Source organism: Alexandromys fortis, unplaced genomic scaffold (genome assembly GCF_014885135.2).
Source record: "Alexandromys fortis isolate MF-2015 unplaced genomic scaffold, M_Fortis_MF-2015_v1.1 scaffold_253, whole genome shotgun sequence".
Taxonomy (NCBI): domain Eukaryota; kingdom Metazoa; phylum Chordata; class Mammalia; order Rodentia; family Cricetidae; genus Alexandromys; species Alexandromys fortis.
The window spans coordinates 1,583,311-1,655,399 of record NW_026068124.1 but is presented as its reverse complement, the minus strand read 5'-3'; the positions used below and the strand labels follow the sequence as shown (position 1 = coordinate 1,655,399).

General features: G+C 35.6%; 5 protein-coding genes and 1 pseudogene across 6 annotated transcripts; all 6 read right to left on the bottom strand.

Annotated features, from left to right (window-relative positions):
• Positions 1-3,737: 3,737 nt before the first annotated feature.
• On the bottom strand, positions 3,738-4,694 carry LOC126490600 (olfactory receptor 143-like). The gene has a single exon (XM_050125652.1). The coding sequence runs from the start codon at positions 4,686-4,688 to the stop codon at positions 3,738-3,740; it is 951 nt and encodes a 316-aa protein (XP_049981609.1). The 5' UTR covers positions 4,689-4,694.
• Positions 4,695-17,405: 12,711 nt separating this feature from the next.
• On the bottom strand, positions 17,406-21,156 carry LOC126490596 (olfactory receptor 143-like). Its single transcript, XM_050125648.1, has 2 exons — positions 21,145-21,156; positions 17,406-18,341 (listed from the first exon to the last, which is right to left on the bottom strand). Exons 1-2 carry the CDS (start codon positions 21,154-21,156, stop codon positions 17,406-17,408), a joined length of 948 nt encoding a protein of 315 aa, XP_049981605.1.
• Positions 21,157-25,848: 4,692 nt separating this feature from the next.
• Positions 25,849-30,562, bottom strand: LOC126490591 (olfactory receptor 143-like). 2 transcript variants are annotated; one of them, XM_050125643.1, is made up of 2 exons: positions 30,529-30,562; positions 25,849-26,756 (listed from the first exon to the last, which is right to left on the bottom strand). In XM_050125643.1, the coding sequence occupies exons 1-2, from the start codon at positions 30,560-30,562 to the stop codon at positions 25,849-25,851; spliced, it is 942 nt and encodes a 313-aa protein (XP_049981600.1). The 2 variants fall into 2 exon arrangements, with proteins under 2 accessions (XP_049981600.1, XP_049981599.1); XM_050125642.1 differs by lacking the exon at positions 30,529-30,562 and having other exon boundaries at positions 25,849-26,811.
• Positions 30,563-41,722: 11,160 nt separating this feature from the next.
• Positions 41,723-42,679, bottom strand: LOC126490602 (olfactory receptor 143-like). Its single transcript, XM_050125655.1, has one exon. It carries the CDS (start codon positions 42,671-42,673, stop codon positions 41,723-41,725), a length of 951 nt encoding a protein of 316 aa, XP_049981612.1. The 5' UTR covers positions 42,674-42,679.
• An 11,647-nt stretch (positions 42,680-54,326) lies between these two features.
• LOC126490604 (olfactory receptor 143-like) lies at positions 54,327-55,283 on the bottom strand. The gene has a single exon (XM_050125657.1). The coding sequence runs from the start codon at positions 55,275-55,277 to the stop codon at positions 54,327-54,329; it is 951 nt and encodes a 316-aa protein (XP_049981614.1). The 5' UTR covers positions 55,278-55,283.
• A 9,458-nt stretch (positions 55,284-64,741) lies between these two features.
• Positions 64,742-68,115, bottom strand: LOC126490593 (olfactory receptor 143-like; annotated as a pseudogene).
• Between the last annotated feature and the right edge of the window lie 3,974 nt (positions 68,116-72,089).

The window sequence follows — 72,089 nt, the reverse complement described above, 5'->3', positions numbered from 1 at the left end:
GTCAGTATGACCAAACCTGAAACTTCATTTGTGTTCTTTATAGCTCAATGTTTTAATGAGCAATTTCAATTTATACACATGGCTAATTTTATCTCAAATTACATAAAATGTAATTCTGAATTTACTTAAGACATTATGCAAGGGAGTAAGAAAATTTAATTCATAACAAAAAATTAAAATATCCATATTTTAAATGAACAGAACATAACAAAAAGAGTAATGATGCTGTATAGAGAAGTGATAGCATTTAAATAAGAATCCATGTTCCCAGAGTGAAATACCTCTATATGACATATAGATATAGAAATAGATATAGATATAGATATAGATATAGATATAGATATAGATATAGATAGATATAGATATAGATATAGATATAGATATAGATATAGATATAGATATAGATATAGATATAGATATAGATGATATAGATATTACCATTGTTCTTGGTTGCCCAGGAGATCTAGGTAGTAGAATCCCTCTACTAACTACATAACAAACATGGACACATCATAAAGAAATCAAGTTGACTGAGCTGGAGGTTCCTCCTTGTTGGCTATTATTCATACTACCAGAAAATGCAGAATAATCATTTGCAAAAGAAAATTTATTAAGTTTATCTTAGCTATAGATTATGTGTGCTGTTATACTGAGCTTCCATAAAAAAGACAACCAGTGATACAATAATTCCACAACTATTTGACTGATGTTTCCTTGGGTTACATAATATACTCTACTAAACTAGATTCTTAACTTCTAATCAAAATATGTACCTATTTCTGTACTTAAGCTCTGCATCATGGTTGTGTTTAGGCAATAGATTGTAGCTTTTTATTTATTTATTTATTTACTTATTTATTTATTTACTGTTTCAAACATGATTTTACCTTGTAGCTCAGGTAGTCTGAAAATTCAAGATTCTTGTACCTCTCCCTTTGTAGTACTGGGATTACAGACATACTCTACATTTCGGCTTTATTAGCTGTGTTCTTGCCCACATTTTCTTTCTGTTGTTTTATCTTTGATTTTTGTTTGTTTGTTGCTGTTCACATTGCTTTGCTTCTGAAATAAGATATATCTGTATCATCCAGCCAGGCCTGGAATTCACTATGTTTGCCATGCTTACCTTAAAATTGTGATCCTTCTGCCTGCTTTACATAATTCTTAAATGATGTGCGTGTGACACCATAGTTACCTGTGTGTGTGTGTGTGTGTGTGTGCACGAGCGCGCGTGTGTTTGTTTACTGTTCTAGCTGGCAATGCAAACCTGAGAGAGTGGAGCCTAAAAATTAGACAAACAAAACTCACATGTAATAGCCAACTATTTTTACAGAGCATCAGGCAGTTTATATTGAAGGTTAAAAAGAATCATGTTAATAGGGTGTTCAAAAACAAGGAAAAACTACACATGACAAAACCATGTTTTTTTCAATAGAGGCATATGAATTACAGCAGCTGAAATAAACTCACTCCTATCCACTACACCTGGAACAAGCACAAAAGCACATTCCAAGAAAATTCTGTGTTACTGAAGAAATTGTGGTCACAAGACTCTTTTTTTTTTTTGAGTTTTCTCACAAGCACTCAGAATTCCCATTGCACTACTCTCTTCTCAGACTGTGTTCCAATGTGTTTGTGCATGAATGTGTGTGTTTATGAATTGTTATGTTTATTATTGCATAGATGAATGAATAAAAAGTATAAAAATTATTCTCTATTGGAAAGTGCTAAAGCTAAATAAAAGTTTTTTAGCAACAAAATATTATATTTATATAAGGTAGAATACAAACACATCAGTCGAGGCAGAGACATTTTAAAAATGAAAATGGTAATCTTTAATGCATTAGTTTTTATTGCATTATGAAGCTTGTTTACCACCCTAGCCCACATTTTAGGTAACTTTAGAAAAAAACAAAATGAAGTATCAATGATGAGTATTGAACAGAAAAGAATTCTGAATCAGAAGCCTACACTATTTTTTGTGGTCTGGTTATCATTGGAAAGTAATTGTTCAATTCTATATATCTCATGATGAAGCATTAACAACTTTGTTCTGAGATAACTTTCCAAGAATGTGATAATCTTGATAAAATGGAGATAGTGCCCTCCCAGACAAAGAATGGATTTGTTTGATTAATTAAGGGGAAAATGAGGAAATTTCTGATGGTTGAAAATTTGAGGTGCATTTAAAATAATCCCATACACTGAGGGTGCCTAGGTAACATCTATGACACATACAGCACTGTGCAACGTCCTTCAGTTTCCTTCACACTGACTCTCTGAGGTTTTAGAGAAGAAAAGAAAAGTTCATGCTCTCTATTGTGAATGATTAAGTTGTTTGAGCTGAATCCATGTGTTTTGTGAATTCTGTGAACAGCGATGAATAGTGGCAGGCTCAATTGTGAACTTGCAAATGACCAAAGAGGGCATTGGGCCAGCTCAAACTGTTGTTACAAACAGTTGTGAGCTATCTTGTAGGAGCTGAAAACCAAATCTGTCTTCTGTAAGAACTGCTCGTGCCTTTATTTGCTTAAACATCCCCTCTATCCCCACACCCATAAATCTCTTTATAAGATGCATAACTGTTACCAAGTTATGCTCTACTTCATTCATTGTATGGCCTTACCAAAGTCATACAGTCATTTATTCATTTACATAAAAGATGTACGGAGAGATGCAGAGAGACAGAAATGAGAAGTATGCCTGCAGGCCAGAAGAGGGCACCAGACTCCATTACAGATGGTTATGAGCCACCATGTGGTTGCTGGGAATTGAACTCAGGACCTTTGGAAGAGCAGGCAATGCTCTTAACCTCTGAGCCATCTCTCCAGCCCCCAGAAATGAGAAGTAAAGGTTTCCTTTGCTCTTTGGAGTTGAAATCCGAAAGAACAGCTTGCATCGACTCTATTCCAAAGCCTTAAGCCAGGCAGGTTTTGTTTTTAATGAGTAAGTTGTCTCCTCATTTTTATTTTTATTTTTAAATCATAGCATCCAGTTTAGGCAATGGGGAAAATGATTAAAAATTACCATGACCATTTGTTCTTTCTTCTGTAGTCAAGAGAACAAAAGGTTCTTAAGAATGGTGTCCTAGACATGGTTCCAGATTCAGGGAAAAGAAAGCAACAATTTTAGTGAAATTCATAACATATATATATGTTTTAATATAAGAATTGATGGATTTGACATAGCATGCAGAGATGTAGGCCTAATAATACTTAAATAGCTATAAAAATAAAACATTACTCCATTAAATTATGCACTTCCATCACAGGTTTAAAGCCTAAAGCCAAAATAAGAAACATGCTCAAAAAGACACTGAAAAATTGTTGATACTTTGGCAGTTCTGCCACAATCACATTTTTTGCCATCTTTACATTTTTAAAAGTACATTTACTTTTATATATAGGTGATATACTATCAAATCAAAAATACTTCTAAAAATAGTTTCCAAAGTGAGAAAAAAATTATTACAAATAATGCAAAGGTGGGATTGTATAGCCAAACAGGGTATTAGTCTTCCATAGATAATAAACAGCAGCTTGAATCTAAATGTATTAAGACCCAAAACAGACACACAAAGATTTACAATTCATGTTGTCAAGAAAAAAAAGATGGATAGAATAAATTATATTGATGTCGTAGACATAGGAATGCAAGGAAAAAGAATGGAAGACACATAATGGAAACCATATAGAAAACCAGTGGGGACAGAGCTATAATAATTGCCACTGGCTTAATTAACTTGTGATTCTCTTCAAGGTTTTGTTCACAGCATCTTTGACATCTTTGTTCCGGAGACTGTAAATGAGAGGATTCAGCATGGGCACCAAAAATGTATAGAACACTGAGAAAAATTTTTCCTGGCCCACAGTCTCAGCAGATGATGGCTTGACATAAGCAAGCAGCCCAGATCCATAGAAGAGACTGACAGTTATGATGTGAGACCCACAAGTGCCTAAGGCTTTGGACCAACCCTTACCTGATGACATGTGAATGATATTGAAAAGGATCAAAGCATATGACATAAAGATAATAAGGCAACATAAAATGATAGCTGTGCCTACCACAGCTGTACTCACAAGTTCATTGACATAAGTATTACTGCAGGAGATCCGAAGAACAGGGAAGATGTCACACATGTAATGATTAATGATGTTGTTATCACAAAAGTTAAGCCTAATCATTAAGCCTGTGAGTACCATGGCAGTAGAAAATCCTATCAAATATGAACCAAAAATTAGCAGACAACAGATCCTAGGCAACATGATAGCCTGGTACAGTAAAGGCTTACAGATGGCCACATAACGATCATAGGCCATAACTGTCAGCACGTAGCTCTCAGAGTTGACAAAAAAGCAGAAGAAAAACAGCTGAGTCATGCATCCTGTAAAAGGAATGATATTCTTCTCTGAAACAAAACTCACTAGCATTTTTGGGGTAAAAACAAATGAATAACAAAAATCAATAAAGGACAGATTGAAAAGGAAAAAGTACATGGGGGTGTGAAGATGTGAATTCAGGAAGATAAGACTCATCAAGCTCAAATTACCCACCACTATGGCTGTATAATTCACCAAGAACAGGAAAAACAGGGGCAACTGGAGCTCGGGTTGATCTGTTAGTCCCATAAGAATAAACTCATACACTGAGGAGTCATTTTCTGTAGCCATTTGCTTCATGGGTGGCATCTTTAAGAATAGAATGTGATACAAGCAAGTATTTAGTATTTGACTCCAGAGGGATAAACTGAAATTATTGGTTTATAAACTTGGATTGAGGGAAACTTTCATGCAGTATTCCAAGCTTATATACTTTTGCAATTCAAGATATATAATCAATACAAATATGATTTTGTGTTTACCTTCATTCACCTGGAGCCCTCTTTCCTTTTGGAGCTCTTAAAGCCTTCCTTTTTTCTTTCTTTACTGAGAGTTCCAGGTACCCAATAATAAATAAAGTTATAGACATTAGCAAAAATGTGTAGACAAATTCCTAGAGCAGTAACCCAGAAAATTTTTGCTTGAGAACTTCTTCACAAATTTGTTTTCACACACACAAAATAAAATGCAATCTTATGTATGTCTCCAAAGCATTACCTCACACAAATGAGAAAATACATTAAAATCACGAGTTGTTATTCTCATCTTTATGATTTCCTCCCTGCTGGATTTGTGCCTTGAGAGTGTTAATTAGTGAATTTGTTCTTGTGTTCTGTGCCAGAGAACTAACATTAGACCTTTTGAGATTCAAAGTTCACCTGAGTTTATGATCTTCCACCAGAGGCCCCTAATTGCTTTGACAGTGTTGTGAGCATTCCTCTTTGTCTTTCTTCTTTCTTTTTTGTTTTGTTTTCTTTTCTTCTTATTATTATTATTAAAAATTTCCACCTCCTCCCCTCCTCCCATTTCCCTCCTCTATCCTCCCTACTTCCCCTCCTCCTCCTCCCTTTCCAGTCCAAAGAGCTGTCAGGGTTCCCTGCCCTGTGTGAAGTCCAAGGTCCTCCCCCCTCCATCCAGGTATAGGAAGGTGAGCATCCAAACAGACTAGGCTCCCACAAAGCCAGTACATGTGCTTTGTACAGCTCTACAAGAAGAGTGTCCAGGAATGGTCTGACTGCCATTTGTAGCTTTCCTCTGGTCATCTCTTTTTGCAATAATGTACATTAGATCTATGGTTTAACAGTGTGCAAAAAAGTACTACAAATTCTTTGAAAGGAGAAGAACAGTCTTCCAAATCAGGCTGAGTTTATACTCACTCATCTCTACTCCCTCACTATGAAGTTCTAGGCTTCTCTGAGACTTGCTTCTATAATAATTATATCTGCATATGTAATCCTATAAAATAGACTCAGTTCAACAGGGCTTGAGTTATGGACAAAGGTAGTGTTCTTCCTTATGAAAGTCTGTTGGGTTACATAAAAACATTCTTTGAATATTTAATAGCAATTTATAAGTAGCATGAAAGGTAGATCCAAAACCCAAATTTTATATGAAATTATTTCCTTTATTTCCTTTGTCTTTTTTTATATCAAAATTCTTTGTCAAATAATATTTTAAACTTGATAAGTTCTGTTAATTTTTATAAAAGTATTGCTAAGGCCAAACCACTACTACTTCCCTCCAAACCACTTAAATTTCTAACTCATCTTCCTTTCATCTTTGCATCCTCTTCTTTATTGTCATTAATAACCCTGAATCCAGTTAGGACAGTGCTCAGGAAAAAAACAAAGGCAGAGAATGGAAAAGCAAATATGACTCAACGTAAGCATTTGGGAACTCTAGTCCATTATAGACCTAGAAAGAGCATGCGGAAATTCTTTGTACTCTCTCCAACTATTTCATGTATATCTAAAGTTGTTCCAAAATGTAAAGTAGGTAAAACATCTTATAATTAGTTACATTTATCAATTCCATAGTTTACACATATTTCAAAACCTCAACTAAATGAGATGTATGATTCTGTCAGATTCAAAATTAATATTTTAATATTAAGCAATAAAATAAAAAATTAAAAAGCAAATATATAAATATATATATATGTACACACACATATATGTATCTGTACCATTTGACTCACAGAGCTTCCAGGAATCTGAACTATGTCTGGATGTCTCCCAGGTAATGTGATACAGCACCAGGTTGAAAAAAAGTAGTTATTAGGATATACAAACTCAGGTGACTGAAAAGAGATTAAAGGAAGAAAACTAGTGTGAGCTTGGCCAGCTCTATTAAGGGAATTTTTTTCTCTCTTAAAATGAGATAAATGCTGAAATCCCTTTAATCTCAAAAGGTGCATTTAAAATATTGCTGTAAAGCCTGCACTGCACAGCACAGAGAGGACACTTGGCAGATGAAAATTGGTCCCAGACCCTGAGACCCATCAGACTTTGTTGGGATTCTAGCGAGCAACTGTTTCAGACTCCTCGTTTTAGGGGGTATTGCCTAATATCTAAATAGTTAAGAAATTTATCTTTATAATAAACATATTTATTAAGGTATAATACATATAAGAGTAACTATTTTAAAGCATAAAATTCAATAGTTTTCTGTATTATATAATTTTTAAAATTGTATATGTATTTCTATTTTAAAATTCTATAGTTGCTGTATTATACAATTTTTTAAATGTTTATTTATTTAGTATGTATACAATATTTTGTCTGTGTGTATGTCTGCAGGCCAGAAGAGGGGCTAGACATCATTACAGATGGTTGTGAGCCACCATGTGGTTGCCTGGAATTGAACTCAGGACCTTTGGAAGAGCAGGCAGTGCTCTTAACCACTGAGCCATCTCTCCAGCCCCTGTATTATACAATTTTAAAATTGTATATGTATTTCTATTTTAAAATTCAATAGTTTGCTGTATTTTATCATTTTAAGAATTGTATAGATCAGCCCCACTGTCTCAGTGGGTGGGTGCACCCCTCGTGGTCCTGACTTCCAGGCCAGCTGGACTGTGACTGAAAAAGCATGGGATAAAGCCGGACTCTTTGAACATGGCGAACAATGAGGGCTGATGAGAAGCCAAAGACAATGGCACTGGGTTTTGATCCTACTTCATGTTCTGGCTTGGTGGGAGCCTAGCCAGTATGGATGTTCACCTTCCTAGACCTGGATGGAGGTGGGAGGTCCTTGGACTTTCCACAGGGCAGGGAACCCTGACTGCTCTTCGGACTGGAGAGGGAGGGGGAGAGAAATGGGAGGCTGGGAGGAGGCGGGAATTTCTTTTTTTTTTTCTTTAAATAAAATAAAAGACCCAAAACATATGAATAACTTTTAAAATAAAGGCTTCAAGCAATCTAGAGAAAACAGAGATCTATTTTTTCTAGTTTTAAAAGAAAACAAATAAAAACACTATAATTGAATCCCCCAAAAAAATAAGAATCGTATATATGTATTTCTATTTTAACATTCACACTGTTGTATATTTTTAAAACTTTCCTGTTGTGGAGTATTAGTCAAATATGTGATACATTTGTTTCTGCTGTGTTACAATTATTTTGCAATTATTTAGTGATGCAAAGATGGGTTGCATTCTTTTATGTTGAATCTGTTTAACTCCGTGAAGCTGTGTTACTCTGCCTATGTAAACACATGATTGGTCTAATAAAGATCTTAACAGTCAATAGCTAGACAGGAGAAAGGATAGGCAGGGATGGGAGGCAGAGAGGATAAATAGGAGGAGAACTCTGGAAAGAAAGATTGGGAAGCGATACAAGGAGAGGAAAATGCAGGGAGTCAGTCCCATAGTGACACAGATCAGAAGCAGTTCCAGTCAGCCACTGCCACAGTGAGAAGGGCACAACCATTTCCTGCACAATTTGCAGCCCAGAAGAGAGCTGCAGGAAGAAGACTGAGCCACAAGATATTTGTGTTGGCAAAGTACAAAGCAGAGGTTCCTCAGTCCATACAATGGTTCTTCTCTGAACAGCAACGGAGTAAACAGGAGGCAAAACCCAGAAGATAGGCAATAATACAAGTAAATATCCTAAAACACTAACTGACCCTCCTGATGCCTGTCAGGAAAAAGCAGAAGAAAAGTTATTCCTTGTACCCACCATAACCGCCAAGCCTGTTTAAAACATTGGATTATTGCAGAGCATTGGGGCATGGGTGGGCAGGGAAAATATAGTCAAACAATGCCAGCAGAATAAAATGGTCTGTGACATTAGCCTGTATAGAGCGTGAAGATGCACAAGGGGCACAGAGCATATTACCCTGATAGTGCTGCTACACCAGTTAAGGTGAGGCTTACAGGCTTGCACAATACTACGTAACATTTGCTTGATTGATATGCATCTTCAGTCAGTTTATATACAAGTATTTGCACACAGTTTAGACTTAGGCAGCTCTATGATTAAATGAAACACTACAAATAGGAGGAAAATGATACCACAGAGTGGCTCAGTTGGGCACTTGGTGGTCTCATTGATATATCAGTCATGATTCTATTGCTCCCTTCTGTTCTTTGGATGTATCTGTGGCATTTCTAGGTTTGAAAGTAAAATTATGCTAACTGGTACTGGATAGAGGAGCCTTACTTTTTATTATGGAAGATGTTAGTTTTGTAACATGGTGATTTGGTTGAATGCAATAAAGTACAGTAGTAACTGATCTCCTTTTCCCCCTGGATGACAGAACAGATGATCAAATGTTGATGTTATCATCTTTGAGTATATTCAAATGAGAAACCTTTGGCTGCTGCTTCTCTTTAAGATGATGCTGTGTTTTAATTGTGGTCTGAAGTTCTGAAGTACTACTTGGCAACTCTTTCTTTGGAGGGCTCACCATTCATACATAACAGATTTGATAAAGTGTTGGTAAGGTGAGGTCTGGCTTGTCTCCAGTAGGTCATATGAACCCAGTGGTTATAGGGTTTTGTTTTAGAGGTATTCATTTTTTTTTAAATAATGGCTTTTAGATGACATTCATGAAGGAATGAATCCTTAGAACTGTGCCACTAAAGAAAGAAAATCCTATCTAAGAGTGTGTTTCTTTACAGATCTATGTCATACCATCATTTAGGCCCTCTGATGGAAAAGTAGAATCAAGTCTCAAATAGCACCTTTTAAATCATATCTTCTATTATTGTAGATGTAGGACAGTACTGTATCACACCTCTGTGAAAGTAAAATAGCTTGTACCCACTTTATGATACATAGTAGAGACTGTGCTTTGTCAGGGCTGTTCTTAATGATGTCGTCTAGAATGTTTACTTTCCAGATGATGATTGAGAAGATAATTTAAAAGAAAAATGGTCCCAGGTACCACAAGAGTAACAGAACTGTGTTGTTTCCTGGAATTTTGTTTTCTGCTATTTTTTAATGGAGTGTGCTGGATGTCTCTACAATTTTGTTCAAATGACTTCAGAGCCTGAAAAAGCTATTGCTGCTATTAATGCATAAAATACTACTATTATTGGCATATTGCTATTATTTTTGGAAACTTCAGCTGTGCTGTTAACTTTGGAAAAAAGTATTCAAATTTACCATGTTGAGTTGGTATTGTACAGGAATTAACAGCCATATTGTTCTAAAAATTTGGAACGTTTTTTCCATATGTAAGATCATATTTATGTGGTTTGATTACAAAAACTAATAAAGTATTCTCTAAATAAACAAAAAAAAGTGAGATGTCTTCTTCTACCAAGTAGGTCAGGTCACAGGGATCAAACTCAGATTGTTAACTTTTATGGCAAATGATATTACCTAATAAGCCATTTCTCAGACCTCAGTGACATTGTAAAGATCAAATAAAAATACAGAAAAATAATATAAATACTTAAGGGCCATCATTAGGAGAATATGTTTGAGGGTTACTTATGTAAACTTTCTTCACTACCCATCTTGTGCTGAGATGCATGTAAAGATAGAAGAAAGACGGCATGAAGAAACCAGAGAAAACATGTTCATTGTCAGAGAGACTTTTTCCTTCAGCATACGGGAACAAATATGCCCACAGTCAGTCATTAAACAAAAAAAGTAAGAAACATTGGAACGCTCAGTTCTAAATGGGATATCATCATCAAATGCCTCTTTTCAGAGTGTAGGGAATCTAATGGAAGAGGAAGCAGAGAAGGGTATAAATTACAGAGAGGATGGAGTATACCCAGAGAACAAGGCCCTCTCAATAAGCCAAGAAAATCTGAAGAGAATGAAGCAACTAGCATATGACCTTCACAGGACTGCACCAGCTATTCTGCACAATGTTATGTGACTTCAAGCTTAGCATTTTTATAGGAAACCTGAGTGTGTGAAAGAGGGAGGCTTCTGAGTCTTGTGTCTTCTCTTGGGTTTTTTTTTCCTTCTATTTGTTAGCTGTATCCAAATTTGATGTGATGGTTTTTGTTTTTTTTTAATTATATTTTATTTTTTATGTTTTGTTGTTATTGTTTAGAAAACTGTTCTTCTCTAATGGGAGACAGAAAGGGAGTGGATCCAGACAGAAGGGTAGGTGGAAAGAAACTTGGAGGAGTAGAGGTAGAGGTACTGTAACAAATTTATATTGTTTGAGAAAATATTTTAAGAAGATTTTTTTAGTTTGTATTTTTGTGACATTGATGAAAAATTGTGTAATTTTATTCTTTGCCATCAATACTTATCAGCAAACAAAGAAATCATTTTTCCATCTCCAACTAAAGGTTCTTCTGTAAGTTCTTTAGGGCAGCAAGATATCTGTATGTGATTTTTCTTTGGAACAAATTCTATAGCCCTGCATTCTACAAATCAGCCTCAAGTGGACAGACACTTGTAGGATGCTTGCCCTAGTGAGGCTGTGCTGAAATTCAAAACATTTTCTTCTTTTTTTATTTTTTGTAAAACTATCTTTTTAATTATACATACCAATCCCAGTTCCCACTCCCTTCCCTCTTCCCACTGCCTCTATTTTCCCCCATCCCACCTCCCATTCAATTCTTAGAGAGGGTAACTCATGGGGAGTCTACAAAGTCTACCACATTGCTTTCGGGCAGGACCAAGACCCTCCCCACTATACCTAGGCTGATCAAGGTATTCCTCCAAAGAGAATAGAATCTAAATATCTAGTACAAGCAGTGCAGATAAACCCTGGTCTCACTGCCAGTGGTCCCACAATCTTCCCCAACAATACAACTGTCATCCACATTCAGAGGACCTAGTTTGGTCCTATGCTGGTTCCCTTCCTGTAAGGCTGGAGTGGGGTAAAGCCAATGTAAGCTCCTATTAGCTCACTTAAGTTGTTTCAGTGAGTATCCCCAATACAGTCTTGACCTCTTTGCTCGTATTCTCACTCCTCCCACTCTTTGACTGGCCTTTAGAAGCTCAACCTCATGCTCCACTAAGGACCTCTACACCTGCTTCCATCAGTTGCTCAATGAAGGTTCTATGATGACATTTAGGATCAACAATCTGACTACAGGCCAAGGTCAGTTCAGGAACCCTCTTCACTATTGCATAGGATCTTAGGTGAAGTCATCCTTATTTATTTTGGAAATTTCTCTAGTGCCAGGTTTCTTAATATCACCATAATGGCTCCCTCCATGAAGATATCACTTTCCTTGCTCTCTGGCTCTGTCCTTCCCTCATCTTGCCCATCCTATTTCCTCAAGTTCTCCTCCCTGCTCCCCTTCTCTGCATCCCCTCCCCTTCTGCCCTCTTCCCCCATGCTCTCAATTTTCTCAGGAGATCTTGTCTATTTCCCCTTTCCAGGGGGATCTATATATGTTTCTCTTAGGGTTCTCCCTGTTACTTAGCTTCCCTGGGGTTTTGGACTATAGGCTTGTTATCCTTTGCTTTATAGCTAATAAAATAATCGGGGGAAATTATGGAAAATGAAATATACTGATTTTCTAGCCTTTTAATCTATTAAACACAAGAAAGCTCAAAATGTCTCATATTCATCATTTGTTAAAAATTATTAGTTATATTCAAATTATATATAAACAGGGAATTGATATAAAAATAATTTTGAAAAATTGGAATATATGTCTTTTTAGGCATAGGGAACCTCCAATTAAAAATATCTCACACATAATACATTTAAGTCTAAGTGTATGTATGCACATACATATATGGTATTCCATTTGTGCTGACAATGCTCCCCTTAAGAGCCAGAGACTATCTAACAAAAATGCCAGTATAAGGCATGCGAAAACCCATTTTGAATTGTTGGTCAAGTGTATCCAATAGACTCCAAAATCTACATAGGATATTCCTGTAGCCCTTTGTTTCTAACCAGAAGTTGAGATTAAGTGAATATTGCTGAAGACCCCATACACTACAGACACAATTCATGGAATGATAGATCAGGATTTGATATAAAAATTTACCTCTAAGGATTAGCTTTCAGAGTGACACAAAGTTCCATTTGAATTGCCATGCCAAGGAAGTGAAGCAAACAATAGTACACTTATCCTTGTACCCATAAATAGTAATAGCTTTTATAACTCATCAAGGATGGTTTTCTTTGCAACAAATTAAGACCATTACAAAAAACTGAAAGTGATCAAAAAGCAGACAACCATTGATAACAGAAAACAATTCATAAATCTACAAAACAACTCCTGCACCTAAGGCTCAGGGAACATCAGGAAAGAACAGGCAGTAAGAAAACCAGGAAATCTGTTGGAAGATTATGTCTTCTAGAAATAAGACACCTATACAGTCCAACAACATGTATGCCTAAACAAGAACTGAACAAACACCACATAAATAGACATGCTAATGTGGAAGGGAGATATCTCACAATGCCCCACACCTAGACAAATCTTGACAGTGAAAGAATTAGACTTCACCAGAGTTAAAGTACCTAACTTGTTATTAAATAGCAGGTTGTTTATCCTGAATATATTTAAAAGTAACAATAAACAGAGAAGCAGGATAAATACCTACATGTACATGCACACATTTTGTGTGTGTGTGTGTGTGTGTCTGTGTGTGTCTGTGTGTCTGTGTGTGTGTGTGTGTGTGTGTGTGTAGACAGAGAGAGACAGAGATATCTGTCAAGCTGTGGAAGGACTCTGCCTAAACTTTTATACTGAAGCAAGGAGTGCCACGTTATTTCATTCTTCTTCCCAACAGAGTTATGCTTTTTTTATAAGTCAGACTCACTTAGTTTTGACCCCCTCAGATCCCTTTCAAGGCTGCCATCAGCCAGGATAATTAGCTTGAAATTCCAACTAAACCATCATATCCATCTGGCCTGGGATCAACTAAGATATATGTGAGAGTTTTGAAATTCTCTGCTGATGTCTATTCATGAAAAAAAAAAAAAAAAGAATTTGACCACTGTTCCCCAAATGTTTTACAGATGAATCAAAGCTGCGAGCACATCCAGTGAAGAATCAATAAACATTTAAATTCATTTGAGTGATACACCGAATTAGGTGGTTAAACGGACACGATTTCATGAGCACCAATACGTTAAACTTCTGGAATTTCTAACTTCATGTTTTCTTTGACAGTTTAATCCAGACATATTGCTGTGTATGTTGACAGTACCTATTTTTTGCTCTACAAAATAATTAAGCTTTTGTCCCAAAATGATTTAATATAATTTTAATAAATTAATGTCAGGTTTTAAAAATAGTTTTCCAAAGTATATATGTAGAAATTACAGATATATGTGTGAAGAAACAGTAATGCAAGAATGGATAAGAAATATGTGTAGACTTTATACAAATTTGTAACCCTTTTACACCACAAGCAGTCAGCAATTGCCAAATAAGCTTTTCATTATTTTATCAATAATTGACTTACTATGTTAATTTTTAAAAAATAATATGTCGTTGGGATATAGGATAAAACAAAATCTCTTGAGTAAATTTGGAACATGGAGAGATAGGAGAGGGTAGGAGGGGAGTAGAGGAGATGGAAGGGGAGTAGAGAAAAAATATATAGTTAATAAAACAATTAAAAATAATTTGTAGTATGTATCAATTTTAGTAATAAACATTATTAAATATGATTTTAATTTAAATGCTAAATTATTTAATTTTCTACATCAATGAAAGCAATAAGTTTCTAAAGTAAGCCTACTATTCTGAGGTGATAACTCAATTAGTAAAGCACATACTATCTAAGATTGAAGACAGGAGATCAACTTGAGTATCTTTATAACAATATCCATAGGTGGGTACCTTGTTCTGCCTGTAATTGCAGCACTCAGAATATAGAGACAAAGAATCCTGGGAGCAAGCTGGCTATCTAGACTAGTTATATTGATAAGCTTTGCAATCAACTGAAGTATCATAGCTCAATGAATCAGTGGATAGTGATGAAGGAAGACTCAGGCATCCACATGCACATTTACACTACATGTGTGCACACATTCTTATAAACACCACACACGTGTAGATAAAATAAAAACATACATACATACATAAAACCACAAACTCAGTTTTCATTACAAACCTAGCCAGGCTGTATTCTGGTTTGTTCTCCACCAGGTTAAGCTGCTGACTAGAAAAGAATTCTCAAATGATCATTTGTTTCTTGAACTTATGTTCATGTTTGAACTATATCTATTTTGTAGTTAAGTAAATTTTAGGTCTGTTTTACATAACTGACCCTGTGTCCTTAAGAAACATTGTATGTCTACTAAAATTTTTTATATGAGTAGATTTCAAACCATCTGGATAAATCCGATTATTCACGTGCCACAAAGAATGAAGCAAAAAAAAAAGAAAAGAAAAACATAGCCTATTTATGAGAAGTCAATGTTGAACATACTTTATAATCATATAAATGTTATAATAAATAAAAATGTATAACTCCAGTACCAATAGTTTTATTCATATTGATTGAAAGATTAACTAGTATAATTTCTCAGCCTATATAATCAAACAAATATTTTAGAATTTTTCAAGTATTATGATCTACATAAATTAAAGAATCAGTTTAAAAATCTATCTTACTCCAAGTAAGAAATAACCACCGTTTTTATACTATTGTTTTGGAACTGAATCAGTCTCCACTGATGGGAAGGGTAAGGCTGCTAATATTCAGTAAGCTCACAGTATTCACAAAGCTCTGCCTCAAAAATGTATTACCAGTAAATGGTCCCTGAAGAAACACAGACTTTCTGTAGAACTGAGAAATTCTCAATGATGGGACTTTTGTGAGTTATTGATCATGAAGACTAGGGCTTATAAGTGATGGGACCTTAGTGAGTCATTGACCATGATGGCTACAGCTTATTGCTGATGGGACATAGTGAGACATTGCCATGATAGCTAGGGCTGATCAGTGATGCAAGTGATGCAGTTATAACTAAGAATCGCATATTCTTGTCAGACCCTGTAACCAACCACAACAAACTCATTGTTTCACCAGGTCGGACTTGTGCTTAATCATTTCTTAAGTCTGTAGTTGGTCTGCTAACTGGAAGTTTATTCTTGTGAACCAAAAAAAAAAAAAACCTCTTTTCATATACATGGAGGACCACGTGTTCTGAACTGATTCAGGTCCTGAATGCTATATACTACAATCAATTATTCTTTCTGTGTTCTGGCAAGTCATTTTTCTCCACAAAAACATGTGTGACATATAGCAGGCTGCTTAAATATATATTTAACTAAGGGAATATGACTCATCAGAAATTACTCAACCTACTCATTACAACCTAGCAAACTCAACCTAATCATGAAAAGGATGGAAATATGTGTTACTTCTATCCCGTACCTGCACCTTTTTAATGAGGAGTTTCTCTAGAAATGTGTATATTTTTCAAATTGGATTTGAAATTTTTGCACTATTTCTCTATACTAGGCATCAAGGCTGAGACTACTTTCTGATAGAATCCCAACATCTGAAGTCACTATGAAACAACACTTTAGAGAGTTTGCCTCTTTTTCTCACAATTAGAAACCCTTGCATTTCTTCATCAAATGTACAATGGGTGTGAATCTAGTCTGATCCATAAACTGTGTGGCCTTAAAAATTCCTAAATACTTCCTTATTCAGATAACAGATACATGTAAAGATAGTAATATAAATATGCATATAATTTTTGTCTCTGAGAATATATTCAAACAAAGGCATAGATTTATGTAATTCGTAAAACCTTAAACTCAACTGTGGTTTTGATTTTAGAGAAAGAAAATAGATTTTTTTATGCAAAACCACATGATTAAGTTTATATACCACAGAGGCAATAATGATCCTATTCTGTAAGCAGAAATGTGATTATGTCATTTTTTAAAACCATCACAGACCAATCCATATTTCAGCAGATAGTAACAATTTTAGTTTTATTCAAAATCAAATATCAGATTTTCTGTGTATTGAGGGGGTTGATTAGAGAGACTAGGTTGATTACATCCTCAGAGAACTAATAATCACATGTTATTAAACTATAGTTTAGATTTTCATTATAGATTTAAGACTACAAGTCGAGGATAAGAAAATCTTTCTGAAAGATATCAAATAATCTTGAAAATTTGATAACTATGCTGTATCTATAGTTTTGTCCTCCCTTATCTCATCTTATTTAGTTAATGAAAATCTCTGTTGTCTAGGAAGCAAGCAAAGAAAACCAAAATTGTATTAGAAATAAAGAAAGAAAAAAGTTTGACATAAAGAACACGGTCCATGAATTTACATCAAAAGGAGTCACACAACAAAATTCCTTATATATTGTAGTACAGTTCAGTATAAGAACTGAAAGATAGAGGAACAGGATCTTGATCTGATATAGGCAATGACCAATATTTTGGAGCCATAATAAAACTTAAAACAGTTCAAATTGGAAAAAAATAGACACCAATAGACACTATTATATCTAATAGTGACAAGTAGAGGAATTCCAGTATAAATCTTCTCCAGATTCTATGGAGAGGAGAAGAAAGCAGAAAAAAATAATTGAGAAAGACAAAGAAGACAAGACATCATGGTAAAACATTGCATAAGGTTAAGGAACCATCACTGTTACTCAGCTTGTGATTCTCTTCATAGTTTTCTTCACAGCATCTTTGACATCTTTGTTCCTGAGGCTGTAAATGAGAGGATTCAGCATGGGGATCACAAGAGTATAAAACACTGAAAAAATTTTTCCCTGGCCCACAGACTCAGCAGATGCTGGCTTGACATAAGCAAGCAGCCCAGATCCATAAAAGAGACTGACAGTTATGATGTGAGACCCACAGGTGCCCAAGGCCTTGGACCAACCCTTACCTGATGACATATGAATGATATTGAAAAGGATCATAGCATATGAGACTAAGATAATGATGCTAGATAAAATGAGAATTGTTCCAACTACAGCAGAACTCACAAGCTCATTGACATAGGTGCTACTGCAGGAGAGCTGAAGGAGAGGGAAGATATCACACATGTAGTGGTTGATGATGTTAGAATCACAAAAGCTGACCCTGATCATAAACCCTGTGTGAACCATGGCCCCAGCAAAACCCATCATGTAAGAGCCAAACATCAGCAGACAACATATCTTAGGGGACATGACAGTTGTATACTGTAGGGGCTGACAGATGGCCACATAGCGATCATAAGCCATGGCTGTCAACACATAACACTCAGAGTTCACAAAAAAACAGAAGAAAAACAGCTGACTCATGCATCCTTTAAAAGAGATGGTGTTCTTCTCTGAAACAAAACTCATCAGCAGTTTTGGAGTACAAACAAATGAATAACAGAAATCAATGCAGGAGAGATTGAAGATGAAAAAGTACATGGGAGTGTGAAGATGTGAATTTAGACAAATGAGATTCATTAAGCTCAGGTTTCCCAGCACAGTGGCTATGTAGTTTAACAAGAAGAAGATGAACAGGGGCAACTGGAGATCTGGTTGATCTGTTAATCCCACAAGAATGAACTCAGTCACCGAAGAGTTGCTTTTTATAGCCATTTGCTCCCAGGTTGCATCTGGAATAAAAGGAGTAGAAAAGGACATTAACAAATAACCTATCTTTGATTCCAGAGGAAGAACTGGAGTTACTGCTTCCTAACTTAGGGTTGAGTGAACATACAATAGGACATATAAACAACACAGCAGGATACACAAATAACACAACTGTTTTTCTTTGTTCAAGAGAAAGCATCATTTCCTCTTTCCTCACACCCATTTTATTTTCATGTATCCACAGGAGATCCATATAGTACACCAATGTCTGTGAACATTATTTCCTCTGTTTTCCTAGACATTACCGGGAATTGGTGCAGAAAACAGTACCATGTAAGTAATCTGTAGGGATTTGGGCAAGGCAAAATTATTTACTGCTCACCTTGATTTTTTCCATCCCTACCTTCTCTCAGAACTCATGATGTCTTGCTATTCACTGTCTTGAGAGGGCTACAGTTAACAGTAATGATTTAGGTTATAGTCATCAATGAGACAGGCCTCTTCTACTCTAGGAGTACTATGGGTGAACTAACATCATCTGTATTTGAGAAGTTCATCAGAAATTTATTTTGACTTATAGAAAAGAAAATCAAGGAGAATCTCATACTCCTTGACTTATATAAGAATATGCATCTTAAAAACAAGATATTTAGAAAATTCATTAGAAAGCCAGGAAATTATTCTCTTTGCTACAGGACTTCTTCCCACATTGGATGAACTCTTGAGGGTAGACATAGCTTAGCTTATGTTTGTATCCAGTGTCATAACAAGTGATGGAGGTTCAGAGATAATATCATTTCCCAGCAGGAGTACCTGATTATCAGGGCAGAGTTCTTATTGGTCCCTTTTCTCATTATGCTCATTATAGTTTGTACAACTTGAAAGAGAAATATCCAGGGACATGGTCACTTGCCATTTGTAGCTTTCTTAGGATTAGAGTAATAAACATTAGACCAATGAGAAACGCTGTAGAAAAGTTTAGTATAAGAAGGATCTTAGGTCAATATAAGTTTAAATCCATATTTTGTAATTTGTAACTACAGAACTGCAGATTTCTCTGACAGTTGTTTACATATAAGTTTAAAATAGACTCAAAGAATTATTTGATTTTGTACAAGTGTTGAATTCTTTCCTAGAACATGCAAATCTGTTTTAATTTTAGTCCTGCAAAAATATACAGTCATAGTGTTAAAGAAAAGAGATATCTCACTTGTGATTCAATAAAATGATTTGTAAAGGGTATTAGAACTCTATTGGTTATCTGAAAAGTGCCTGATAAGTCTTAGCTACCCTTTATTCCAGATTCTTGTTCAAATAAATTTACTTCCTCAATTTCAGCACTATTTAAATTTCAAGTAGATATTATCCTGTGGTACTGTCTACAGAGTGGAACAGAAAATAATAAATGTCCTTGGACTCTTTCCCCTTCCTACTAATATCTACTCCCATGATCACAAGCAACAGTTATCAAAAAAGTATTTTTGTTTGTATTTTAAGGCATTCCATGGGTACTACTAAGAATAAGAAAATTGTGCACCAAAGCATCGTGCACCACTAGGTGCTTTTTTTTTTTTTTTGAGATTAAGATGATATATAAAACTAAATTTTGTAAAAAAAATTTCTAAGCATTTTGTCCTGGATAAACTTAAAATGTCAATTTAAAACAGTAAACATTAAAAATCAAAAGTTTAACCCATTATGTATAGATAATTTGAATGATTCCTGGGCTATCTATATTTCTGTCAATTGATCAATTAATCCTTTTCTATTTTTGCTGTTGAAATAATAAATTATCTACTCAACTTTAATTTCCACCCAAGAGATGATATTTTTCCTTGCTATAAATGTATCCGTACATAAATTTTGTATCTAACTTGTTTTTTTAATAAATATTACATCCATTCTTTTAATTTTGGTATTTTGGATTATTATCTCTGAACCTCACACTTATGCAGAAACTATTCTTACCCACTGAACTTATTCACTTATTAATTTTCTGTTGATTTTTTGATAGAATAAGTTTTTTCTTTTTAAATATATTTCCAGATTATAGTTTCTCTTCCCTCAACTCATTCCTAGTTCCTCCCCACCTGCCCTGCCTTCCAAATATACTTCCTTTCTGTCTCTCATTAGAAAAGAGCAGACTTCTAAGAGATAACAACCAAACATAACAAAAGAAGACATAACAAGATAAACCTCACATTGAAATTGTAGAATACAAAACAACAAGAGAAAAAAATCTTCAAATATAATCATGAGAATCAGAGACCCATTTTTTCATACATGCAGGAGTTCCATAGAAATGCTAAATGACACCTAGAACATGTATGTAGAAGACCTGGTGCAGACTTTTGTTGGCCCTGTGCTTGCTGTTTCAGTCTTTGTGAGTTCCCATGCACTTTGCTCTATAGATTTAGTGTACCTTGTTCTGCTTTCCAATACCCACTGTGGCTCTTACAATCTAGCTCTGCTTATGTAGAATTGCTTGAGCTCCAAGTGAAGAAATTTGATGGAGATGTCACCTTTACTCTTTTAGAAATGTTTGTCTCAAGGTCTCACTCTCTGTGTAATGACTGACTGTTGGACTCTTTTTTGTTCTTATCTGCTGTAGCAAGAAGTTTTTCTGATGGTAGAATATCATTCTCATTTTTTTACTTTTAATTTTACTTTATTTTAATTTTATTTTTTTAATGTCTTTACCTCTAGTATTCTGAGATATCTAATTCCCAGTTCTTGTTCAAATAAGCAGTACTAGGTATGGATTCCAACTAATAAAGTGGATCTTAAATCAAATCAAACATTAATTGGTTACTCCTACAAGCATTGATCTACCATTGCCCTGGCATATTTTTCAAGTAGGTCAGATTGCAAATCAAATGCTTTCTTCCTGGGTTGATGTCTAGGTTTATATTTTGGTAGTCAGCAGAGTACCTTCCCATAGCAAATACATTAGAAACTATGGGTGAAGGTTCTATGTGGGTGCAAACTCTCCTCCATATTCAATGATTTGTACTGGTGTTATCTTCAATACTGGGGTCTTGGTATCACTTTGTGGAGGGCAACCTATTGTGGTGGTAACAGCTGTTTGTTTGGGAATTTACATGGATCTTCTTTGGCCAGCAATGAAGTTGGATGTGATTCAGGCCTACTACAGAAAGCTTTGTTTGTTACCAAGAAGATGGCCATTTGGAATTCTATCTCTCTCTTTATTTGGAGACTTTACTACAATCGCTTCCATTAATTTTATTAATTTTTTGCTGTACTAGGATTTCATACCACTCCTCAAATGACCCTCAGTTCTAGCTGTATTTCTTCACAATCCCTCCCTCAAGCCCATCTTCCCTTCCCCTAAGCCTCATCCTCTAGTTCCTGATAACATTCTCCTAATAAACCCATACTATTTCCCCCACCCAAGGAGATCTACATGGCATCTCTTTACTTCCTCTATACCTATCCTCTGTGATCTATGACTTGCGGATTGCTATAATTACTCTCATACCCACAATCCAGATAAAATCAAATGAATACCATATTTGTCTTTCTGGGTCTAGGGTAATCTCAGTAGAGATGATTTTTTTTTTATTGAGAATAGGAAAAAAAATGTTTCCGCCTCCTTCCAGCCTCCCATTTCCCTCCCCCTCCTCCCACCCTTCTCCCCCTCCCCCCACTCTTCTCCCCCTCCCTGCACTCCTCTCCCCCTCCCTCTCCAATCCAAAGAGCAGTCAGGGTTCCCTGCCCTGTGGAAAGTCCAAGGTCCTCCCCCCTCCGTCCATGTCTAGGAAGGTGAACATCCAAACTNCATGAAGTAGGATCAAAACCCCTTGCCATTGACCTTGGCTTCTCATCAGTCCTCATTGTTCGCCATGATCAGAGAGTCCGGTTTTATCCCATGCTTTTTCAGTCACAGTCCAGCTGGCCTTGGTGAGCTCCCAATAGATCAGCCCCACTGTCTCAGTGGGTGGGTGCACCCCCCGTGGTCCTGACATCCTTGCTCATGTTCTCCCTCCATCTGCTCCTCATTGGGACCTTGGGAGCTCAGTCCAGTGCTCCAGTGTGGGTCTCTGTCTCTATCTCCATCCATCACCAGATGAACGTTCTATGGTGATATGAAAGATATTTGTCACTATTGCTATAGGATAGGGTCATTTCAGGTTTCCTATCCTCAGCTTCCCAAGGGACTAACTGGGGACATCGCCTTGGGCTCCTGGGAGCCACTCTAGGTTCAAGTCTATTGCCGACACTAAGGTGGCTCCCTTAACTAGGTATACCATTTGCCAGCAAATTTCATGGTGTCATTCTTTATAAGTAATATTCCATTGTGTAAATGTACCATATTTTTCATCCATTTTTCTCTTTAGAGACATGTAGATTATACAGTTTCTGACTACTATGAATAAGGCTGCAATGAACATGGTTAAGCAAATATCCCTGTAAGATGAAGTATCCCTTGTATATATGATAATGGGTGATAGAGTCAGATCTTGATGCATATAGTTCCGTGTGAACTTTGTGAAGAACCACAATACCAGTTTCTGCAGTTACTTTACACGTTTAAACTCCCACCAGCATTGGGGGAGTATTTCCCTTATTCCACATTTTTACCAGCATGAGCTGTCACTTGTAATACCGAGCTTAACCATTCTGACAGGTATAAAATGGAATCTCAAAGTTGTTTGGATTTGCATTTTCCTGATGTCTAAGGATATTAAACCTTTTAAAAAGTGTTTCTCAGCCATTTGATTTCCCTCCACTGGGGAATTTTGTTTAGATCTGTACTCAATTTTTAATTGAATTATTCAGTTTTTGAAATCCAGTTTCTTGAGTTCTTGATATATTTTGGACAGTAGTCCTTATCTGACATGGACTTGGCAAAAGTCTTTTCCCATTATGTAGGCTACCACTTTGTCTGAATGACTGTGTCCTTTTCTTTACAGAAGCTTTTCATTTTTATTATGATGTCCCATTTATTAACTGTTGATTTTTCATGCCTGTGTTATCTGTGTTCTGTTCAGAACATCTTCTCCTTTGACAATTTTTTTAGGTCTTGTTTAGGCAACTTTATTTTTGATATTTTATGGTGCTGCTTCCCTATCATATTTAGAAGATTCTAGTTGAAGACAGCACATGGATGGGGAAAATGAAATAAATATAGTACTAACTTATGCAATCTCCACAATAAAACAAAGATAATAATGAATATGAGATAATGTCACCTGTAAACTATAAGAAAAATGTATAATATAGTTTTCTATTGTTTTATTATGAATAAAATCATTTTTAGATTTAAATAAATGTTTAATGTCTAATGGGCTTCTTAAACCATCTACTTGTTAAAGAAAGAGCAGCATGCCTTGGAGAACAGGTCCTTAGCAAAACTCAGAAAAAGTATCACTAATCTAAAAAAAATTAATAAAATGTACTGTACAGCTTACCCTGTTGGATTCACTTTGAAACCAGTCTTGCATAGGGAAATGAATATTTTTTTTTAAGATGTTGCCTCTAAACCTTGTAGATAGTCTTGTTTCTTGAGACATCTTTGCTGGTGTTTCCTTGCTCATCGAAAGCCTACTTTTGGACTCATGAAACAACTCTGATATTCTCCATATCCTATTATAATTTCCTTTCTGTACTTTCATAACTTCATGACATTCACAATATTTAAAATACCTGGAATTGTAATATTTATAGTCTATATAATATAAGAATATATAATATAGGAATATAATATAGGAATATCTATATTCTCCACTGCCGTCAATTTTGTATCCTTAAACATATCTTATAACCATTTTCTTATCCACACACAGTACAGAAAAAGAAGAAGTGTATTTAACAGCCTATCATAATATATTTACATATATGCTTATATATGTATATTGATGTTAATGATCAAACCCAAAACTATAGAAAAAGCTGTGGTTTATTTCTGGTAATAGACCTTGAAAGAGAATCCTTGTCATGTAATAAGGATAAAAGCAGATTTGGCCAGAACTTTTTAAAAAAAATCACAGATATAATCCACAAATAAAAAACTAATGATAATTCCATTTATTTTCAGGACAAATTATCAGTTCACCACAACAGTATCAGTTGAATTTGGAGAAATCCGTGGACACAAATGCAATCTTATATAGGTTCAAATATCTGTAAATAATTGAACATTAGTCCCAGAAAATATATAGTATCATTAAAGGCACATATCTAAAAGCTCAGACTAAGAAATATGTTTAAAATTCTCTGACAAATTTTCAAAGGATTGACTAAGTTACAGTACTCAATTGTGTCATCCATTTTTAAAGGCAAATACAGTAATTAATACCCTGGAACAGGAAATGGATATTCAGAATTCTTCCAGAAAAAGAAAATGAGGATTGATTTATACAGAAAACAATCAACTCCCCAGTATTCCTTGGATGGATAAAATGTATCAGAAAAAAAAAAACAGTTGGTAGTGTTAGTTTAAAATAAGAAAATTTCATAAACCTGGCCACCTAAACCATGATGGGGAAACTGTGAAGAACCTGCTACTGTGACTTTCTCAAGTCACTGCATAAAAAATACTTATACCCACAGACAATTATAACTCTCATAATCATTAAAGACACTTTGTTTTGTAGCAGATGTTGACCGTTACAAACCCACAGTTGACCAAAATTCAGAGGACAATTGCCATGGGATGCCCGTCCCCATAATTCACTGTAACTGCTATAAGCTCAGAGCATATCAAAGATGAGGTTTGCAAAGAGAGTAAGAGCTAGACGACCAGGATGTCTGCTGTGAGATAGTGTCTTTTTTTTACCTCAGGATATTGTACCCATACATTCTCATAAGTACAGCTCCAAAAGTAAGACCTGTACAACAAAACAGTAGAAATAGTTGACATGCCAGTGTGGATAAGGGGAACTTCACAAGACCCCACACCTAGGAGAAGTGCTACAGGTGATAAATAGATATTGGGAAAAGAACTCTGTCTCTTTCAGGGAAGAGCACTCTGATAGGTTATCAGATAATGAACAGTTGCTATAAAAGCATATAAATATAAACATAAATATAACCTAAGCATACGTGAAAATATGTGCTGTTATATGTGCATATATATTAAATTAAAATAGAGGTGAAACATTTAAAACAGGAATGGGGAATGATGAAAGGAATTTCAGGAAGTAAAGTCAGTGATATATAATGTATATATTATAATCATTATCACAGTTTCTATCTAATACAGGGTATAGGAGTAAGTTGGAGCCACATTCTTACAATAGAAGTCTCCAGACCATGAATAAGCCCATACAATTATAACTCCATTCTATGCAAAGAGATGAAAAATGCAACTGCATTTCATGGAGAATAAAGAAAAAATACTATACTAGAAATATTTCTTTATACTCTAAAACTATTATAGGAAGAAAAATAAAGAGAAGAAAAGTACATCACAGAAGGAAGGTGATAGGAAAGAAAAATTAAGCGAAAGACCACATTGGATTCATGGAGGATGTCAGCATCCTAACCAATTCACTCAGACTGTGATTCTCTTCAATGTTTTCTTCACAGCAAGTTTTACATCCTTGTTCCTGAGGCTATAAATGAGTGGGTTCAGCAAAGGCAGAACAAATGTGTAAACTACTGAAAAAAATTTCCTCTGAACCACAGACTCTGCAGATGATGGTTTGATATGAGCAAGCAGACCAAATCCATAGAACAGGGCAACAGTTATTATGTGAGAACTACATGTGCTCACGGCTTTGGACAAACCCTTAGATGATGACAAATGAATAATATTAACAAGAATCAAAGCATAGGAGGACACAATGATGATGCTAGAAACAACAACAACTACAGCCACAGAAACAGAACTCACAAGTTCATTGGCTTGACTGCTCCCACAGGAGAGCTCCAGGAGTGGGAATGTGTCACACATGTAGTGGTTGATGACTTTTGAATCACAAAATCTGAGTCTGATAATACATCCTGTGTGCACAATGGCACTAGAGAGCCCCAGCAAGTGTGAAGCAAGCATTAGCAGGGAACAAGCCCCAGGAGACATGACTACTGTGTACATCAGGGGCCTACAGATGGCCACATACCTATCATAGGCCATGGCTGTCAGCACGAAGCACTCAGAATTAACAAAAAGGCAGAAGAAAAAAAGTTGAGTCATGCATCCTCTGAAGGAGATGGTGTTGATTTCTGAGACAAAGCTCATCAGCATTTTTGGAGCAAAAACAAATGAATAACAGAAGTCAATGAAGGACAAATTGAAGATAAAAAAGTACATTGGTGTGTGAAGATGAGAATTCAGACAGATGAGACTCATTAAGCTCAAGTTTCCCAACACAGTGGCTGTGTAGTTCACAAAGAACAGGAGAAACAGGGGCAGCTGGAGCACAGGCTGGTCTGTTAATCCCATGAGAATGAATTCAGTCACTGAAGAGTCATTCTCCATATTTATTAGCTCTGCAGGATACATCTGTAGGAACATCAGTCAGAATCGATGAACTTAACAAGGAACCATGAATCATGATGTCAGAGAGAGAGGATCTGGAGCTCATTGTTTCCAACTTCAGGGTTTCTAAGACAAACAGCAAGACATCCAAAGAACTGGACTACCTCTTTTTCTCAATTCACCCCTCCCCAGCCAAAATGAGTGACTCTGTCCTGAGGAAATTCTGATAGGAATGTTGCTGAGCATTTCCCCATTCTTTAGCCTCCACTAATGTTTTGGACTAAAAGTACAATCCAGTGACTAATGATTTGGGATTAAAGGAGTAATCCTGTGACTTTCTCTGGATCTCATAATTAATTGCTTTGTACTTCAAGGGAAATTATAAATACATGGATGATTCGGGACTTACCTTCATTCTGGGATGCATTACTGCTGTTGACGCTCAGAGGCTGTCTTTCCCAATTTTCTAGAGTCTGATTCTGGTTATAAATGAACTAACACTCTTCATTATCAAAGCAGATCCATTCTGAACTTCTACAACCAGTACACTAAGGGAAATAGCATGATTTTTTGAGAGTTTATCTAGTTTTTTCCCCCTTACCTACATGACAGAAAAGAAATGCGTGAAGATTCATTTAGCACCTCACTTAAATTACAGTCTATTTAATGGATCAGCACAAAAAAATTATTCTCACGTTTATGATTTCCTTTCTGGTTTCATGAGTCCCATGATAGTAGATATTTCTGAGCTTATTTACAGTAGAAACCATAAATCTAATTTTGAATCTTTGGGGATTTAAAGATCTTCTCAATTTGTAATTTCCCTCCAGGAGTACCTAGTTCCCTGGTCAGAGTTGTGTATTGTCTTTTGGGAATTTTCCACTGTGTAAGAACTAATCTATTAGAATGAAACCAAAGATGTAATACTTTGTCATTAATAAGAGTTTTCTACAATCCTTTGAGATTTCGTTAACAAATATTCAATGCTTTAGTAATCAACAGAGGAAATTTTCTAAAGAATAGATTAAGGAATAGAGAAGACACTTTAAGTCCCTCCGAGTTTAAAACCATGTTGTGAGCTTTCTTATTATGAAGCTACCCAAATGTTGCATAACTGTACTCATCATTATTTATATTTATAACTCCATATTCTTCTGTGTAGCTGTGAAACACGGCTCATGAATGATAGATTGGAGGGTTAGAGGCAGGATGAATGGGGGGTAACAAAAGAGACATCTTGAAGAAGGGACATTTCTGGGTTAGGGAGAAACCTGGGGTCAGAGAAAACCCCAGGAACACACAAGGATGACCCCCTACTAAGACTCCTAACAATAGTGGAAAGTGTGCAATAACTGGTCATCTACTGTAAGCTGATTGGTGACTTCCCTATTTGTCAAGAGAAATAATGTATCCAGAAACTGATGGAAACAGGGACAGATCCACAGACAAACACTGCACTGAGCTCTGAAAGCCTTGAAGAAGGAGAGGAAGGATTGTATAAATGATGGGGCTCAGGATGGAGGAAACCACAGACACATCTACCTACTTACAGTTAGAGACTTGATATAGGACAGACCTATGCCCTTTTCAGGTGCGTGACAATTGTGTAGTCTTGTCTCTTAGTAAGGACTTCCAATGGTGAGAACAGGAACTCTCCTTGGCGCTTTGTTGGTTTCGTATAACCTGTTATTGATGTTTGACAATATCTTGATGTGTGATACTTTGTACAAGTCAATGGGAGTTTTGCCTGTTCCTGGAGATGGAGGAGGAGTGGATGGTGGGATAGATGGAAAAGTGAAGGGTATATGAATAATGAGGGAGGAAAAATTGGGTGGAATGTAAAATAAATGAAAAAATATTATTTAAATAAAATTAAAAAGGAAAAGATAAATTGGCACACATATCAGTGGCCCTCTAAGTTTCAGCAAAATGGATCTAATTTATGGTAACGAAGACAGCCTCTCAAAAAATGCTCTTGGGAAAACTGGATATTCACCATATAGAAAATAGAACTAGATTCCCATCTCTTACTCTGTAGAAAAATCAATTTAATATAAAATGTACCAACGTCCCTAAAATAAGACCTGAAATTTTTAAATCACTAAAGAAAAATGCTTCAAGATCTGGACACAGCCACTCATATTATGAATAAGACTCCAAATAGCACAGAAAACAATTGAGTTAATGAATGAAATTACATAAAACCAAAAAGCTTCTGCACATGAAAATAATAATTAATGGGGTAATGAGACAGCATTCAGTATAGAAGAAAAATATTTGCCTGATATTCATCAGAAAGTAAGTATTCAAATACATAAAGAATAAAAACTCTAAAAAGCTAGTCCTTAAGAAGAATGGCAAATAGCTAATGAATATATGAAAAAAATACTCTCTGTAGCTATCTACAAATCATAACTCCACTGAAATTATACATTGAATCTAATGCCTATAATCTTGGAAGCAGGTTTATTTTTTTTCTGAAGTTTTTCAGTTAATTGTGGACTACAGAGAAAGAAAACAGAAAGACAAAAAGAACAAAAATGCACGTTGGGATTATATCTCACTTAATTCAAAATATCTATCAATAAGTAAACAAGTAACAACTAACCAAGGTATTAAAAGAAAGTTATCCTTGTACCCAGTTGTTAGAAATATAAAGTAGTTCAGACATTATGGAAATGATAGTATATGTTCCTCCAGAACTTAAAATAGAGTCACCATATGATGCCATTATTTTACTTCTGTTGTCTAACAGCTAGTTATACCTGAGCACTTGCGTTCCTTAAATTCTTCTTTGTAGTTGAAGAAAACAGCATGAAAGTGAAGAACAAGTCAAGTGAAGTGTTAGGTTTTGCTCTGTGCAGAAGCTACATTCAAGAGAGGACCGTGTGGGCACAAACAATGATGGTGAAATTACTTTATTTACATCCATTAAAATTCCATACCGAAGACTATTAGTCTACACTTTCAATAAATGCTAACAGAGAACCTCAAGAAAAAGAAGAATCACTCATGAGCAACACGAATCTCCAAAGTTTGAAAATGGCATGGCATCAAGCACACAACACCACAGCATCATTCTGAAGGGTCGCATGGCCCTAGAACTTCACTGTGCTTCTCCCTTTCCTCCTCTTCTCCTCCTAATGCCTAGCAGTCATAGACATTGCATATCACTGGGGGTTTGTCTACTCCACATGGTAGTGTTCCTGGACTCACCTTGTATCCAGCCTGTATAGACTGGGTTCTTCACTCAGGAATATGTGCTTAAGACATCTCCACTTTTTCTCAAGGCCTAGTACCTAGCTTCTTTCAATTTTTTAAAATGGAATGTGAGGCAGGACAATAGCAGAAGCACAAGCAAGCTCATGCAAACTCATAAAAAGTAAGCAAAATTGACCAAGGCAACTGGTCAGTGGACCAAAAGCATGGTAGGTAATGTCATGCACTCTGAGCCACCCCCTGACCTTTTCACAATAAAGAGCTTCTGCATTGGAATCTCTTAGAGTGTGCTTTGCTACCTCCACATCTTTACTGTCTGGGCCTCTCCAGGTTAGGGGTGTGGGGATTTAGAAATATAAGAAAGAGTGTAAAGACACATGGAAAATATTAAAACAGAAATCACAGAATAGTACCAGGAGGGGATTCCACCAAATATTGAAATTATTTTGCATTTAATTTTTTACATATTTTTATACCCCAATACAAAAGGGAAAAAGGCAACAAAATACTTCTTTAACATAATCCAAAGACAACTCAGAGAGTTAATTGCTTTAACAGTTTGAGACATCAAGTCATTAGCATTTTGTTGTTAAGGCAGTAAAGCTACCCTAAACCAAGTATCCTAAAGACAGCCATTCCCCAGGTAACATCATAATCCAAAAAAGACAAAAGAAAGATAAAAAAGAACAAAAGTACGTTTGCATATCCTGACCATCTGTCAGAATGAAATGGATCTACTTGTATAAGTTATCTTAAATGTTAAAAAAGAAATCACATCCTAAGTCAGTATGTGCAGCTATACTGGTTAACCATTTTAGACAAATACAAACTCTCTGACTAACAGACAAAGTGACAATAGGCTCACATCTTTTGGCCTCCACATCTCAACCCATGCCCCTCTCCAAAGAAACAGGGATTGCACAACAGGCAGCAGCAACTAAGCCCGCAAAAACTATAACTGGTACCCAATCTGGATGGACCCTATCACTTTTGCCCACTTTTTGGGTTCTCCTTACCCTCTTTTGAGTATTTTTCTTTCTTGCTTTCTCCCCTGGCTAATGTCCCGATCCAGATTCTCCACCACTGTCCTGAGTTCACTCCTTCAGCTGATTTTGGTGAGTTAACCCCTATTTTTGTATTCTAAGTTATTGGCAAGTTGGGACTTTCTTTCCTATCCCTGCATTTTCTTTTCTTTTTCCCCAGTTTGACATCCTGGTTAGGAACTCTCCATCAGGACTCAGTTCATCCTAGTACCTCCACATGGGGGCTGACCACTCAAGAGTTAGAACCAATAAAGGACCCTCTGCCAGGCCCTTTTGACCCAGAGGCACTGTGTGAGTATACAGTTGTGGCCTACCAACTGAGGCAGTCCCTCTCTATAAGCAGCAGAATGGGTCTGCAAACACTCCTTTGCTTTTCCCTTCCATTCTTGTCCTCTCAGACTCTTTTGTGACCTAAGAGTGACTGATGGGTTTTATCCAGGGCCGCTCTTCTGGATTGTCTCAAGGCTCTCTTGCTTTATGCGGAGTCCTGACTGGTCTTTGAAGTGTGGACTGTTGGACTTTTATTCTTACTCTTTCTTCTCAACTAATCCAGTTATGTGGCCACAAGTTAATGGCCATCAAGGTGGTGGCTGGTCTCTTAATTCACGGAAAGGCTTTGAGTATTTGACTGTAGTTGAATCCCCTTTCCCTTCTCGGATTGGAATGTTCTCCTCAGACAGTGGCTACTTGACCCTTTCTTCTATATCCCTTAACGGGCAACCTTTTGGGAAAGATGTCTTCCCTCTCATTGGAGGTCTCTCTGCCATATCCTGAATTCTCAACAGGTTACACAGTGGAGCTGCCACATGAGCTTTCTCGCTCCTTGTTCCCCAAGGTATCTCATCCCACTGTGTTCTATTTTGGGGATGATATTCAGCCTTCTGCCCCTATGGAGGCTGGAACAAGGTCCACGTCAATGTCACTGGTCCCTAAATCTCCCCCTCAGAGTGACTTGCAATTGTCTCCCACCAACAGCTACCCCTTACCAATCCTTTTCTTCTCTGTCAAAGTGGGCCACAATGCAGCTACTCAACCTTGGATCCCTACTCCATTTGCAGATTTGACCCTTATTAAGAATGCAGCTAATGAATCCGGCCCTGAATCCCCTTATTTTGAGGTTCTCAGACAGTGCGCCATGCAGCTTCAAGCCCATTACAATTAGTACACTGTGTTAAAGGCCATTCTTGATTCCCTCAGTTTTCCTCCAGTGGCTCTCGGCCTATGATGATACAGCAAAAACCTAGGCCCATAAAATTTGCAATTTAGACTTAATGTCACCGTCAACATACTTACTGGCCATGGACAATATACTGCTCATGTATCAGAATTCATGTTGGGCTTGCATGCCTATTACCAACAAGTGTCTGACCTAGCCTTCAAAGCCCTCAAAGTCTGTAAGCCTTAGGAGAGTGTGGCTATTTCTGCAATCTGCTTCAGCAGGCTACAGAACCATTTCCTGAATTTTTGACCCGTGTCACCAATGCTGTTGAAATATGCACCCTGTCTGACCCTACCAAGGATATTCTTTTTAAACAGCCAACCTAAGACAGGCATAGTCCAAAATACTGGGGGTTCCCTGAGTTATAAAAATCCCTAACTCCAACTAGGTCCCAATAAGGTTAAAATAAAAAGGGTGAAAGGCAGGGAAATGGCACAAGCACAAACAAGCTCATGCAAACTCACAATGAGTAAGCAAACTGACCAAGACTGTCAGCTGACCAAAAGAAAGATAACTAATGGTACATGCTCCTAACCAATCACAACACACCAGCAATGACCACCAGCAACACACCAGCAATGACCACCAGTTTCAAAAGGACTAACCAGAAACATTCCTGTGGCTGCCTAATTTCCCTAAAACCATAAAACCCCTCAACTTTTCACAATAAAGAGATTCTTTGTTGGAGTCTCTTGGAGTCTGTGTTGCTGCATCCATGTCTTTTTATCCTCTGTCTCCTAATAAATAGGGATCACATAACAGGCATCAGCAACAAGACCACAAAAACTACAGGAATGTGCTACAGTTTCCCACCAACATTTTGAGGAACATCTTGATGTTGTTAGCAAACATGAATAAAGCTGTTAGAGTCACATGCTAGTTTTCTGTCCTAACATTTATTTGCACACTAGTCAAGCAAGACCTGTATCTAGGAGCAAAACGATGTGAGATAGGAAGAACATTTGTTTTGTTGGTGGTGCTGTTTGTTTGTGTGGGTGTTTGTGTTTGTGTTTGATTTTGTTTGAAATTTTTGGAGAAGGGGGAATAAAGTTGAGTGGATGGGAGGTGAAAGCATTGTTGACTTAGGGGGCATTCCTTAGACAGAGCCTGGGTATAGTTTGATTTGGTTTGAAATTTTTGGAGAAGGGGGAATAAAGTTGAGTGGATGGGAGGTGAAAGCATTGTTGACTTGGGGGGCATTCCTTAGACAGAGCCTGGGTATATAAGAAAACCCATGAAGCTGGAGAGGGATAAACTTCACTATCTGAGTCAAAATAAGGAAACACACACTTTCTGTGACTATCTAAGAAAAAAAGGAACAAGCACATGCTTTGCTGATGGTAACCTTCTTTTTTACTTCAACTTAAATAATCCCTATCTAGTTCTGGATTTAAAGGCATGCATCACCATCATCTGGCCTCTATGACTAACTAGTGTGGCTGCTGGAATTAAAGGTATGTGCAACCACTGCCTGGCCTATTGGTGTGACTGCTTTGCACTGATCTTCAGGGAAGTTTTGTTTATTAAAACACAAATAGTATACCACTATATACATATTTCTGTTTTTAGTCACATCTCTTTTCACATGGCTACAGACTTTTTTTTTTTTTTTTTTTTTTTGATTTTCGAGACAGGGTTTCTCCATAGCTTTTTTTGGTTCCTGTCCTGGAACTAGCTCTTGTAGACCAGGCTGGCCTCGAACTCACAGAGATCTGCCTGCCTCTGCCTCCGAGTGCTGGGATTAAAAGTGTGAGCCACCACCGCCCGGCCAGACCTTCCTTTTAGACACTTTTTTCTCCTACATCTTTTCTAAACAGCTTTGTCTTCCTTGCCTCCACACAGTTAAAAATCTCCACTCATTCAGAGCTATATTTCTTACATAGTTCTCTAACCATACAGCATTTTATAGTTTGTAGGCATAGCTCTTTCATGTAGGAACAGCACTTTCACACAGCTCGCTCTCTCTTTCTCTCTCTCTCTCTCCCTCTCTCTCTCATTCACGCACATCTTTCTTCTACATTATTCACCCACTCTTTACTTACTCACTCACTCACTCACTCACTCACTCACTCACTCACTCACTCTCACTCATTAACTTTCTAACACTTCTCTCATGGTTTTTCATCTCGCACATTTCTCTCTCTCCACAGCTGTTTCTGCTCATCCTCTCACAGAAAAACTCTGGACAATTATAAGTTGCATTTTCAAGGGACCAACACATTCTCATATCACAAGGTAAATCACATAGTTTCTCTTATATTAGGGATTTCACATTGACTGACCAGTGAGCAATGCTTGGCCAAGCATTATCACTAAATTGGTGAGGATTCCCAGACAGTAAACAATTACCTGAACCTTGTCTCTGAGACTAAGACTATGTGCAAAAGGTCAAATACTGAGAAAGTTATATCTAATAAAGTTGCTTCTATCCTGATCTTGAATCAGCAACAAATAATACCTAGGTATTTTTCCTTGTGTATTTGTCTCTTGGGCCAGATATTCATCTCCAGGGGTAACCAGCCTTGTTTAATTTATTATATAATCTAAAATTAGCTGTCTGTGTAAAAGGCTGTCTTTGTGACTAAAAATCCTGTGTCAGTCTGAGTAATGGAAAATATCCTAGTATTATTTTAAGTCATCAAAATTATACAGATTAAGCAGAAATTATCTTTCTGACCAGTCACTGCTGTATTTGTGCCCAATAGATAGAATATTTATATGAGATAATCATAAGGGCATGGGGAATATACCCCAATCTTTTCTTAGAGAAGAAATGAAATGGCTCATGAGAGAAATTACATAAACAGGCAACCATTTTTCAGTAAGTCGTCCTATAATCATTGATAGGCAGGATTATCTCAGGAAATTATTCTTCTTGTGAATCAATACCTGAGTTATCAATTGACATATGCTGCACACTTCCACAGGCCCCTGCAGGGAAGAATCTGGACAGAATTTTAGGAGAGGATAAACATGGTCACATCATACTGTCTAAAGATAATTTTTTCAGTTAACATCATATTGTCTTCCAAAATGTATCTCATTATAAATTCTCATTAAAAGCAGATGGCAATTGCCATTGTTTTAGATCCTTTTAAATTTTATTAAATTTTTGTATTAGGATTATTTTTTTCATATTAGTCATCTGATAGATTTAATATATAGAATTGTTTTATTTTGTAATTTCCTAATTTCAAATACAGTTTACTATTTTTTTCAAATGCTGATATTCCATCCCCATATTTTCTTTGCTGGCATGACTAATTGGATTTTTGCTGATGTCTTACTGTTTTATTTCTCTGTAGCTGAGTTTTTAGTGTTATTTACTTTTTGTACATCTAAATTTCTCATCAGAACTGTATTTTAAAAGGACTTTCTGTTACTTTGTGTTTTGTGTTATATTTCTTTTTTTTGTTGTTGTTGTTTGTTTGTTTGCTTTTATTTTGAGGCAGAGTTTTTCTGGAAAATAGCATTGCCTGCTCTGGTCCTTGCTCTGTAGACCAGTCCTGCCTCAAGTTCACAGAGGTTTTCCTGCCTCTGTCCTCCAACTACTGGGATTGAAGGGATGCACAATCAGGTCCCAATGTTCTATATTTGTTTATTGATGTGAAAACAGAAAAAGAAGACAGATTTATAGAATCAGGTAATATTTAATACATTATTTCTTACTATGGAAACTTCTGACCCTTGACCTCTGTCAAATATTGCAAGCAATTTGTACTTATCACTTCCATTACCAATCAAGCTGACCAAGCCAGAATCTTCGTTTGTGTTCTTGATAATTCGATGTTTTAATGAGTTATTTCCACTTATACACATGGCAAATTTTACCTCAAAGTACATGAATTTTAATTCTTAATTTGTTTAAATCATAATGCATAAAAGTAAACAAATTTAATTCATAACAAAGATAATTGATAAAGTTGAATATATCCATATTTTAAATTAAAGGAAAAAAAAAAAAAATGGAGTTACGCTGTACACAAAAGTCATAGCATTTCAACAAGAATTCATGTTCCTAATATAAGATACCTCTGTATGAGTTATATACACAGGCCTCACAAATAATAGAGGATATTTCCATTATTTTTGCCTACCAACCAGGGCAAGATACTAGAATCCCTTTGCTAACTGCATAACACACTCTGACACATGGCCCAGAATTTAAGATGACTGGACTGAGAGCAGCCTCCTTGCTAGCTATTATTCATAGTCCCATAAAAAGCAAAACAGGCTTTGGCATGAGAAAATTTATTAAGTTTAATTTAGCTATAGTTTATGTGTGCTATAATATTGACATTCCAAAAAAGAGACAACCACTGATACAGTAATTCCACAACTACTTGGGCATTAACTTGCCTTGGATTATATAGTGTACTGAGTAAACTAGATTTTTAATTACTAGTGAAAATGTATACCTATTTCTTTATTATAACAATATTATGCTTTGTGTTAAGACAGTTGATTGAAACTTATTTATTTATTTACTATCTCAAACATGATTTTACCATGTAGCCCAGGTAGTCTTAAAATTTAAGATTCTTATACCCCTCCCTCTATAGTGCTGCCGTTAGGAACTACTTTTCCTTTCAGGTTTATTAGCAATGTTCTTGATAATATTTGCTCTCTATTGTTGCTTCTTTGTTTTTATTAATTTGTTCCTGCTCACATTTTTTTTTTTTGCTTCTGAGATAAGGTATCTCTGTATCATCCAGCCTGGCATGGAATTTACTATTCTTATACATTATGTTTGTGCTACCGTAGGTCACTGTGTGTGTGAGCTTATGGTTCTTGTTGGCAGTGTGAACCTCAGAAAGCAGAGTCTAAAAATGATACAGACAAAAGTCTCATGCAATAGCCTACTTTATTAAGAAATCAGACAATTTATATTCTGAGGGTTAAGAAGAATCATAATAATATTTTTTAAGATGTTCAACAAGGACAAGCTACACTTGACAAAAACATACTATTTCCATAGAGGCATATGAATAACACCAACTGACATCAACCCACTCATATCCACTATTCCTGGAGCAAGCACAAAGCACATTTCAAGAACAATTTGAAGATACTGTGGTCATAATCCTTGTCTTGTTTTCTTGGAGTTTTCTCACATTAACTCAGAATTCTTATTGCATTACTCCATTCTCTGACTGTGTTCCAATGTGTGTGAGAGTGAAGGCTATTTAGAAAGAATAATTCTGAATTAGAAGCCTGCCTTATTTTTATCTGATCTGGTTATTATACGGAAGTAATTATTCAGCTGTACATAACTTGTGATGAAGAATTAATAACTGTGTTCTGAGTTAACTTTTCAAGAATGTGAAACAAATAACATTAAGAAAATGGAGATAGAATTTCCTTTCAGAAATAGAATGAACTTTTTTGGTAAATTTGTCTGAAGGTTGAAAAGTTGGGGTGAATCTAAAATAGTTCCATACATTGAATATCCCTATGGTTAGGGCTAGGATACATCCATCAATGTGTACAGTCCTTCAACTCCCTTTTACACTGGCTCTATGAGATTTTAGGGAAATAAAGAGATGAAAACTTTAAGTTCACGCTCTCTATTGTGAATGATAAAGTTGTTTGTAATGGACCCACATGTTTTGTGATTTCTATGAACATCAATAAACAAGGACAGTTCAATTGTGAACTTGCAAGTAGGGTATATTTTCAAGCTTTCAAAGATAAATTCAGACTCTTGACTCGATGATACTCCTTTCTAGGTACTTATCTACTAGATCATAAATGATGAAATGTCAAATGTTCCAGGTAACATTTCACTGGTCTTGGCCCAATATCTCTTACCTAAGTGCATGCTATTGTTACAAAGCTCTCTTTAATGCTTATTTATGAACTAGAAAGAGTAAGAAATGTAGAGAGAAATATTTGAAAAATTTGATGAATGAAGCATAAACATAAACATCTTAATAACATAGAGAGAGTGAATGCACTAGCTATTATACAAACAGGTGTTTTTCTGTCCATTATAAAGTATTGCTTCTAAGACTTTAATTTTATGTTTTCTTTGATAGTTCAACATAAGGATATTGTCTTTATGTTGATGATACTAAATTTTCATAAATCTATGTAATTATGCATTTGTGTGGAAGAGATTAAATATGAATTTTATATAAGTTAATATAATTTATGCCATAAACTTTCCTAATTATAGTAATATATTTGAAGAACCTATGATGTCAGAATAATATAAGTAATGTATGCAGCTTACATACAACACAACTAAACCTTCAATAATTATCAAATAAGCTTGCATTAGCTAGCACTATTCTTACGCTTCTTTAAAAGTTATTGGCCAATACTTTAAGAATAAGGGTTTTGATCCTACTGCACGTACTGGCTTTGTGGGTGCCTAGGCAGTTTGGATGCTCACCTTACTAGACCTGGATGGAGGTGGGTGGTCCTTGGACTTCCCACAGGGCAGGAAACCATGACTGCTCTTTGGGCTGATGAAGGAGGGGGAGTTGATTGGGGGAGGGGGAGGGAAATGGGAAGTGGTGGCGGGGAGGAGGCAGAAATCTTTAATAAATAAATAAATTAATTAAAAAAGAATAAATATTTTAAAATATATTTTATTAAACTGTAAATCATTTCATTTTCTAAGGATTATTAATTAGAAATGAAAAATAAGCCTGTCTTCTCCAAAGAACTGAGACAAATTATTTGCTGACTTATTCTACACAAGCATATGATGCTGATTCAATATAAATCTCAGACCATACTTTATGTTTGTAATTCTCATTCACTTTCTGGTCAAGTATCAAAGTCTTAGAAATATGAGTTTTATACATCCTATTCTATGTCTTTAATAAATGTTGTTGACCTATAAAAAATTTAGTCATTTTCACAGCTCCATTTAATCATGTACAGTAATGAGTAAAATGAAAGAACAGTAATTGACACTTGAGAAATTAAACATTGTAGGAATCTAATCAATATTAAAATAAATAAATACCTTAATTTTTGGTACCACCAATTTAAATTAGGTTGATTATAGTTTTTAACATTTTTGTCAAAGTTTATATTTGCAATAAAACCACTTGGAACTTTTCAAATAATAATATAAAAATAACAGTTAAATATTAACAGTACCATGAATGGAAAAATATTCAATATTGTGTAGCTATCTACACAATATTGAAGCATTCACTCCTGATAGAAGTTCACAATACCATGGAAGCTCACAAAACACTCCTTATTGACAAGGCAGTGTCCAGAGAAATCTTTAGCACTCAGCAGTTTCTGCAAGAAAGCAGAATGTAGAAAGCTGACTGCAAGTTAGAAGCAGAGTCTCGATGAGGCAACTTCTGCAGCTTCTTCAGTGAGGCAGCTGCCTGTGAATCCCCCATACTCCTGCCTGCATAAAAAAACCCAAATGCTCATTGTTTCACCAAACCAGACTAGTATTTCTTTGATCCACTGTTGGTTCTCCACCTGAAGTAAATAGACCTTAATATTGTTTTCCTAAAAAATGTAAACGACATTCACTGAAAAGCATCCGCCCTTCACACCTTAGTGCAGACACAATAGAAAAAGAAAAAAATGAAATATAATACAAATATAAATAAATCTTTTTGGCCAATTAAATATATAACATTTAATAGACTTCTTAAAGTACATAAAAAACTTTTGGGAAAATGACATGCCTCACCAGAAAGGCTTAAACAAATTCCTCAGTTCCATCATACCAGAAAATTTAATCACAAATGGTAAAGTACAACAATGAAATGTTGTTTTGACACTCACTATGCTTGTAGCATTTTAATCTGTGGCCCTTACAGGAACATGTACAAGTTTTCATTTCAAATACCTATAGATAATCTCTCTGAAATAGTCATCTATATATTCATACAACCACCAATCTCTGTGTTAGTTCATATTCTTATACAATCATTCGGAATAATTCTTCTGAAGTTCACTGTGTTTTCAGAATTTTGTTTCATTTCTATGCATTTCTTTCAAGTTTTTTTTATGTGTATACATGTTTTTGCTTGTGTGTATATATGTGAACTATGTATATACCTGGTGTGCATGAAGGCCCAAAGAGTACATTGGATTCCAGAGTACATTGGATTCCCTTGAATGGTAGTTACAGACAGTTCTGAGCTACCTTGTGGGTACTGGAAACCAAATTTAGGTCTTCTTCAAGAACCTCATGTACCTTTATCCACTAAGATATCTATTCTTTCCCCACCCCCACACATCTTTTTATGGATATATAATGGCTTCAAATTATGCCTTGCTTCATTCATTGTATGGTTGTACACAAGTCATACAGTCGTTTTTTTTTTTTTAATTTATATGATAGATGCATAGAGAGACACAGAGACACAGAAACGAGAAGCAGAAGTTTTTTTTTTTTTTTTTTTTCCTTCTTTGGAGTTGAGATCACAAACAAAAACATGCATCAACCTTATCCAGCATTAAGCCCACCAGATTTTGTTTTTAAGGAATAAGTTGCCTCCTTTTTTTTATTTTTATTGTTTCACATCATAGTAACATTTGAGACAACAGAGAAAATAACCTAGACATTGCAATGGCCCTTTGTTTTTTGTTCTATAACAAAGAAAATGCGTAGTTTTGTTTTTTAGAAGAATAATAGATATTATCCAAGGTTCCGAAAAAAGAAACCAACAACTTCAATTAAATTCATAACAAAATATAAATATACATATGTGTTATCAGAATGTATGGATCTGATACATTGGGTGGAGAAGTGGGTCAAATTCATACTCCAGTAACTAATAAATAAGACCTCACTCTAATAAATTATGCACTTCCATATCACATGTTTGAAAATAAAAGACTAGGATAAAAAGCAGTCTCAAAAAGACAGCAGAATTTTCTGATATTTTTGCAGTTGTACCACATCCACAATTTTTATCATCTTTATTTTTTTAAACACATGTGACAATAGTCAGATTGTTAAATCAGGGGAACAGTTCTAAAAATGATTTTCAAAACATGAGAAAAAATGATTACAAAAAATGCAAAGGTGCCAGGCTGTGGTTGCAAATGCCTTAAATCCCAACAGTAGGGATTCAGAGGCAGGCAGTTCTCTGTGAGTTCGAAGCCAGCCTGGTCTACAAGAGCTTTTTCCAAGACTGACTCCAGAGCAACACAGAGAAACCCTGTCTCAAAAAACCAAATAAATAAATAAAATAATAAAATGCATAGGTGAGTTTGTGTAGCACAGCAGGGCCTTAGTCTGATATAGGTAATTAACAAAAGTTTGAATCTAAGGGTATCAAGCCTCAAAGCAAGCATGCACAGATTTACAATTCATGCTGAAGAGAAAAATAGTAGAGTAGAAATTGTGTTGATGGTATAATTAGAAGAGGAGAAGGAAAAAGAATGGAAGGCAGGCAATGAAACATACACAAAAACACACATACATACACACAAAGTGAGGACAGGGCTCTGGGAAGTGTCATGGATTTAATTAACTTGTGATTCTCTTGAAGGTTTTCTTCACAGCAACTTGAACATCTTTGTTCCGGAGACTGTAAATGAGAGGATTCAGCACAGGCACCAAAAATGTATAAAACACTGAGAAAAATTTTCCCTGGCCAACAGTCTCAGCAGATGATGGCTTGACATAAGCAAGAAGCCCAGATCCATAGAAGAGACTAACAGTTATGATGTGAGACCCACAAGTACCCAAGGCCTTGGACCAGCCCTTACCTGATGACATTTGAATGATATTGAAAAGAATCATAGCATACGACATAAAGATAATGAGGCAACATAAAATGATGGCTGTGCCCACCACAGCAGTACTCACAAGTTCATTAACATAAGTGTCACTGCAGGAAATAAGAAGGATGGGGAAGATGTCACACATGTAATGATTAATGATGTTGTTATCACAAAAGTTAAGCCTAATCATTAAGCCTGTGAGTACCATGGCAGTAGAAAATCCTATCAAATATGAACCAAACATTAGCAGACAACAGATCCTAGGCAACATGATAGCCTGGTACAGTAAAGGCTTACAGATGGCCACATAACGATCATAGGCCATAACTGTCAGCACATAACTTTCAGAGTTGACAAAAAAGCAGAAGAAAAACAGCTGAGTCATGCATCCTGTAAAAGGAATGATATTCTTCTCTGAAACAAAACTAACTAGCATTTTGGGGGTAAAAACACATGAATAACAAAACTCAATGAAGGACAGATTGAAAAGGAAAAAGTACATGGGAGTGTGAAGATGTGAATTCAGGGAGATAAGACTCATCAAGCTCAAATTACCCACCACTATGGCTGTATAATTCACCAAGAACAGGAAAAACAGGGGCAACTGGAGTTCTGGTTCATCTGTTAGTCCCATAAGAATAAATTCAGATACTGAGGAGTCATTTTCTGTAGCCATTTGCTTCATGCGTGGCATCTGTAAGAACAGAAGATGACACTATCAAGCAAGTCATCTCTGGCTGTAGAGGGATAAACTAATATTATTAGTTTATAAGCTTGGGTTGAGAGAATACAGGACAAACCACACAAAGCTCCCCAACTACTCAAGTTAATTTCTGAAGAGTACCTATTTCCTCTTTAACATACTTATGCTATATGTATCTATCCAGAGGGCATAAAAATAAACATCCTAGTGTTTAATGCAATTCTATCTCTTTCTTTATTCTTTAACAACTAATAAAACTGCAAAGGAGAAATATGCAAAAACTTTTGCTCAGTTTTCATAATTTATATACCTTTGGAATTCAAGGAACATAATCAAAACAAAGATGATTTTGTTCTTACCATCATTCACCTGGAACCCTCTTTGCTTTTGAAGCTCTCAGAGATTTTCTTCTTTCTGTGGTTACAGGGTTAAGTACCCCAAAATAAACAATGTTATAGACATCAACATAAATGTGTTTATGAATTCCTACAACATTCACATAGGAACCTGGTTGAAAATTTCTTGGCAAATTTATTTACACATACAATCTTATATAAGTCTTCAGAGCATTGCCTCATTCAAGTGAGAAAATTCATTAGGATAATGGAAAGTTACCCTCTTCTTTATGATTTCCTCCCTGCTGGATCTGTGCCTTTAGAGTCTTAATTAGTAAACTAGTGTTTACATTCAGTGTCACAGAACTAACTTTGGATCTTTTGAGATTCAAAGTTATTCAATTTATGATCTCCCAACAGGAGTAGCTGGTCCCCTTAGCAGAGGTTTGAGTATGCCTCTTTGTCCCTCCTCCTGTATGCTTTGTACAACTCTATAAGAGGAGAGTCCAGGGATGTGCTAACCTGCCATTTATAGCTTTCTTATGGGAAACTATGGCTACAGTAATATACATTAGGCCAATGTTTAACACTGTGCAAAAAAGTTCTATGAAGACATTGAAAGGAGAGAGTCTCCCAAACCAGCCAGAGTTTACATTTTTTCTTTTCCATGACCTATTTATGAAACTTTCAACTTTCCTGAGACTTGATTATATATAATGATTCTGCATATTCTCCTATATGCCTATAAAATTGACTCAGGAAAAGAGGGCTTGAGTTGTGGACCAATGGTAATGTTTTCATAAAAGTCTGTTGGGGTTACTTCTGAAAAAAAATAAAAAATATTAAATAAAATTAACAAGATATATCACTGTGTTTTTGTTATATATATTATTATGCACAGGGTGTATTAGAACTCGATTAGACCTAGGAAAAACTCTTGGAAAGTTGGTTAAGTTTTAACTGCTGTATTCATCTCATTCTTGTTCAGAAAATTTAATTTCTAAACTTGTCATATTTAAAGGAAATAAATTTTCAGTGCTGTTGTCCTGTGTAGAAAAGAATAAACAGTATGCAAGACCCTTTTCTATTCTATATCTACCTCTCCTTTCTATCACCCATATGTCAACATACACAATGAAATTTCTTTAGACAATGTCAAATGTTCTGTGGTTAACAATAAAGATCAGAGAGACTCTGACATGGTAACTACACTGAATAAAGAACACTGGAAGAATGAAGAAAGAAGTGTCAACAATGATCTGTGTGTTTTCAAATCAGTCAAGAATGAAACATTTCAATTTAAAATGTATTTAAGAAAATCTTTTAAAAGAAAAAATGATGTTCCATCATACTAAAAAAGCTGACGAGGGAGGGGGACTTAACTGGGGGAGGGGGAGGGAAATGGGAGGTGACGGTGGGGAAGAGACAGAAATCTTTAATAAATAAATTAATTAATTAATTAAAAAAACTAAAGGCATATATAAAAATAAAGGACTATGTTTATAATTATAGTTCATTGAATGAACAGTTTTAAGCGACTTTAGAAATTCATTTTTATGACTGTACACAAAATCACATGAATTTTAAATAAATAATCTTTTAATGTTTTATCAATGAAAGACAAGTGCTTTATATTTCCCATTAACAACTCAGTTCTTACTTAGAAGTTCAGATAATTGGTTTAATTATCTAACTGAGAATGATTTGGGTCATAGAGAACTTTAAGTTCATCAAACAAAAAAGTAGAGAGAAATTTGAGGAAAATAATCTATATCAGTCTCTGGCTATAAATGCATGTGCACACACATATGAGTGTACTCACACATATGCACATGCAAATATGTACACATGTATACAACAGAATATTTTAACTCTAGCATATTTGTATATAAAGTATTTTGTTCAGTAATATTTCTTTAAAATATTTCTTGGAGAGTCTATTACACTAATGGATTAATTACTAAGATCATAAATCAAAGTTATCTAAAAATGTGGATAAATATCAGAGAGTCCAAAGTGAGGAGCCGGAAACATCAACAGCAGAAATCCTGTAGGAAGTAACAGGCACTGGGGTTCATTGATTTACACCAACCACAGTAGGACACACTTTCTCAGTAGACACAGATTGTGTCCACTGCTCATGAGACATATGCACATCACTATTACTGAGGTCACACTGTGTAATAATTTAGAAACCCAAATTTAGGTCCAGAGCATTTGTATAATGTAGCATGTGTCTGAAAACAGGCATTTGAAAGATCATGACTGCAGCATACTTATCATTCTGTCTTCTAAGCTTCTGAGCCGTTACCATGTATGTCCCTGCTAATGTTTGTTCTGTCTAATGCTGGAAAATGTATAAACGGTATATTTGTTGTGAAAAATTATTCAAAATATATCCCTCTTGGTTAAGCTATTTTCATTTTTACTGGATAAGTTTCAAGATAATATAACCATTGTTATTAATTAGATGCTTGTCTCGACATTATTTGGTGAAGTATGCTTTGTGGTAGAAACAACTACTATTTATCAATTCTTGGTCAAGAGGTTAAACTAATTTTTTTCTGCTCCTCTCGTTTATTTTATTTATTTATTTATTAAAGATTTCTGCCTCCTCCCTTCTACCGCCTCCCATTTTTCTGCCCCTCCCCCAACCAACTCCCCCTCCCTCATCAGCCAGAAGAGCAGTCAGTGTTCTCTGCCCTGTGGGAAGACCAAGGACCTCCCAACTCTTTCCAGGTCTAGTAAGGTGAGCATCCAAACAGCCTAGCTTCCCACAAAGCCAGTCCCTGCAGTAGGATCAAAACCCAGTGCCATTGTTCTTGACTTCTCAGTAGTCCTCATTGTCCGCTATGTTTAGTGAGTCGTGTTTTATCCCATGCTTTTTCAGAAGACAACTAATCAACTTTATATGGAAAAACAAAAAACCCAGGATAGCTAACATTTTTTTTAGGATTTTTTTTTAACTATTCAAAGCTTCATGTTCCATACAATGTAACGTGTTTCTATCCACCACTGTATTGATTAGATTGGACTTGCAACTGTCATGACACAGCTTTCAGCCATGTAGCCCCCACAATTTTGGACACTATACCTCTGGGAACCATAAGTTAAGATAAATTCTTCTTTCTATATGATGTATGGGATATAATGTTTTATTCCAACAACAGATCAGTAGCTAACACAATGTCCGTCTCCAAAACCTTTTTACCTTGCAAACCTGAAAGTACACACACATTAAAAAGCAAGTCCTTACTCCTTTTTAGCCCAGGCCTAGGAAAGTGCCAGCTTTTCATAGGAGCACCATACGTATCTCTCTTGCAAAGGAATACTGAGGGATAAATGTTGACCAAGAGAGCATGACTGTACCTTTCCAGAATACATAGGTTGTAATCAGTGTTTCAGTCTGTAATGTAAATACGACTTTTTTTGGAACATCAGTTTGCAGCACTTAACTTGAATCAAAAATGGTGAATAGATCTACTCTTAGATATGTTTTGCTTAAGTCAAGCATGCTAGATGTGAATACTAGCCATGCTTATTGTGCATTGTAAAAGACAGACCTATGTCATGGTTCCTGTTGTGTTATATTGAGCTTTCTGACATGTGCACCATAAATGCAAAACAAGAAACATACTCAGAGTCTTCTTTTAATGTAAAAGATTTTAACTGAACCAAACAGGAAGTAAACCTGAAGATAAACTAATTTAGGAATTCGCACACAAGTACACAACACACACACACACACACACACACTGTGTACTGATGATTAAAAACTACATTAATTGAGGGACAGAAAGATAATATAGGTTACATGTATTTTAGTGAATATTTTTTTATCTATGTTTATAAGGGGAATTAGTCTGTAATTTTTTTTCTTTTCTCTATCTTTGCATCTTTTTGCAGTTTAGGCATTGAGGTTACTGTAGTATTATAAAAAAGAATTATCCAATATTCCTTCAGTTTCTATTTTGTGAAATAATTTGAGAAATTTTAGTGCTTATTCTACTTTGAAGGTTTGATAGAATTTGGCATTAATCCACCTGTCCTTGGACTTTTTAGTTAGAAGACTAATTACTGCCTCTAATTCATTGGGGATTATGACCTCTTTATATTGCGTATCTGTTCTTGATTTACTTGACAGGTGATACATATTAAGAAATGTATCCATTTCTTTTAGGCTTCCCAGTTTGTTGGGATATTCCAGAATAACCTTATGACACTGTTTTCCTCCATGTCTGTTGTCTCCTTTTGTCTCCAATTTTATTAATTTGAATCTTACCTAGCTGTCTTTTAGTTAATTTGGCTAAAGATTTATCAGTTTCAGTAATTTTCTCAAAGAACTAATTCTTTATGTCATTGATTCTTGGATTGCGTTTTGTTTGTTTTTTTTTTTTGTTTCTATTTTTTTTTTAATTAAGCCCTGTTTGGTTATTTCTTGTCGTCTACTTATTTGTGTTATTTCTTTTGTTTTTCTTGAGAAAAAAATGTTTCTAACACAAGATCTTTCTTTTTTTTTTAATGTAGACATATAGTGCTGTGAATTTACCTCATAAAAACACCTTTCTTGTGATCTTGGGTTTGAGTATGTTACTTAAATTTTCCTTCCATTCTAAAAAGTTTTAAATCTCTTTAATAATTTCTGTATTGACTCTCTTTTTATTCACTGGTGAGTTATTCAATTTCCATGAATTTGTATGCTCACCTTTATTTCTATTGTTGTTGATATCCATGGTGGTCAGATAGGGTGCAGGGCATTGCTTCAATTTTCTTATATTAACTCATACCAGCTTTGAATCCAAGTATATTTTAAATTTTGGAGAATTGGTGTCAATTAGTATTGCTTGCCTATTCCTTTTATTTTGTAGTTTCAGTGGTGATTGTTGCTATTATTGTTTTTGGTCTTGTGTGTATGTGTGCTTCTCTTATTTTGATTTTGCTTATCTGAGATTATTTATTCCCTGTGTTTTTATGATAGCAGTTAATCCCTTTATCTTATAATTTTCTTTCTTGTACCTTTCTGTAGTGCTGTGTTTGACACCTCTCAATACCAACTGTCTCAATTCCTTCAATAAAAAGACACACACTAACAGAATGGGATCACAAATAGAATCTTTCTATTTGCTACATCTAAGAAACACACATTAACATTAAGGATGGACATTACCTCAGATAGAGAAGGAGGAAAAATATATTCCAAGAAAATGGATCTAAGAAGTAAGTTGGTGAAATCATTTTAATGTCTAACAAAATGGATTTTGAGCCAAAAATAATCAGAAGAGATGAGGAAAAACTATTCATACTCATCAAATGAAAATTCAAACAGAGTATATTGCAATTCTTATTATCTATGTCCCAAACACAAATCTTGAATTCAGTGGCACAGAACATCATTAGAGCAGGCACTATGATCATCAATTATTAATGGAACTTCATGAAACTGAAAAGCTTCTATAAGGCAAAGGACAATATCAAACAAAGCAGCAGCACACAGAAGGAGAAAAGATTTTCTTACATCTCCACATCTGACGGATAGCTAATACCAAAAATACATAAAGAAGTTGAGAAACTAGATATTAATAAGAAAGATATAACCCAATTTAAAATGGGGCACAGATCTAAACAGAGATCTTTATATAGGAAACTCAAAAGGCTAGAAAAAAAAACACTTAAAAGAAATGCTTAATATCCTTAATCATCAAGAAATTGCAAATCAAAACTACTTGAGATTTATCTTACATTTTCCATATAAGCTATGATCAATCACACAGGTGACAGATCATTCTGGCAAAGATATGGAACAATTGGAAAACTTCTCTATTGATGGTGAGAGTGTAAATTTATACAGCCACAGTATAAATCAATATGCAGATTTCTCAGCAAATTAGGAACCAAACTATCTTAAGAACCATCTACACAACTCATGGAAATATGCTTAAAATATATTTTATATTTCCACAAAGACACTTGTTTATTCATGTTTATTGCAGCTCTGTTCACTGTAGCCAGAATATGGAAACAACCTAGATGTCCCCCAGCAGAGGAAAGGGTAAAGAAAATGTGTTGACTTTACACAATGGAGTATCACTAAGCTGTTACAAAATGGCATCATAAAATGTGCCAGCAAATTAATAAAACCAAAAAAATTCACTCTAAGTAAGGTAACCTAGACTCAGAAAGGTAAATACATTATGCATTTGTTTATATATGGATAACAGCCAATAAATGTCAATAAGTACTCTACAGGCCCAGACAAGTTAGAAAAATAGAAAGGAATTAGGTTCTAATTAGAACACAGAACTCCCTAGGAGAGGCAAATAGAGTGGATTTTTATGGATAGACTGGGGTGGGGAGAAACTGGAACAGGAGGATCAGGTGGATGGGGAAAAATGTGAGGAAGCAGAGTTGAAGAGCATTTGAGCAGTGAAATATAAATCTAGCACAGTGGCGAGTTCCTAAAATATATGAAGATGATCATGATGTAGTCTCCAAATGAGGATGGAGACAGAGTTAGGGCTCACCGTCTCTTGGCACCAAATGAAGCTATATACTGGACCTGGGTTATAGTCAATTGAGTTTTTGTCTGAAGGGATACCATGGAATTTCATAAATTACCCAAGCTATTGCCAAGGCAATAGGTTACACAAACTGACAACAAGGCCTCATTGATGAAGATAACACCCACACAACTCACTGAATATGGTGAGGTCAAATTGGTGTGTACATAGAATCCTCTCCACTATGTTCTAGTGTCTTTAACACAGGAAAGTATTTTGAGGCTTCCAAAAGAGAAATGTCTATAACAACACAGTCACACAAACTTTGATTTATAATGCTGCTCTGCCTGCAAAATATGCTACAGCAATGGTGGCACAAAACTAGAGGGAGTATCAAAACAATGTCTGATTGGACTTAAGAACCACTCTTTGAGATGGACCCCCATATCCAAAACTGCTTGAGTGATCAAGAACCAGAAACTGGGTACCCCCAGATACCTATTTAAAGTCAAATATATTAATCTTTTAAATGGGAGGGGGTAGTGAGAAAATGGCGCCTGGTGCTATTATGGTATGCTCTTTATAGGTGCCTTATTTGGCCATCCCTGCAGCAGGAAGATTCTCTGATAATGGCTGAGTAAAGAACTGCTCTATGAGTGTAGCAGAATATCATTAGATGCTATTTGTCATTTTTTTCTATTTTTCCCCAGTAGCATTTGGTTATACCCTTGTCTTCAGGCTATCTAGTCTCTGGTTCCCCTGGTTCTTGTTCAACAATAGTGTTGGTTATGGGGTTCATCTCAGAGAGTGGGCTTTAACTCAAATCAGACAATTGTGGGTTACTTCCACAAGCTTTGTGGCACCATTGCCTTAGCATATTTTGCAGACCCATAGTCAGATACTATGGAGAAAGACAGACAGAGAGACAGAGATGACAGTCATTGTAACACTCAACTCTAAATAGGCTGTCACGAGCAAATCCCTCTCATCAAAGCTTAGGGAACCCATAAGAAAAGGAGACAGAAATAATATAAGTGCGAGAGAGAATAGAGGATACCAGGAGAACAAGGGCCTCTAAATATATTGAACAAAGCTCATATGAACTCACAGAGACTGAAGCAGTAAGCACTTGGCCTGCACAGGACTGCACCAGGTCCTCGGCCATACATTATACAGACTCCAGTTTAGTGTTCTTCTGGGACTGTTGAGGTGTGAATGAGTGGGTGTCTTACTATGTGCCTTTTCTTGTGTCTCTTTTCTTTCTTTTTTTGGCTTTATTTAACTTTGATGTGATTTTTGTTATCATATTTTATTTCTTATGTTATCTCTTAGAAGCCTGTTCTTTCTAATGAGATAGTGAAAACAAATGAATCCAGTTGTTAGGGGATTTTGGGAGGAACTGGGAAAATAGAAAAGAGAAATAGTAACTAGAATATACTGTATGAGAAAAGAACTTAATTCCAAAAAAAGTAGAAAAACTAAGTAAAAAGAAAAGTAAAACTAAAAAGAAAGAAAATAGAATTATATCCCTTTCAAACTCCCTATCTTCTTTCCATTCCCTCCCAGATATTCTTCAAACCTTTCCTATTATCAAGATGATAACCTCATTTTTGTTCAGTTATATATTAGAAAAATACAGATATATACAGTACTTATGAGACAGTGTGTCATATTAAAGAAAGAAATTACATATTAAAGAAAATACTACAAATTAATTTTTCAAACTGGTTGCTTTAAAGACAAAAATTAGTGGTCATCACTATTAAAGTTGCAGAAGGCAATCTGGTCTTCAGTGTAGTGTAAGATGCCCTTGAGTGGACACTTTAAACCCTATTTCATCACCTTTTGATGTCATCATACTTGGCAGCTTTGTCTATGTCAGATCCATGAAGGATGCATTAGGGGTAGGAACACCAGAAGGTCATGGTATTGAACTTCTGGTTCAGCTCTGTTATGACCATGTCACAGCCTTGGCAACACCATTGGGTAGGAGCAGAGATGATGTTCTGGGAGCTGTACAGTCATCATGCTACAACTTCCCAGAGAGGCCATGCACAGTATTCTGTGTGGCAATGATGGCATAGACTGTGTAATGACTACTTCTACAATGTCAAAGCTCTCATGGATGACTTTGCCCAGAGATTCTAGTAGAAGGTGTTACAGGAAGCATTGCTGACTGTCTTGAGTGGCTGCTTATTAATCTTGTTGTTCACACCCATCACAAACATAGATGCTTCAACATAAAAAGCAGAGATGAAGATCCTTTGGGTTTCAAGTGGGCCTGGTTTTCTCCAAGGTAGTGAAGACAACATATTTGGCACTAGGTTCACCCCATTTGATGTTGGTGTGATGTTACAAGCCTCTGGTTAAAGACAAGTTTTCCATTATCAGGCTTGACTATGATGTGGAATGTGACATGGGTAGAGCCATTCAGGAACACGTAGAACTTGTATTTGAGGTCAATAAATGTGCACTGATAGCAAAAATATCCAGTTGGCCACAGCTAAATGCAACCCTGGCCCCTTAACCATCAGATATCAGGGACTATTTTGGAACTAGATAAGAAGATGATGCTGGTTCTGGAATGAGAATATGCACAGTACCTGCTCTTTAAAGTTTTTAAGTCAGGGTTCTGTGATCTCCCTTGATCCTTTGGTGCAAGAGTTGTGTTACAGATATACCTATTATGACTAGGCTCCCAATGATTAGTTTATCTCTTCACCATATCCTCATTACATTAAAATGCAATTTCAATTTATAAGTAAAGAGAGGTTTAATTGGTATGACATAAAATGTAATTCAAAACGTGATTAAACTATATATAAATATACAATAAATTCTAATACAGAAGGAAAAAAGAACAAGTTCAAATATAACCGTATATCAAGTTAAGATATCAAAGCAAAATGAGGTATTATGTTGCTCCCAGAGGTCATGGCCTTTTAAATAAGGATCCAAGGGCCAGGTACAAAATGTTTACTATGATTGTTGGCTAGAGAAATCCAAGAGGCTCCAAAAGAAAACAGACTTGTATCATTGTTACTCTTGGTTGCCTACCATAACTAGATGGTCAGATGCTAAATCTGCAGACACTGTACTTTTAAATACATGACACAGAGAAATCAAGTTGGTACTGAGATATAAACTTCTCAGCTGACTAGTTTTCATGGTTTCAAAATGTGTAATTTGCAGGATGTTGGCTAGAAAACTTACTGGAAGCTTAACTCAAGCACAGACCATGCCTTCTACAATAATTTCCTTCCAGGCTGTATATTCCCATGGATGCAGTGGTGGCAAGGACATTGAACATACTAACCAAACACTGTGATTGGATTTGGTGCATGCTTCATGAGGAATATCATACATCTGGTACAACATGTCTTTTCAAATGATTATTTTGAGGGAAGACATAGCTTGAAGGTCAACAAAATACCACTGCTTCTCTAAATAAATATGTGATCAAGTTGTCTTCTAATTGTTTATCCTCCTAACCATAGACTAGTGCTGTATCAGCCTAAGACAAATAAGTTATTTTTTCAGAGTTTTATAGTTATTGCAGAGATGACTTGCTGTTTTTACTGTTTCAGACTATGATGCTGACTGCAATAGAACACTTAGTCCACACTTTTTGTTCTGTGCTTGTGTCTCACATTCACTTTCTCCAGCTAATCACACATTTTAATAAACTAATGAATAAAAACTGAAAAGACCCTAGACATTCAGGATACTTTTGAGAAATTAAAAACATCTAATAATATTATCACTATTGTAATAAATAGAAATGCTTCACACTTTAGCACCACAATTTTTAGCAGATAAATTTAATTTTTTATATGTGCCATTTTCTACTTTCACAGTACTAAGTTAAATCTTTTAGGAATTTTTAAATCATTATTAATATAAAATACATACTTTCAGTGCTGGATAATGATTTGGCAGTTAAGAGTACTGCCTGTTCCCAAAGACAACCTGGATTCAATTCCCAGCACCCTCATAGCAGCCTACAATTGTCTGTAACTCCGAGATCTGATATGCTCACACAGTCATACATGCAGGAAAAATAGCAATGCACATAAAATAAAAGAAAAGAACTGTTTCTCAAAAAATTATATTTCATAATTCATTAAACTTTAATCATGATACATCCTCTATCATGTAGAGATTTTCTCAAAAATCAACATTCTCCTTCCTGGAGGGAAGACAGATGCTATAATGCTCAGGAAGTTCACAAAGCTCATTGTCATCACAAGGACTGTCTGAGAACACATCTACCGTATACAAAGCCAGGAGGAAAACACTGAAGCTGACTGCAAGCTGGACAAGACACTTCACTGAGGGAGCTTAGATACTCAGCATGCACACGTCTGTGGATTTTCAGTGAACACGACTAACATATCTCCTACCCACCACAGACAATAATAAAGTGTAACACAAAGGCAATAACAAATTGTGCAAAGGTAAAATATTCTCCCCATAATTTAAAGATTTCCATTATCAAAAAAAGGTACTAAGGATTCCTTTTCTTAGATGATGTAAAAATGTAAGAAATCAGATGAGGCTCTTAATCTGATATATACAAGGGACATGCCATCATGTAAAACACATTGAATATAAGGATATCTCATATCAATGTAGTACATACAGAGCAATTTGCATGAAGGAAAAAATGCTATTACACTATAAATTCTATCAGTGCTATGACAGGACAATGAAAAGAAAATAATAGAATATATGTGATGTAAAAGAAAATAAAAAGGAGAAAGAGACATCAAACTGGAATGGATAAGACTAAAGGACATATCAATTGATAAATTAGCTTGTGAGTCTCTTCCAGGTTTTCTTCACAGCAAGTTTGACATCCTTGTTTCTGAGACTGTAAATGAGAGGATTTAACATGGGCACCAAAAAAGTGTAAAATACAGAGAAAAATTTTCCTTGGCCAACAGTCTCAGCAGATGATGGCTTGACATAAGCAAGCAGCCCAGATCCATAAAAGAAGCTAACAGTTATGATGTGAGACCCACAAGTGCCCAAGGCTTTGGACCAACCCTTACCTGATGACATATGAATGATATTGTAAAGGATCATAGCATACGACACTAAAATAATGAGGCTACACAAAATGATAGCTGTGCCCACCACAGCAGTACTCACAAGCTCATTGACATAGGTGTTACTGCAGGAGATCCGAAGGACAGGGAAGATGTCACACATGTAGTGATCAATGATGTTGTTGTTACAAAAGCTGAGCCTAAGCATTAAGCCTGTGAGGACCATGGCACTAGAACACCCTACCAAATATGAACCAAACATCAGCAGACAACAGATTCTAGGTAACATGATAGCTTTGTACAATAAAGGCTTACAGATGGCCACATAACGATCGTAGGCCATGACTGTCAGCACGTAGCTCTCAGAATGAGCAAAAAAGCAGAAGAAAAACAGCTGAGTCATGCATCCAGTGAAAGGGATGATATTCTTCTCTGAAACAAAACTCACTAGCATCTTGGGAGTAAAAACAAACGAATAACAAAAATCAATGAATGACAGATTGAAAAGGAAGAAGTACATGGGAGTGTGAAGATGTGAATTCAGGAAAATAAGACTCATCAAGCTCAAATTACCCACCACTATGGCTGTATAGTTCACCAAGAACAGGAAAAACAGGGGCAACTGGAGCTCAGGTTGGTCTGTTAGCCCCATAAGAATAAACTCAGACACTAAGGAGTCATTTTCTGTAGCCATTTCCTTCATGGGTGGCATCTGTAAGAATAAAAGATGACACTATCAAGCATTTAATATTTGACTTCAGGGGGATAACAAAAAATTGTTGGTTTATAAGCTTGGGTTGAGGGAACATATAACAAGCCATACAAATATCCCTAACTACCCTTGTTGATTTCTGAAGAGCACCTATTTCCTCTTTACCATACCATAGTAAGTGTATCTGTCTGGAAAGCATACAGCCAAATATGCAACTTCTAATAAAATTCTATTTCTTTTTTTAGTCTTTAATAACAACTAAAACTGCAAAAGATCAATACATAAGAACTTTCATACAGTATTCATAATTTGTATACCTTTGCAATTTAAGATACATACTCAATACAAAGATTATTTTGTGCTTACCTTCATTCACCTGGAGCCTGCGTTTTTTGGGGGGCTCTTAGACCTTTCCTTCTTTCAGTAAAGAGAGGGCCAAGTTCCCAATAATAAAGATATAGACATCAGCACAAATGTGTTTATGAACTCCTAGAAGAGTCACACAGGATATTTTTGTTTGAGAATTTCTTGACAAATTTGTTTTCACGTGAAAAAAAAATATAATCTTATGTAAAACTCCAAAGCGTTGCCTCACTCAAATAAGAAAATTCATTAAGAACCATGAAATTATTCTCTTCCTTATGATTTTCTCCTTGCTGTATCAGCGTCTTGAGAGTCCTAATTAGTGAGCTTGTGCTTGTATTCAATGTCACAAAACTACCATTAGATCTTTTGAGATTGAAAATTCTACATAATTTATGGTCTCAAGCAAGGAATACTTAGTCCCCATGGCAGAACTGTGAGCATTCCTTTTTGTCCTTATCCTCTGTGCTTTGTATAACTCTATAGAACAGTGTCTAGGGACTCACTAACCTGACATGGGTAGCTTTCTTATGGGCATCTCTGATTTCAGAAATACACATTAGACCAATGTTTAACATTATGCAAAATTTCAACAAAGATACCGAAAGGAGAGAAACACTCTCCCAAAACAGCTGAAGTTTATAGTCATTTTTTTCCACTCTCCGACTATAAAAATATAGACTTCCCTGATGATTGATTGCATATAATTGGATCTACATATTCTTCTGTATTCCGATAAAATAGATTCAGGAAAATAGGGCTTAAGTTGTAGACCAATGATAATATTTTTGCTTATAGAAGTCTGTTGGGGTTCATTCTGAAGAAAGCAGTAAAAAATGTATTAAAAAAAATTAAAAGGTATCTCAATGTGGCTTTGATATAAAAGTGATGCACACAATATATTAAAACGGCATTAGACTGAATAAAAGCCCCTGTGAAGTGTTAGTTGTTTGATCCTTTTTCACATTCTTGTTCAGGTATATGAAGTTTATAATCTGTTCATATTTGAATGAAATACATTTTAGCATATTGCTATTCTCCTGTGTAGAAAAAAAATACATGGCCACTTACATATTCTATGTCTATCTTCTACATCACACACATGTGTCATCTGTATCCAATAACATATCTTTAGACGTTGTCAAATATTCTGTGAATAACAAAGAGATCAGAAAGAGAGACTCAGACATGGTAACTACATTGAATAAAGAACACTGGAAGAGTGAAGAAAGAAATGTCAACAATAATCTGTGTTTTCAAATTAGTCAAGAATGAAACCAGCAAATTTTATACCCATTAATTGCAAAACTTATAGTTCCTGAAAAAATGAATTAGAATTTCTAATACTTTTAGTATTCTCTCCTTTGAAATATTCTTTATTGTCATAGTTAATTTTTAAACAATTTAATAGATGATTATTAATATCCTCTTGTTTTATTTTTCAAGTCTGTATCTTTTAAATATTCTTTGAATATTTAATAGTAATTTTAAGTGTCATGATAGGTAATTCCAAATAAGTTATATGAAAATATTTCCTTTCTTTCCTTTGTCTTGTTTATATCAAAATTCATTTGTCAAATAATATCCTATCCCTTGAAATTTTCAAACACTTCTACAACATGAAATTAGAATATCAATCCACTATTACTTCCCTCTAAATAATCTTAAGGAACCCATCTCATCTTTTTTTCAGCCTTAGATCCTCTTCTTTATTGTTATTAATAAACTCTGAGTCCAGTTAACACTGTTTATAAGGACATCAGTACGTGGTTATTCACTAGGGCACTAGTAACTTATCCTTAGCCATTTCTCAAATGATAATATACTTCCTTCTTCAGCAGCCATCAACTCCTCAGATAGGAGTGTTATCTCAAAGCCACTTTCCTGTAGTAGGAGGCCCCTTGTTTGTTCCTGGCTGCTCATCCCCGAAATAATCAAACAGGAATCACATTATTTTTTCCTATCCCAAACAAAAACTGACATGAAAATGATCATGGAAATTTTATTCATTGTAGAAAAAATAGAAGATACTAATAATAAAATTATTTTTGGACAAATTTCATTAACACATCATAACCAGCATTTTTAATTTAATTAATTAATTTTTTATTTATTAAAAATTTCCACCTCCTCCCTTTCTCCCATTTCCCTCCCACTCTCCCCACTTCCCCTCCCTCTCCAGTCCTAAGAGCAGTCAGGGTGCCATGACTTGTGGGAAGTCCAAGTTCCTCCCAACCCCATCCAGGTCTAGGAAGGTGAGCATCCAAACAGACTAGGCTCCCACAAACCCAGTCCATGCAGTAGAATCAAAACCCAGTGTCATTATCCTTGGCATTTATGTAAGCCAACATTGTCAGCCACATTCAGAGAGTCCTGTCTGATCACATGATCATTCAGTCCCAGTCCAGCTGGCCTTGGTGAGCTCCCAAAAGATCAGTCCCACCGTCTCCATGGGTGGACGCACTCCTTGCAAACCTGACTTCCTCGTTTGTGGTCTCCCTGCTTCTGCTCTTCACTTAGGCCTTGGGAGCTCAGTCCAGTGCTCCAATGTGGGTCTCTGTCTCTATCTCTATCCATCGCCAGATGAAGGTTCTATGGTGATATGCAAGATATTCATCAGTGTTGCTATGGGATAAGGCCAGTTCTGTCACCCTCTCCTCTGCTGCCCAATGAACAGATGAGGGACACTTCCTTGGACAACTGGGAAACCCTCTAGAGTCAAGTCTCTTGCCGACGCTAAAATGGATCCCTTAATTAAGATATATACTTCCCTGCTCCTATATCCACCCTTTGTCTATCCTAACCATCCCATTCCCCCAAGCTTTCCCCATCCTCCCCTTCTCACTTTTCTCTCCCCATCTCCTCGTACCCCATCCCACCCCACCTCCAAGTTCGTAATTTTTGCCCGGCAATCTTGTCTACTTCAAATATCCAGGAGGATAACTATAGGTTTTTCTTCGGGTTTACCTTCTTATTTAGCTTCTCTAGGATCACATATTATAGGCTCAATGTCCTTTATTTATGGCTAGAAACCAATTATGAGTGAGTACATACCATGTTCATCTTTTGGTTTTTTTACCGCTGAGTAGTACTCTAATATATATATTCCATACATTCTTCATACATTCTTCCATTGAAGGGCATCTAGGTTGTTTCCAGGTTCTGGCTAATAATGCTGCTATGAACAAAGTTGAACAAATGGCTTTTGTAATATGATAGGGCATCTCTTGGGTATATTCCCAAGAGTGGTATTGCTGGGTTCTGGGTAGGATGATCCCGAATTTCCTGAGAAATCGCTGCACTGATTTCCAAAATGGTTGCACAAGTTTGCATTCCCACAAGCAAGAAAATCCCCAATTCTCTCAAGCAATTCCCACATCCTCTCCAGCAAAGGCTATCATTGATGTTTTTGATTTTAGCTATTCTGGCAGGTGTAAAGATGGTATCTCAAAGTTGTTTTTGATTTGCATTTCCCTGATTGCTAAAAGGGTTGAGCATGACCTTAAGTGTATTTTGGCCATTTGAACTTCTTCTGTTGAGAATTCTTTGTTCAGTTCAGTACCCCATTTTTTAAATGGGTTAATTAGAGTTTTAATGTCTAGTTTCATGAGTTCTTTATATATTTTGGAGATCAGTCCTTTGTCAGTTGCAGGGTTGGTGAAGATCTTCTCCCAGTCAGTAGGTTGCCTTTTTGTCTTAGTGACAGTGTCCTTTGCTTTGCAGAAGCTTCTCAGTTTCAGGAGGTCCCATTTATTCATTGTTGCTCTTATTGTCTGTGCTACTGGGGTTATATGTAGGAAGTGATCTCCTGTGCCCATGTGTTGCAGAGTATTTCCATCTTTTATTCCATCAGGTTCAATGTGTTCAGATTTATATTGAGGTCTTTAATCTATTTGGACATGAGTTTTGTGCATGGTGATAGATATGGATCTATTTTCATTCTTCTACCAGTTGACATCCAGTTATGCCAGCACCATTTGTTAAAGAAGCTTTCTTTCTTCCATTGTATAATTTTAGTGCCTTTGTCGAAAATCAGGTGTTCTTAGGTTTATAGATTAATATCGAGGTCTTCGATTCAATTCCATTGGTCAACATCTCTGTTTTAGTGCCAATACCAAGCTGTTTTCAACACTGTAGCTCTGTAATAGAGTTTGAAGTCAGGGATGGTAATGCCTCCGGAAGTACTTTTATTGTATAGGATTGTTTTGGCTATCCTGTTTTTTTGTTTTTCCATATAAAGTTCCCTTATTCTCTCAAGGTCTGTGAAGAATTTTGTTGAGATTTTCATGGGGATTGCATTGAATCTATAGATTGCCTTTGGTAGAATTTCCATTTTTACTTTGTTGATCCTCCCAATCCAAGAGCAAGGGAGATCCTTCCATTTTCTGGTATCCTCTTCAATTTCTTTCTTCAAAGACTTAAAGTTCTTGTCAAATAGATCTTTCACTTCCTTGGTTAGAGTTACTCCAAGATATTTTATGCTGTTTGTGTCTATCGTGAAAGGTGATGCTTCTCTGATTTCTCTCTCTGCTTCCTTATCCTTTGTGTATAGGTGGGCAACTGATTTTTTGGAGTTGATCTTGTATCCTGCCATGGTACTAAAGGTGTTTATCAGATATAGGATAGGAGTTTTTGGTGGAGTTTTTGGGGTCGCTTATGTACACTATCATATCATCTGCAAATAATGAAAGTTTAACTTCTTCCTTTCCAATTCGAATCCCCTTGATCCCCTTATGTTGTCTTATTGCTTTTGCTAGAACTTCAAGCACTATATTGAAGAGGTATGGAGAGAGTGGACAGCCTTGTCGTGTTCCTGATTTCAGTGGGATGGCTTTGAGTTTCTCTCCATTTAATTTGATGTTAGCTGTCGGCTTTCTATAAATAGCTTTTATTATATTTAAGTATGACCCTTGTATCCCTAATGTCTCCAATACCTTTATCATAAAGGGATGTTGAATTTGAGACACAGAAACACAAGCTAGGAAAAACTAGAGAAATGTGACAAACAATGCACACTGAAAACTATGTGCCAGTGTTTGATTTGCAAGTGTATTATTGAAATGTTTTGCTTTTATGCTTGTCAGGCCTATAGTGTTCTTTTTTCTTGTATCTTTAACTGGTTTTAATATAAGAGTGTTACTGGATTAATAAAGAAAGCTTAGAAGTGCCCTTTCAGTCTTTATTTAAATTAATAATTTTAGAATTATTAGTTTCTTCTAATTGAGTTTCCTTGGGTAAATAAACTACATGGGTAGCCTCGATCTCCAATAGTATATGGTCAAAATAAAACAAACTCACTAGTGCTTTTGTAGATTTCTTTTGTTTCAAATTCTTTGGGCAATGTTTTGACTTAATGTTCTTTGCTTGAATATTAACCTTTTCAATTACATGAAGGTGTTTTTGTGTGTATTTGTCTCTCTGTGTGTTTTGTATGTCTGTGTATGTGTGTGAGTGTGAGGGGTCTGTTCTCTTAATATGTTTATCTCTTACTGCTTTAATCTTGGTAATTTGGGTGAAGATAGAAATTATCCATTTTATTTAGGGTTTCTATGTTAATGAAATATAACTTTTGAAATTATTCTTATAATCTGAATTTCTTTGATGTCCTTCATAATGTTCCCCTATTCATTTTAGATTGTGTTAATTTGAGTTCCTGATTCTTTATTTCATTAATCAGTCAAAAGATTTGTCAATCTGGTTTATCTTCTTAATGAACCAGCTCTTAGATATATTGATTCTTCATATTGCCTCATTTGTTCCTATTTTATTAATTTCAGATCTGTTTTTTTTTATCTTTTCCCATCTGCTATTTTTTTGTTTGATTTGTTCTAGTTTTTGAAATTTCTGAGTTTCATCATTGAGTAATTTATTTGCTTTCTGATTTTTTTAATAAAATCAAATGTAGCTCTAAATTTTGTTCTTAAGCTGTCTTAGTGTGTCCTAGAGTTACTAGCCATGATAGTAACAGAATGCTATGCAAGCTAAAGGAGAAATAGCAACAGTTCTACCAATTATAAAGTCTATAAACTAGAGCAGTATGTGGCCTAGGAAATAATATTCTCAATGGTGCAATAGTGGCAGTTTTATCTTTGTACTAACAAGAGTTATCTATTTGTACCGAAAGCCCATCCCATTCAATTTAAGGTGATTCACACTTAGTACTGTAAACCTAGACAACTACCCATATCAGAAAATGTCATAAGCACCAAGAGAAAAACTACTATTTCCCCTCTCCTAAAACAATGTAACTATATTTGTATCTGTATTATAAGCATTTATGTTTTTATTCTTCTTTAATACATTATATTCCAACCACATTCTTCTCCCTCCATTGCTCCCATTACCCCCACTTCCCATCTTCCCTACATCCATTACTCCTCTATTTCCTTCAGGAAAAAAAGGGGGGCTATCAACTGAACATGGCAGAACAATTTTCAATAAAACTAAGGATGAACCCTCGTATCAAAGCTGGACAAGGAACCCAGTGGGATTAAAAGGGGTTCCAAGAGCAGAAGAAAGAGTCAGATACATTAACACTCCCATTCTTAGGGGTCCCACACTAAGTTACACAACCATAACATACATAACATAACATATATAGGAATTAGCATAAACACCTGCATGCTCCATGTTGTCACTTTAGTCTCTGTGAGTGCTTATGAAACCTGATTAACTAATTTTGTAGATTGTGTGTTCTCATGTGATGTCATCAATCCCTCTGGCTTCTGCTATTAGAAGTATTGTTTCTTTAGTTCTCATTCTTTATCAAAGAAATTTCTCTTGCAAAAGATGGTGACTATTACAAAGATTTGAAACTGGTCAAAACCAGAAAAAATTATATCAAACCCAAGTGGTATATCTGCAATGCAACCTCTACACCTATGTCTCAGAGACAGTCATGGTGGAGTGGTGGGAGAGAAGAGCTAGAAGATCAGGATAACTGTAGGTAGTAGATATCTTCTAGATATGACTAGAAAACTGCACCCATAAAGTCTCAGAGGCAATTTCCTAAACATGAGCATAATGCCAACATGTTGAAACACAAGGCTCCACTTCTAGATGAAGAGCTACAAGCAACCAGTGGTTGTTGAGAGGGGGATAATCATGAGGTTTCAAATTTCACATTTTCCTTGACTGTTAAGCCTGAAGATGTTGCCTGATATATTTATGACACCTGAGATATAATAATCAATGTAATTAATATTTTAATTTAAAATGGTTTTACTATGCACTTAACATTAGTTAGTATGGAGTTATCAAACCAAATTTTCCATTTCAATTATATAAATGAAGATACAATAAAGCACAAATTAGATAAGTAGACTATGACCATATTTTAACAAGTGCATATACAGTGCTTCTAAACATTCACTAATATGAAATGAGTTTACATTTAAAATTATCTTTCATCAAATTTTTTTCAATATTATCTTTTAAATTATAATTTTAATTACGTATCTATAGCTATTATCAAATTATAATAGTTTATCCATAACTTTATTAAATGTCAGATGATTAAAAGCCTAATCAGTTCATTTTCCATGTTAATATAAATAATTACACCTGTAAAATCAATCTATTTGACTTAATAAAACTAAACTTACACTATGTGTTCATTGTTTTTACTCTGACTATGATTTCACACTTAGGTCAAAGAGTACCTTCTAATCACATAATGAATATGTGATTCATATTCTATATTTGCTTAGTCCCAGTTTTTCCTGGAAATAGAGCTTTATGCAACATAGTCAGAGCCTTTAATAATCACTCTATGAATCTACTAAACTGTATCTTCTTATCAAAATTTAAACCAAACCATTTTAGTACCATACTTAATTAGGTACTATGACAAATGAAAACAAAACAAGTACATACCAGTAATTCATAATTTGCTTAAAAAATTATACTGTATCTGTATAAAGCATATATAATGTATATATATATAGTATATACATAAAAACATTTATTATGAATATTTATGCTTAAATATCTAGTACCAATAATTTTAATTAAGTTTAATTTAAGTTTTTAACTTGCTCTTTTTACTAATCTACTATTTTAGAACATTTCAAACATCATAATCTTCAAGTTTTAATGATCATTGTTATTTGACTACTGTATCTCCAAAATAAGTATGTTCTTTAAATTCCTATGCAATTTAGATAGAAAATGACAGCATACTTTCTGAACTAGACACATATAAGAAGATTTTCTAGTGTATAATTCTCTATTAATCTTATTATGGACAAATAATTTTGCTTGACAGGAAAGATTTAACATCTAATAAGCTTCTTAAAGCTTATATATTATTTACAGAAATGTGGTCCTGCTTTGTCAGAAGGCTTGAACCAAATACTCAGCTTCATCATCCTTGAAAGAATGATCAATAATCTAAAAACACAAGATGAAATGTCACTTTGTAGTTTTCTCTAATCACCTAACCTGAAAATAATGCTATTGTGGGAGCATTTGCTTTTCCTTCTAGGCTACTAAAGCCTTGCACTATAGACCACATGGCTCTTTTATTGTTCTCACACTCCCTTATTTAGTTAAACCCACAATGGAACAACTCTGTTCCTTCATAACTTTTTCTTCATAACCCTTTCAGTTCTTTTTGGCATAAATAAATTCTATTCTTTTTTACAAAAAAAAAATCTGTTTGCCTTAGAAATAATCCACAGCTGAATTTAAGGAATAGTGACACAATGTTGCACATTTGCCTTCAAAAGTATAATTTCTAGGACTAGAAATAGTCCCATGGATTTATTTAAATAGAGAAAATACAAAAGAGTATTACCTTTAGATATAGAAAATATGTCAGACCAAAGTCTTCAACTGGTCCAGGTAGTGAAGATCAGATTGGCTAAACTTGAGATTACAGAGGACTCTCAAATCATAAAAAAAACACAAAGCTATATGACAGCTGGTGGTGGTGGTGGTGGTGGTGGTGTGTGTGTGTGTGTGTGTATGTGTGTGTTACAGTAATAATTCTGATAATAATATTGAAAGGGGAGAAAAGGAAGAATAGAAGAAAGGTAATGGGGAATAAATGAGAAGACCATACAATGCAGTCAGAGACTACTGAAAACAAACCTGTTCTTTTAGCTTCTGATTCTCATCACAGTTCTCTTTGCTGCAAGTTTGACATCCTTGTTTCTGAGACTGTAAATGAGAGGATTAAGCATGGGTACCACAAGAGTATAAAGCACTGAGAAAAATTTCCCCTGGTCCACAGATTCAGCAGATGCTGGCTTGACATATGTAAGGAGCCCAGATCCATAGAATAAACTAACAGTCACAATGTGAGAACCACAAGTGCCCATGGCTTTGGACCAACCTGTAGCTGATGACATGTGAACAATATTTAACAGGATGGAAATATATGAGGTTAGGATAACAAGGCCGGATACAATGACAACTATGCAAGCAATAAGAGAACTCACAAGTTCATTGTCATAGGTGCTGCTGCAGGAGAGCTGGAGAAGAGGGAAGATTTCACACATGTAATGGTTGATGGTATTGGAATCACAAAAACTGAGCCTAATCATACAGCCAGTATGGGCCATGGCACTTGCAAGCCCCATCAAATAGGACCCAAACATTAGTAGGAAACACATTCTAGGAGACATAAGGATGGCATACATCAAGGGCTTACATATGGCCACTTAACGATCATAGGCCATTGCTGTCAGCACATAACATTCAGAATTAACAAAAAAGCCAAAGAAAAAGAGCTGAGTCATGCATCCTGTATAAGAGATGATGTTCTTTTCTGAAACAAAGCCCATCAGCATTTTGGGAGTACAGACAAATGAATAACAGAAGTCAATGAAGGACAAATTGAATAGTAAAAAGTACATAGGTGTATGAAGGTGTGAATTCAAACAAATAAGAATCATTAAGCTCAAGTTTCCTATCACAGTAGCTGTGTAGTTCAGCAAGAACATAAAAAATAAGGGCAGCTGCAATGAAGGTTGGTCTGTTAATCTATGAAAACAAACTCAGTGACCAAAGAGTCATTCTCTACAGCCATTTGCTTCATGGTATCAAATGTAGGAACAGCGACAGTTTGTGAAATTAACAGGAAAATGTCTTTTAAGAGACAGAAATTTCTAGACTTGCTGCATTTGTAAGTTCAGTTTTTTTTCTGAAGACATTTCCAGGCATACAATCATAACATCATAGGTTGATCCCTGAGGCATCCCCCTTTCCTTCTTTCATCAACTATGATGTGTTTCTTTTCAAAGAGACTGCTGAAAAAGCTCTCATTGACTTTTGAACACCATCTTCTTTCTTCTCTTTAGCCTTCAGTAGAGATCAGAGATAAAAAAGCAATAGCTAAAAAATATCAGAACCCCAGAATTTAAAGCTTTCTGACTGAAGGAAAATTATGAAGAGGAGACAGTGATCACCTTTGTTACACAGAGATCATTGCAACTATTATAATGAATCCTTCCACAGTGTCCTCAAGGCAACAAAACCTTTAATGATGAACACAGTAACAAGCATCTGTGAAGATCTGTGTCTAACCCTCTCCAAGGGATTCACTGTAGACTGTGACAATATCTGTGTAAGATTCTCTTTAGAAAATCATCCTCACCTCCAGAAAGAAAGCATTATCCTTTTGTGAGAATGTAAAAGGCTCTCCTGAAAGTGAGAATGCATTTCATGTTCCAGCGTAATGTGCAAATTGTTTAGAATCCTGGAAAATTATTCTCTCCTTTAAGATTTCCTCCCAGTTTTCATGAGTCCCTTGAGTGAACAAATTACTAAGCCTGTATTAACATCATGCACCATAAATGTAATGTTGGCTCATTTGAGACTCAAAGTTTTTCTCACTTAAAAATCCCTATCAGAACTACCATTTGACAAAATACTGCACGGTCTTCTTTAGAATCATCATTAAAATTGTCTCCACACCCTTCCAAAAGAATTGAGGGATATACCACATGCTTTATTAATACTTTCTAATAAACAACAAAGATTGTATTAAGACACTGTAGACAAAAATTAAAATTCTAAAATATTTTTTAAAACTAGACTATATTATATAAATAGAAGATATGGAATATATGTGTACATAAATTTAGAATTTAAACCCAGACTTTTAAATTCCTTATATTCAATCTATAAATAGGTATGCAACTTCTCTACCCTTTATTTATTATATTTGTATTTGTGTATTTGTCTGTATATCTGTAAACTGAAACTCATAAGAAAAGACTTGCATTGTATCTCCATGGTAGTACTTGTCTTACATATAAAAGAGTATGGTTACAATCTTTGTATCACAATAAATGATAAATATAATAACAATATTAAATATACTTGGACTTCACAGTGCAATGTATAAATTAGGACAGGTGACTCTCACAATGTGTCAAAAGTGACATAGATATATAAAAGGCAATTGTTGGGTATTATTGCATCTTTGCTTATTTCATGTTCTTATTAATATGAATCAAGTTTCTTATAATTAGAATTATTGTTATTTGAATTAGACAAACATTTGTTTTGGTGCTATTCTTTGTAATATCTCTTGTCCCTATCCATCCCACAAGAACATTATCTTTTCTTCACACACAGAAATTGGAGCCAACAAAGCTATTTAAAGTATTGTTGAATGTTCCAGAGTACCATAGTGATTAAAAAAAAAAAAATGATGGGTTAAAGTGTGATGCTCTATCATGTTGAGTAAAACAGAAAGACTACTCACATTAAGAAGTCATTCTCTATTTCATTGAATATATATTTATAAATCCAAATCTAACTACATATACATCTTTTCTTTCTTATATTCTCCCTCACCCCTTCCGTACACTAAAAGTTTTCATCCACAAGTTGTGTTTGGTCATGGCATTTTATCACAGCCATAACCCTAACTAAAACAAGAACCATATGTTCCTTCAATTTCCTTTAAGAGTATAGTTGAGGGAATTTAATCAACTATAAAGAGAGATAAAAGAAAGTTTTTTTTAAAAAAAAAACTTTGCTATATCCTACATGACTATTCAAAAACTATATCCATGGAGTTTTCTGAAAAACTAGCAGGAACCTATATAGGTGGGAGAAAGAATTCCAGGCAGCTCAAGTCTCCCCCCTGTAGCAGTTATTTACTGCTTCTATGACTTTCAGGATGATCTAGTGATTCTTGGAAGTTTAAGCTACCCTAGACATGTGAGGTATCTTTGCATACTCATGAGTCACCTTACTTCCCAGAAAAAAAGTTTCAATTCAAATAAAATGGCTATAAAACATTTATGTCAGTAAATTTTGAGTTATTTTTTGAGTATCTGTGAAAAGGGCAATTGCTCCCTATTGCATACAGTCTTAGCACCTTTGTAAAAATTAACTGACCATGAGTTCAGGGTTCACCTTTGCACTTCAGTTCTATTTCTTTAACTTGTCTATAGCTACTCCATAGCACATTATCATGATGGGTGATCACCTGTGGATGCATCATCTTTATTAACATCTCACCAAGAAAGGCTCAGGAAACATTTTGCAAGAGGAGGCAAAAAGAAAGGCAATTATGGTATGTATTCACTTATTTATAGATGTTAGCCACTAAGTTATTGAAAAGCAAGCTGTAATCAATATAACCACAGATGTTAGGGATATAGTAAGAGATTGGGAGTGGATATTCCTGGGAAGAGGAAATGGTCATGAATGGATGGCATGGGGCCCAGAAGAGGAGGCTCAAACAGAGAGTGAGATATAAGAATGTTCAAGGGAGGGAATAAAGGGAGTGACATGCAAAAATAAACACCAGGTAAGACTCCTAGCAATAGAGGAGAGGGTGCCTGAACTGGCCTTCCTAGGTAATCACTCTGTCATTATAGAGCCTTTATCCAGTAAGTGATGAAAGCAGATGCAGAGATCTACAGCCAGGAACCAGGGTAACCTTCAGGCATCCAGTTGAAGAGAGGGTAGAGTGATTATAAGAAAAAGGGTGGATCAAGATCATGACAGGGAAATCCACAGAGAAATAAACCACCCTCATGGAAACTCAGGAACTCTAGACCAACAGCTGGGTAGACTGCATGATGCGGAACGAGACCTTCTGCATATGGACGACAGGTGGGCAGAACGAGACCTTCTGCATATGGACGACAGGTGGGTAGTTTGGTCTGTTTGCAGTACCGTGGCAATGGGACCAGGATCTATACCTGATGCTTGAGCTGAATCTTTGGAGCCCATTCTCTCAGGTGGGATGTCTTATTCAGCCTTGATACAGGTTGTGGGGGACAGTGAGGCTTGGCCCTGCCTCAACTTAACGTGCTAAACTTTGCTGACTCCCCATGATAGGCCTTACCATTTAGGAGGAGTGGATTGAGGTAAGTTGTTGGACAAGTGGGGGGAGGGCTAAGGAAAGGGAAGGGGGGAACTGCGGTTGGTATGTAAAAATGAATTAAAACTATAAAATAAAACTGACCATCTGAGGGAATATATGTAAACCTAATGTAGTCAAACCTTCCTAAAATATCTACATATATAAAATAAATCTAGATAAAATCATCAAACAGAGAAGACAGAGACCCAAGTGGATATTGTTCATCACCAAATAAAATTTCTTGTATAAATAATGGGTTAAATTTAACCAAATTCTCGATCAAACAATATCTGATTTGATTTAAAGTACACTTCCGGGGCGTGAAACCCATACTGAATAAGTACTGACTGGTTAGCCAAGAACATTGTAGTAAATAAGCCATGGACCGAGGGTAAAACCAAATACTACTGTTTGGCAAAACTAGCACAGCAATAAAATAATTATGATATTCTGCAATAACCAGAAATTAGTTCCTTATTCAACCATCATCAGAGACTCTTCCTCCAACAGTAGACAGAAATACAGAGATCAACAGCCAGACGTGCAGAAAGTAAGAAGCCTTCGAACAATCAGCACTACAATGAATATCACTCTTTCAGATCCCTTCAGTAGACTACCAGTCCTCAGTCAAAGTAGGAACCTGCCCATCTTTATCTGGGTTTCAATCTAACTTTGTAAAAAAATCTTTCTGAGCGGTCCCTCCTCTGGCTGGAACCAGGCTTTCAGTTTTCTCTTTTCCCAGCCTTTTTCTTTCCTAAAGAGAGACAGAAAGAGTAGAGAAGTGAATCCAGAGAGACAGTAGGTAAGAGAATCCCGGAGGAGTTGAAAGCGGGAAAACTTTTATCATAATATATTGTATGATGAAAATCTATTTTCAAGATAAAAATAATGTAAGAACAAATGGATAGAGAAAAGCTGGAATGTGCTAACTTGTGAACATAATAGGAATATTGTGTACATCAACTTTCAGCATCAACCGTTACCTTCTCAAAAGCTACACAACATCAAGACAATAAAGACTCTGGCATTAATAAGGGAAGAGTCCCAGAGTCAATGCCTAGCCTAAGACAATTTGTCAGCTAATAGCTGTTGAAAGAAAGAGTCACTGCCCTGTGGAAATACGGCTACCAGTAGGTTATCAAACCCATGTGCATATGTGCAGTACTAAATTGAACTCCGGGGACTGTTAATAATGATTAAAACCATAAGAAGAGAACATGAAATGGAACAAGAAGCAAGGAGCTCACTAAGGAAAGTTGAAAAGAATTAGTGATAGATGGATATGATCAATATACAAAAAGTTAAAAATACTATTTGAAAGATAACCAAGAGCAACCCACAGTTTCATTGCAATCATAATCAAAGTGGGAAGTACTCTACAACACATGGTCACAGGAGACCACTTCCTATGTATAACCCCAACAGCACAGACAGTAAGGGCCTCATTGAATAAATGGGACCTCCTGAGACTGAGAAGCTTCTGTAAAGCAAAAGACACTGTCACTAAGACAAAAAGGCAACCCACTGACTGGGAGAAGATCTTCCACCAACCCCGCAACTGACAAAGGTCTGATCTCCAAAATATATAAAGAACTCAAGAAACTAGACCGTAAAAGGCTAATCAACCCAATTAAAAAATGGTGCACTGAGCTGAACAGAAAATTCTCAACAGAAGAAATTCAAATGGCCAAAAGACACTTAAGGTCATGCATCTCAAACATTTTTATTTCTGCTCTATTCACAATTGCCAGGAAATGGAGGCAACCAAGGTGTTCATTCACTGGAAATGGAAAATAAAAGGTTATATATGTATATATGTTTTCATATCATTTATGTGTTGCTATATCAACTTTCTTAAGGCATCTTAATGTAATGGTCCTTTATTAGTATCCTGATATTCCATATTAAATATGAAATCTAATAATCTGAAGCAAGAATCCACATATGCCAAAACATACAAATTTTACCTTCATTCTAGGTTACTCTGTTCAGTATTTTCCAGTTCTATCATTTACTCGAAAATTTCATCATTTTTCTTTAAGTCTGAGTAAAAATCCAGTATATAATATCTTATATTTTTCCCAGAAATATACTTTAATTTATGGTTTGTTTTTAAATTTGGAAAAATATTAATCTGAGTATTCCATTACATGTAAAAAAATCATGTCCCCCCAAAATTTGCCGCTATGTTAGTCACATATTGCTTTAATTTTCCTCCTTGTCCTTTCTGCTCTCTATACATTTGAACCATCTCATGCTCTGTTTTACCTGAGATAAATTTCCAATTCCTAAAAGACGAACATTACCTCCTGACGAGGCCAATTGAATGCCAAGATCCCTGTGAAATTATAGTTACATCCACACCTGTATCTACCAGACCTTCAGTGACCTTGAATATCTTTTGTTGATCTCTATCCATTAGTCCTATTCCTGCCTTTGCCACACCTTCTTCATAATCCAGAAGAGAGAGACATTCTGTTTGGATTATGCTTTAGAAAAAAAAAAACATTATTTCTAGGAAGTTGCTGCTTACAATCCCTTTAAGGTGACCTTTTTTGCTACAATTATAACACTTGACATTTTGAGTTTTTCTCAAACCTCTGGAAATCACCTCTCCCATTCAAGCATCATCATGGTCACGAGATTCAATATTGATTATATCTCAGATCCATTCCTCCAAGGGTGCTGACCTTGCCTTTAGATGCATAATTATTCTTTGGCATTGAGAATTAGCATTTTCAAAAGCCAAAGATTTAATTATTATTTGTGTAACTTCTGAATTTGGTATCATTTTATTTACTGCTGAAATCAATCTTTGTAAAAAAAAAAAAAAACTTTGAATGCTTCCTTTGGGCCATGTTTAAGTTTAGTAAATGACTCAATTTTTTTCTACTTCTCCAACTTTATCCCCAAAATTCAAAGGTGCTACGTGCAAAAAGCCAGGGTGTGGTCACCATATAGATATTGCCTTTCTATAATAGTATAATCTTCTTCTCTGAGACATTGAGTGTGGGAGATTTCCAAACCTCCAGCTTTACTCCACTGTTCAACAGTCTTAGCCTCTTCTCTGAACCAGGTACTTCTCTGCACCATTGTGATAGTGGACCAATCAATCT

What these genes read in the sequence shown, in the direction of transcription:
- LOC126490600 (XM_050125652.1), bottom strand. Translation starts at nt 4,688, where the DNA reads ATGCCACCCATGAAGCAAATGGCTACAGAAAATGACTCCTCAGTGTAT.
- LOC126490591 (XM_050125642.1), bottom strand. Translation starts at nt 26,811, where the DNA reads ATGTTCCTACAGATGTATCCTGCAGAGCTAATAAATATGGAGAATGAC.
- LOC126490602 (XM_050125655.1), bottom strand. Translation starts at nt 42,673, where the DNA reads ATGCCACGCATGAAGCAAATGGCTACAGAAAATGACTCCTCAGTATCT.
- LOC126490604 (XM_050125657.1), bottom strand. Translation starts at nt 55,277, where the DNA reads ATGCCACCCATGAAGGAAATGGCTACAGAAAATGACTCCTTAGTGTCT.